Source organism: Rutidosis leptorrhynchoides, chromosome 4, assembly GCF_046630445.1.
Source record: "Rutidosis leptorrhynchoides isolate AG116_Rl617_1_P2 chromosome 4, CSIRO_AGI_Rlap_v1, whole genome shotgun sequence".
Taxonomy (NCBI): domain Eukaryota; kingdom Viridiplantae; phylum Streptophyta; class Magnoliopsida; order Asterales; family Asteraceae; genus Rutidosis; species Rutidosis leptorrhynchoides.
In genome coordinates, this window is record NC_092336.1 from 494,186,069 (window position 1) to 494,258,157 (window position 72,089).

Below are 72,089 nucleotides of genomic sequence, written 5' to 3' on the forward strand. Positions count from 1 at the left end.
CTAGTTGATTGTTGCCAGTTGATAGTTGCTAGTTATTAGTTGTCAGTTGCCTGTTATGGATTGTTGTAGTTGCTGTAGTTGTACAAGTTGATACTGTATGCTAGATCTGTTAGATGATTCCATTCACTTAGCCTCGTGCTAACCCCCCTCACCTCCTCCCTTGCAGGTTTTGGATATTAGTGCTGGTAGGGACGGGCGTCGGGTTGACGATATGTTTGACAAGACGAACTCTGATGTCTTAACTTTTATAAATATGTAACTAGTTGTTTAACGTAACACCGGTGGTTTGTAATAAGTAACTAGATAATGATTTGTGATAATCATGTTTGTAATTAACTAAGGGTATTTATGTGAATTAAGTCTTCCGCTGTGTTTTAAAAAAAAAATCAGGGTGTTACACATGTGAACGGGTTGATTTGAGATGGCGAAATTCATAAAATCATTAAAATCATCTTCATCATCAGTGATATCCAAGACACGGTTATCGACAACGTATTTCATAGATATAACTAAATCTTGTGAAACATCGATTTTTTTTAACACATATTTTAACAAAAGCGTACAATTTAAGGGTTAAGTTTCAAAGGTACTCTGGGACAATTAAGTGGCATATAAACTATATGATTATTGACATGTTCAAAATAACCTCCTGAACAAATATATATCTTTAACTTACTCATCACTATATATGTAAAGACATATAAAAGTAGGGATTACACACCAATAAGTGATGACCTCAAACTGCGCAAAGAGTTAACTTCAACTACTAAGTTGTTGTGAATATGAATCTGGTGTGTTTGAATATTGATCAAGAGTTGGAATTTATTAAATATGGGAATTACCTATTGGTCTATGATTACTTATAGAGTACAAATGGATAACAGGAATAAAAGGATCTACCGTTATCCAATTAAATTCATGAAAGGTAGATTTCCTATCCGTAGCTAATAAGGATAAGAAATGTTATCTAAATGTGGGACCTAGGTTGCCTTTTTAATCATGAAAGTCCACTGTGGTCGACTACTTCATAGATTGTGGTCGACTAAGTTATTTTTATTAAGTGGTCGACCCACATCAGGGTCGACCACAGTGTATTTAAGCAGTGGTCGACCACATTTTACACCAGTGGTCGACCAGGCATTTGGTGATTGTCAAAAGATTACAGTGGAGCATGTTCAACCTGCTGACCTAATATGCCAACACAAACATTAGAGCTACCTTTTACAGTGGAGCTTGTTCAAAATACAATACCAACGCAAACATTAGAGCTACCTTTTACGTACTTCGATTCGAGATCTAAAGAATGTCTTCCCCATCCTATGTCTGTATTCTAATGCAACCTTCGCAGTATCTTTCTCGAATGGGTAGGTTAGCTCACAAAATACACGCTCCATGTTTATGCAAACCCATACACCACAGTCACCGTAATATCCTGACTGTTGAGGTGAGTCGATATACGTAAATGTAGATGGCATCGAGACGTGTGGTGGAGGAGTGTAGTTAATTGCCCTCAAAAACTCTGGCAGACACTTACCCAACTCGGAAGCATAATAAGCGCGGTGGTCAATTGAGCTGTGCTTGACAAAACTATCGTAAATGACGACGGTGAAGTCCTTAAGATCAAGCATAATAAGCACCCAGTGATCCGCATCTTCCAAACATGTTGGGAATAGGACCTACAATTAACGTTAGAAAGTTATACATATAACTCTAATCTGAATGTATATGTCTATGTATATTTAAACTGTATATGTATATGTATTTGATATTGTAACCTTCTGACACTTCGACCAATGTGGAAAAGGGAGTCTCGATCCGTCTGCATAACAAGTAATATTGGGATTGGTGTAATTCGGGTCAAGTGTTACACCCGTTTTAAAAATCCCCATCCACTTAATCATGTCGACTGGCATGATCGTACATCTTTGGCGGTCCTTTAGTGGCTGAAAATCCATTTGATCTAAACGGTAGCTCCACCACAACAACATAGATCCCCAACCATTAATATTCTGAAATTAACAACCACTTAGTCAATCTCAAGTTAGCGAAGTAAAATGTCGACCACTTTAATAATAAGTTTATAAAACACTTACAAAGTTATCTAAGTAACCGCCTTCAAATTTGTTGTAGATCCGCTCCCAAAACTTGTCAGTGATGAATATAAATCCGTCGGATAGGCCCCGAACAAATACCGATAAGCACTCGTAATGTGGAGTCATCATCTCTTCCGGTGTCTTAGGGCCGTCCAGATTCCTTTCATCATCATATAATGTGGAAGGGCCGGGATAGATAAGTCCAGACTTATGAATCAAATCGTCAATGATTTCTAGAATAACATTATCAGGCACTACCGGAGCACTCAGTCTCCCCGTCTTCTGTTGTTTTATCGGGATTTCTTTCTCTGGCATGTCAGGCTTTCTTTTAGCACCCTTTTTGATCATTTGTGACGGTGTAAAGAAGGGTGACATCCTTGCCCATGCAACTCGACAGTCCCTTTTGCTTCTCCTCACATAAACCGGTGAAGCAACCTTCACATTATCAAACATATCTTTCTTGGTTGTCTGAACTTCAACATCTGACACATATCCACCAATGAAACTACCATCATCCTGTCACAGAAACACACAGCAGTAAGTCATCAGAAAGTAAAATATGTAGTCGACCTTGACAAGGGTTGACTATAGTATAAATTTAATATAGTCGACCTAGATAATGGTCGACTACAATGTAAACATGGTGATAGTCGATCAAATGAAGGGTCGACTACTCATCTGCATACTGGACAGTTTATATAACTTACCAACTTGCATAAATGAATTATATAATAAGAAATTACCTGCTCTTGTTGACGGATATGTTGTTGTAGGTTTTGTATCATAGAATGGAGTTTTAAAATCATTGTCTTGTGGTAGTCTCTAGAAACATATAAACTCTGCACTATCTTTAGTGTCTCACGTGTAACACGGATGCCAGCCTCAACCCGATCACTCATCTCCTTAATCTCCTTGGCGTGTTTGTTTTCCTAGTCATCTAATCTCTTTGTCAAATTCTTAATCATATCCGTCAACTCCTTCTTCGTCTCATCATCAAATTTCTTCGGATCATCAACTTTCTTCACCGGTACTTTAGCATCGGGGTCCTTGAAATAGTTTACACTAGCAACCCACCACTCACACTTAACCTCTGTCTTGGTGGGCCTCAAATGATTGAGAGGTCGTTCTTCGTCCGGGATATCATCCTGTCATACACATATACATATACATATACATATACATATACATATACATATACATATACATATACATATACATATACATATACATATACATATACATATACATATACATATACATATACATATACATATACAGTTACAGTTAAATATACATATACAGATACATATACAGTTACATATACAAATACATATACATATACATATACATATACAGTTACATATACACATACAAATACAGTTACATATACCTATAGATATACACATACATATAAACATAACACATACACAAATATTTTGGTATAATTATACTCACCGGGAGTTGCATCAACTCAACGTACTCATTTCAGCCCATGACTTTCTTCTTCCGTTTCCAGTGGATTCCACGAGGTATGCCTTCACTTTCCGGCTTGAAAGCATATGTTTCTATTCGGTGTTTGTATGCCTCCCATATCCACATCTACAAACAAAAACCAAATTTGGTTAAATATGAAACATGTTAATTGCTTAAAATTTATAAGTACGGATTACTACCTTAAACGCCCAAGTGAAGCCGCTCAAATGGTATGTCATTACCCCCTTCCGGGTTTTATCTGCTACCCTCTCTTTATAAGGTACTAACACGTGATGCAAACTATTGTAAAGTTTGGTCCATAAGAAAGAACCCCACGGATACTTGTTCATCAACTCAAAGTCCTCTAATAAAAGAAGCATGTCATCGTTTACGCTATCCCGCAACTGCTTCCCAAGGAAGCATAAGTTAATTATCAACGCAATGGCGACTATGACCTTATCCTTGTCAGTTCCTTTCAACTCATCTTTAAAAAAGGCGTCGTGAAACTCCGAAATATGACGTTGACCACTATGTCGTTTAATAAAAACACGAGATGAAACCGAGTGGTCAAAATCCGACCTCTCTTGACCTATCCAATCTATAAAAGATGTAACTGGACCAAACCGCATCCCAGTAACCAAGCAAAACTCACGTCTACCACACCTAATGACATGGTCTCGGGTAACTCGAAACCATAGCTCTTCTGGCTTCTCACATATTTCGCGTCCGTTGATTACAAACTTTTTCGGACGGTCAGTCTGATTCATTAATAAGCAATGTATGTATCCCGGATCATTGTCATCACACTTTATATCTAACCAATGACCGAAACACGTCTCTATGAAAATCTTTGTCTGAGCCGGAGTGAGTTTGTTCTTAATCTCCCTTATAAGAGACATCTTGCTTCGAATGGTGACCTTGGCCTCGAACCAAACCTGTAATCAGACAATGATAATGTCATTATACATAAATGTTAATATACATACACATACATACATGTACATACAATTGAAAAGCAAATACACTATAGTCGACCTTTTTTTTTTGTCGACTATAGTTTTATTCAACTATAGGTGACCCAAAATGGGGTCGACTATAGTGTATGTTTTTGGCAGTCGACCCTTTGAATGGTCGAGTATGCAAGTGATCTTCTGACCTAAGGCATCCCCATAACCATATACAGATATATACACTTTAGCAAAAACAATGGGAGAATTGTATATCTATAGTTACATATACATATACATATACATATACATATACATATACATATACATTTACATTTACATATACATATACAATTACATATACCTATCATATACTGACATGTACACACATACAAATACATCCATACACACATAGATATAAATACAGGGACCCATACATAGATATATATATATACACATATATACACATACGGATAAACTAACATATACATACAACAACGAAATAGGTTTTACCTCAATATCTGTCATCTTTGAAGGGAACTCTTGATTGAATCTAGGGACGAAATAGATACACTGACGATGGAATTAGGGTTTATCTACAAACTATTGAAGTGATCTCTTGATTGAATCTGCAATGAATGAGGGTTTATGAATCAGGGTTCGTAACTGGGGCTTGTGGAGCGAATTTTTGTTAGAGTTGAAATTTGAATTTTGTTATCCCAACTCGCTATTTCAGTGTCTTTTTGTATACTCGACCATCATTAAGGTCGCCCGTGTTTTTTGGGGTCGAATATAGTGGTCGACCGATAGCCAACAGAAATCGACCTTGCCAGTTATAAACGGTGGTCGACAACATTTAAATTTGGTGTGGTCGACCGGGTATATAGGTAGTCGACCCAACTGGTGGTCGACTTAATGGTGTAAATAGACAATTTTTTTTTTAAAAGTGTATTTTGGAATAAAACTTTTTAAAAAAAGTGTATTTTGGGGAATTTCCCCTTTAAAATTAGATTAGATTAAGGCCCTAAAAATCATGCCTAATTGGTCATCAAAGTAAGGCCCAATTCGATAAGCCCACCATAAAATGCATTTATTTGCCTGTATACGATGCTTTTGTCCCTTTACTTTTATTTCCCCCCTTTTGAATTTCGTGTTATTTCGGTCGCTGATTAGGGTTTGATCGCCAGACCATTTCATCGCTTATTTCACAAATCGCTTATAATCTTAAAGGAGGTAAGCTATAAGTGATTCCTTATCTGATGCTTGATCTGTGTTTTCTCAATTTTTTGCTTAATCGTAGTTGTTTTTTTTTTTTTTTTTTTTTTTTTTTTTTGTTGTTGATATTTTCATTTTAGGTATACAAGGACGCTAACAATGTCTCGTGTGTACGTTGGAAATTTGGATCCGAGAGTTTCTGAGCGCGAGCTTGAAGATGAATTTCGCGTTTATGGCGTTCTAAAAAAGTCGGTATTCTTCACTCCAATTTTGTTTTTAGGCGCTATGCCACTATTAGTTGTTAGACTGTTTGATTGAGTTATATGTATAAGAAGGTATTGAAGTTGTTGTCATATATTTTATGATAATGGCAGCTTTATTAGCTCGTTTCTGAGGTTCTTTTATTTATAAATAAGTTATTGTGACAACTAATTTACACGTGGTTTAAATTGTTTTTTTTTTACTTTAAAATGATGATGTTCATCTTCTATTTTGTTTGGAATTCGTACAGTGTTTGGGTTGCTAGGAGACCACCTGGTTATGCGTTTGTTGAGTTTGATGATCGCAGGGATGCTCTAGATGCTATTCGGGATCTGGACGGTATGTTGAAGCATAAATGCGTGCACTTGTTTTAGTATCATCATTGAAGCTGCTGGTCTTTGTTTTTGTAATAAGTTCATATGTATCTTTTAATTGTTTGATCTGTTTCCACCTTCGAATGGTTCTTTTATATAGATAGGTTGTAATGTTCATGTAAGGGATGGTATGTTTGGGTTTGTTATTAATGTTCTTTCCATTCATTGTTGCTAAATAAAATAATAACTTTGTAAGCTATCATCATATGTGTTTCTGTTATTTAATCCAACAGGGAAGAATGGTTGGCGTGTGGAGCTCTCCCACAACTCTAAAGAAGGAGGAGGTGGAGGTGGCCGTGGCGGCGGCCGCGGTGGTCGTGGCGGCGGCCGCGGTGGTCGTGGCGGCGGTGATAGTCTGAAGTGCTATGAATGTGGCGAGCCTGGTCACTTTGCGCGTGAATGTCGCTCGCGGGTTGGCCCTAGAGGTGGTGGGGGTGGACGTCGTCGAAGCCCCAGTCCTAGACGTCGTAGGAGCCCAAGTTACGGGAGAAGGTAAATCGAGTGTTTCTTTATACCCTGTTTTATTTACACATTGTAGTCAGAATATGTATTATGTATAGTAGATGTTTTGGTTGAATATCTGCTATTGATAGATTGACAATTTTACAGGAGTTACAGTCCACGCTACAGTCCACTTGGAAGAAGGTCGCCACCTAGGCGTAGCATATCACCCCGTCGTGGGCGCAGCTACAGCAGATCGCCTCCTCCATATCGCCGGGCACGGCGTGATTCACCATATGGAAACGGGTATGCATATATTTCTTTGTTTTGATATGTTGAGTATTACAACCACTTGTTACATGTTAGCATGTGATAGTCACAACTTATCTAATTCTAATGTTGCAATATTAAGTTGATATGATTATTGATTACAGGGTGTAAGCGGCTGGAGTAGGATAACATCCAAAAGTTCTGGAGCGATAATTGGCGAATGCACTTGTGATCAGATTTTGGAGTAGGTTTTATTTTAGTTGATGCTATCAATATGTTGACTGTTTACTGTGTTTGGACTTTGAAATGGATGTGGAGCATCTTTTGTGTCGGCTTGTTCTGTTCAACTCGCTGCAACTTAGAGGTCTCTTTTCGTACTTGAAATTATTATGTGATTGTTACTTGCATTTTCTGACATATGTGATATTTGGATTATTTGATTACTAAATGTTTGTTTTGTATTTTGGCTTGTGTTATGAGGTTTGATTTTCGACTGAGATTCGGTCTTCGCCCTCAACTTTCTGCTTCTTACACTCTACATGGTTTAGCATCAACTTTCTGCTTGTTACACTTCACATGGTTTAGCATCACATGTTTTCTGCACTGCATCATCGTCTATGTGGTTGCTTCACGTGGTTTTTAATGACAATGAACGTTTCTTCCAAACTGAACCTTAAATTGACACTACGTTCTTCTGCAAGAAAGCTTGCAAGGTTTCCCATACTTAAGTCCGCCCTTACGTGGTTGCTGAACTTGTTAGCCTCTTTTGTGTTTATCTGCTCTTCTGTATTTGCCCTTCAAAAAGGTAAGTGTTGTAGTGAAAAGCTAATGTTGACCACAAGTACACCCTAGTCAAATCTGCTATGACTACAAGTACCCTAGTCAAATCTGCTATGACTACAAGTATAGTCAGGATACACGTCAAGGATCAAATCATTATTTTTAGTTGGTGATTTACAACTCTTTTGACATTGTTTGCAACATTTTGTTGATCCGAATAGTACTTTGAAACGATGATCGTTTTGAATTCATTGTCTTGGTATATGGTGCCATATGAAATGATTGCAGTCATTTCTATGCTCCTTTAGGTATTTTAGTTTCGACTTGCAACTGAAATTCGTTCCAAAACACTAGTATCCTTTTTTATTTGTTTCTTTTGGATGTTAAGGGTAAATGGTTATATTATTAGTTTAATAGTAATATTAATAGTAACAGTAATAGTAATATTGTCCTTGCAATGGCAACATTATTATCATAATCAAGTTCATCTGTGCAGCTAAGCAATCCGACTATTATGCTTCATTGCTATCGTTGTTTCTTCCCCTTGTTCTTGTTTTTCATTAGTTTATTCAAGTATTGACACTCAAACATGTTATAGCTAAGATAAAGATATTTAATACGGGTGATTGATATTTGATAACACAAAGATGACAATTACGAACAATTGAATTCCATATTGCGGATAAAACTAACAAGTTCCTGTACTAGCGTATACTAAGTGCATACAAATTATGAAACAAATGACCGTGGGAATATAATCACGTGATGAATTATAGTTAATGCCAGTGGTCCTTCTATGATTAATCTCTCTGTCCTTGAGTATCGTGAGATACATTCTTTCTATTTGTGGGTGAAAGAAACGATTTCACTACTCATGGGTGGATAAACGACTACGTCTACTCTATGGTTATATGTTAAGGTGATGAATGACTCCCATACTTCTCGTTTGTTGTTGTTTTTGTTGATGAAATTTGAAGTTAAAATCTGGATATATGTTTGCAGAAGCAGGTAACTTTGATGAGACACTATTATGTATAAAAAATGTTGGTTCAATCAATTAAAGTGATTTCCAAAGTCGCCAGCGAATGGTCCTCGGTCCTGCTTATATAAGTAACTCATAATTTCTTACATCATTTTGAATAAACCATCCTAATTGGTCTGGTTATTAAGAAGTTCATCGAACTAGATCGTACTTGATGGTTAAAAATTGATACCTTTGTTTTCAATCTCTGTTTGTTTAAAGAGGTGATCCGGACTACTCACCACTCTCTTTTTTCTCACATGCACAAAATTCTTAGACCGTTTTATTCTGTAAAAACTATTATTATCAAGCTAACTACTTTTATGAAGAGTAAAATAGTTTTAATGATGTATTAGAAAAAAAATTGTGTAGCATCCCATATCCTTCTTACCGCAACCCTTTTGTGATCACTTTTAAATGCCATTTTCATATTACTCATTTCATTCAACACTAACCTATTCATGATTTGTCTTTTGAAAGGATAGCATCTCTCATCTAATTATTTGAATATATGTACGCAAAAAAACAGGAAACTTTAGTTTAGAATCCACGCCCATTATATAGTATATGCATAAAAGCATGATTTTTTAATAAGTTAAGTGGTAGTTAGCATCACTCATTCACTTCTTGTTCCTGCTAATAAAAATAGATTATTTGTATGGCACCAAACATCACGTGGAATAAAATGGAGTAGCACATTATAATAACATCCTAGTTGGTCTTGCTTTTTATAAAATTAATTAGATTGGATCTTAGTAGAATATCTTATTGGTTACAACTGAATATTATGGCCACTAATCATCATCAACTAAAATACAAACATTCTTTTATTCTTCTTTTAGTAATTTGGACCTGCAACTGCAAGCCAAAGCGAGTCTACTAGCAAGATGAAGGGTGCACTACCCTTTGTAGCGATGGTGGTCGTTCAGGTTACACAAGTGGGCTTAACGTTTGCCGGAAAGGCAGCCATAGCATCCGGGATGCAAACTTTTTCCTTCATATTCTACTCCAATGATATAACATCCTTTATTCTGATTCCTGCTGCTTTTCGCAATCATAAGTACGCCTTCTAGTGTACCATCGTTTGCTTTTCGCAGATCATGCAATCTCCCTGCACCCACACTGTCAATTGGTGGCAGTTTTCTAATATCTGTATACCTTATCGTATTTGTACTGGCTATCTTTATTATAAATGCTCTAAAGAATCTGATTAATTTGTCTTCAAATCAGCAATTTTACTGGTCAACTGAAGCCTTTCATGGATAACTAGGTCGCTAAGGCCTAACAGCAAGTAGCCAATTCGAAAAGTTTTCAGTATGCAGTGTGCAAACATACATTTGATTAGCAAAAAGAAATCCTTAAACACTCTACAACAGTTTATTATATTATGTGTATCACATAAATGTATTTATTTATATCGAGTATAAAAGGAGGATATTATCAGAGCAATCATGTTGGAGATATGGAGAACTTTAAACAATTAGAGGGGAGATTCCAGGAAACTCGCACGAAGCTTCCACGAAGTTGTTAGGAAACTCACATGTAGCTTCCACGAAGTTGTGAGGAAATTCACATGTAGCTTCCACGAAGCTGTCAGGAAACTCACATGTAGCTTCCATGAAGCTGTCAGGAAACTCACATGAAGCTTCAAAGAATTGTTTTTAGCTTACTCTTTAAATCATTCTATAAATAGACCATCTTGTAACTCATTGTAAACACACCACAAATATTCAGTAAATACATTCTCTAGTTGGTCCGTGGACTAAAGCAATCACAACGATTGCATATAACCACGTTATCTCTTGTGTCGATTTACATTTCTTGCATTTATAATCTTTCGTTCATTAAGTGGGTTAGTAATCTTGTAGAATTACTATCGGTGAGTGATCTTATTGAATCACTTGCGTTGTTTTGGGTCCTAATATCCTTACAACTGGTATCAGAGCACAAGGTTTTGTTAAGGGTACGATGGCGGAAGACGGAAAGTTTAGAATCGACCGATTCGATGGGAGAGACTTTGGCTTTTGGAAGATGCAAATTGAAGATTACTTGTATCAAAAGAAGCTACATCAACCTCTGTTAGAGACCAAGCCCGAAAGCATGAGCGATGCCGATTGGACGCTTTTGGATCGTCAAGCTTTGGGTGCGATTCGTCTTTCACTTGCTAAGAACGTTGCATACAACATTGTGAATGAGAAGACGACGTTTGCTTGCTTGAAAGCACTCTCTAACATGTATGAGAAACCTACCGCTTCTAATAAGGTTTTTCTCATGCGACAATTGTTCAATACGAAGATGAAGGAAGGTACGAGTGCAACGGATCATATCAACGAGTTCAACAACATCATATCGAGGTTAGCATCGGTATATATTGTGTTTGATGATGAGTTAAAGGCACTAATCTTGCTTTCATCATTACCGAAAAGTTGGTCGGGTACGGTTACCGCAGTTAGTAGCTCTACGGGAACTACTAAGCTAGCGTTTGAAGGAATAAGGGATTTGATTCTTGGTGAAGATACTCGTAGGAGAAACTCGGGGGAATCGACATCCGGTTCTTTGTTAAGTACCGACAACCGTGGTAGGAAATTTGATCGCGGTGAGAAGAAGGGTAGAAAGAAGTCTAAGAAGAGGTATCCATCGAAAGATAGAAGTGAAGCTGTTTGTTGGGGTTGCAATCAAAAAGGACACTTTCAAAGGAATTGTAAAAATGGTCCGGCGAAAGGTGTGAACTTGACCGAGGAAGAAAGTGATGATGCACTTTTATGTAGTGTTGAAAATTCTATGGAGTCTTGGATTTTGGATTCGGGAGCTTCGTTTCATGCTACTCATGTCAAAAGCATGATGAAGAATTTTCGTTCATATCAAGGCAAGGTGAGATTGGCGGACGACAAACAACTCAATATAGAGGGCATTGGAGATGTTGTATTGAAGACTACTCTTGGCTCTAATTGGACCTTGAAAAACGTAAGGTACATTCCTAAATTAAAAAGGAAACTTATTTCGGTTGGTCAATTAGATGATGAAGGTAACGCGGTTACTTTTGAAAACCGCCAATGGAAGGTGGTTAAGGGTAGTTGTGTCGTGGCTCGTGGACATAAAAGGGGAACTCTTTATATGGTTGAAGTGTTTGATGAAGACACGGTGGTTGCTACGGTTAATGTTGAGTCCGAATCAACTCTATAGCACCGAAGACTCGAGCATATGAGTGAGAAGGGTATGAAGATGCTTGTTTCGAGTGGGAGAATTCCAGATTTGAAAAAGGCAGAACTTGAATTTTGCGAACCATGTGTATATGAGAAGCAAAAGAAGGTGACTTTTGGGAAATCGGGAAATGCTCCTAAGTTGGAGAAATTGGAGCTTGTTCATACGGATGTGTTTGGTCCAACCAATGTAGAATCACATGGAGGTTCTCGCTATTATGTCACCTTCATTGACGACTCCACTCGAAAGGTTCTAGTGGGAGTACGGGTAACAATGAATTGCCAATTAACGGTGAGGCGTCAGAAAATGCTAATGATGGAAATGGTTCGGAAAGCGGTGATGATTTCGAACATAGTGCGAGTTCTAGTGATGAGGAGGATACAAATGAAACCAGTCCAACCAATTCGGTTACTCTTACACTAAGACGCTCGACTAGAGTGCCAAACCTAATCCTAGGTATTCTCCATCAGCAAACTACTTGCTCTATACCGAGAATGGTGAACCCGAAAGTTACTTTGAGGCAAGGAAGACAAAAGAATCCATACAATGGGAGCTTGCCATGAAAGAAGAGATGGGGTCACTTGAGAAGAATAAAACTTGGTCACTAGTGAAGTTACCTCATGATAAAAGGGCGTTGCAAAGTAAATGGGTGTATCGAATCAAGAATGAGTTGGATGGCAAGAAAAGGTACAAGGCTCGTTTGGTGGTTAAAGGCTTTCAACAAAAGAAAGGAGTTGACTACCAAGAGATATTTTCACCGGTGGTGAAGATGACTACTATTCGTTTGGTACTTTCTATGGTTGCATCTGAGGACTTACATCTAGAGCAACTAGATGTGAAGACCGCATTCTTACATGGTAACCTTGATGAAGAGATCTATATGAGGCAACCCGAGGGCTTTGAGGTAAAGGGTAAAGAGAAGTGGGTTTGTAAGCTAAAGAAAAGTTTGTATGGATTGAAGCAAGCACCTCGGCAATGGTACTTGAAGTTTGACGAGTTTATGAAGAAGATTGGTTTCTTAAGATGTGAAGCGGATCACTGTTGCTACTTGAAGAAATTTAAGTCTTCTTACATAATCTTATTGTTATATGTTGATGATATGTTACTTGCAGGTTCCAACATGTCCAAAATCAACAAGTTGAAAGGATTACTTTCCCATGAGTTCGAGATGAAAGATCTTGGTGGTGCTAGGCAAATACTTGGCATGAGTATTGTGCGTGATCGTGTGAAGGGTACTTTATACTTGTCTCAATCCAAATATATTGAGAAAGTTGTAGAGAGGTTTAACATGGAAAATTCAAAGGCTCGTTCTATGCCTTTGGGTAGCACGATAAAGCTATCGAAAAGTCAATCACCTAAAACGGAAGAAGACAAAATGGAGATGGAAAAGGTTCCATATGCATCGGCCGTGGGTAGTGTTATGTATGCCATGGTTTGTACAAGACCCGATATTGCTCACACAGTGGGAGTTGTAAGTCGTTATATGTCTAATCCGGGGAAAGAGCATTGAGAAGCGGTTAAATGGTTACTTCGTTATTTGAAAGGTACTTCTAATATGGGATTGTGCTTCTCTAAAAGCAATGTCATACTTAGAGGTTATGCGGATGCTAATTTGGGTGGATGTGACGATTCGGGGAAAAGCACTACGGGTTATGTTTTCACAATAGGGAAGACGGCGGTTAGTTGGATGTCTCGACTACAAAAGAGTGTTGCTTTATCAACCACCGAAGCCGAATATATGGTTATTGCAGAAGCTTCTAAAGAGCTTGTTTGGTTGAAGAACTTCTTAGGTGAGTTGGGTAAAAGACAAGACTATTGCGTCTTGTATTGTGATAATCAAAGTGCAATACATCTTGGGAAGAATCCGGTGTTTCATGGTCGTACGAAACACATCAAGATAAGGTATCATTTTATTCGACAACATATAAATGATGGTACTTTATTATTGGAGAAAATCCTTGGTACGAAGAATCCTGCTGATATGTTTACTAAGGTTGTTACGACAGAGAAATTGAGGTTTTGCATTACCTCAATTGGTCTTCTAATGAATTGATGAGAGAAGACCCCAACTAGAGAATTAGAGAGTTAATGTTTCAATTCTAACAAGTAGTGTTGAAGACCTTGTATCGAAAGTCTGCTCATCCGAAGTATGTGTTGAGTGTGCGTGTCCCAAATGGAGTTTGGCGGTATAATGGTGGTTTAACGTTCTTGGTTAGATCGTTGATATTTTGGGTTGACGAAGGTTGGGTTTGTTCAAAGTCTCCAAGTGGGAGATTGTTGGAGATATGGAGAACTTTAAACAATTAGAGGGAAGATTCCAGGAAACTCACACGAAGCTTCCACGAAGTTGTTAGGAAACTCACATGTAGCTTCCACGAAGTTGTGGAAATTCACATGTAGCTTCCACGAAGCTGTCAGGAAACTCACATGTAGCTTCCATGAAGCTGTCAGGAAACTCACATGAAGCTTCAAGGAATTGTTTTTAACTTACTCTTTAAATCATTCTATAAATAGACCCTCTTGTAACTCATTGTAAACACACCACAAATATTCAGTAAATACATTCTCTAGTTGGTCCGTGGACTAAAGCAATCACAACTATTGCATATAACCACGTTATCTCTTGTGTCGATTTACATTTCTTGCATTTATAATCTTTCGTTCATTAAGTGGGTTAGTAATCTTGTAGAATTACTATCGGTGAGTGATCTTGTTGAATCACTTGCGTTGTTTTGGGTCCTAATATCCTTACAAATCACTCCCTTAGTTAATTGACACCCAGTCTGGGTGGGGATAAGTATCTGCATTATCATAAAGTTATCCTATTTCTACATGGCATATGTCAAGCTAAATGCCACTATTCATACACATTTTTGTTTGTTATCTCACCTATTATAGAAGTGCTACAATCATTAGTTAGAGCAAAAACATTTACCCAGGAGAATAAGAAAAGTATATAAGGCAATAAAACACACATATATAACGTATGTCAACATCATTTTTCAGTAAAAGGCTTGGGCAATAACTTGCTAACACCATATTGCAGGTGCCTTTTGATGGGTCAGTTAGTTGCATTACACTAGTCAAGTACTGATGTTGGACAAAATTGTTAATTGGCGATGAGCTGGCTGTAGCTGGTAGGTGACTTGTGCAAGTTCTCATATCAATGAGGCAATAATGAGAATGACACATATGTGCATGCACACAAAGCGTCAACGAATCTGACTTTCAGCCTTTAAAAAAACATTCTTGACCTTTTTTTTTTTTTTTATGAGCAATGTCAAAAGACATTAGCATGTCAAAACGATAGATGATGTTTTGATGCCCCTAAGCAGGAAGGGTCAATTGCCTCTTACAATCCAGAAGTATAAAATTCCACTTAGTATTATGTCATTATATATCTTGACTTCACTACATCTGAACCAATATTTAATGTTCATAAATTCTGTCCTGAAGGGTTTTTTTTTCCCACAAACATAAGAGCAATTACGCTGTGCGCTGACTGATAGGTTTATTTACTGATGTTTTTCTTGGTATACACTCGTCTACACACATATGTGATTATAGATAAAATACATATGTACTAAACATGTATGCATATTTGTGATGCCTTATTGCCTTTGGTACCACATACACATATATAGGTCTGCATGTATACACCACAAATTTAACTGTCTGTGTGGTGCAACTATTCAAAACAATATGCAAAGATATCACTTTAGGACCCCTAGCGTGGAAGCGTATGGAGTAACAAATTACATAAACGTAAAACCAAATAGATTAATAGAAACATCCGATTATTCTCTTAAGACCCCTCTTCCCGTTATACCAGTTATTTGCATTGCATTAGCTGATTACCAATAGATAAGTTAGCCAGCCAGCAAGGAGCTAGCTGGAAGATGACTTGTTCAAGTTCTAACATCATTAGGGCGGGAGTAGACGAGATACAAGAGAGCATGCGCAAATGTAGTCAACTGTTCTGACTTTTGGAAAATACATATACATATATACATTGTAGGATTAATGTGCAAGGTACAACGTATAACTATATGGCTAAATTCATTTGAGCCTTTGGGGTCACACATATATACACCTAGACGTCAAATCAAATATATATATATATATATATATATATATATATATATATATATATATATATATATATGATGTATATATATTACTCAAGTAACAACACTAATTAATTAATTATTGATTAATTAATATAAGTTAATATAATATTAATAATTGTAATTTTGTTTGCGGGTTACGTCTTAACACATGTGGAAAGGATCTCACGAATAATATTATATGTGTTATTTCTTTTGTGAAATCTTGTGAAATAAGATAAACACTAGAAAGTCAAAACCTCAATTTTTGTTAACCGAATTGCTCTTGAGTCGGTGTGTATTTTACTAGGTATTATTTATATGGTCTCTTTGGCCATAAAAACTAGAGAGATGAAAAGCAAATTAAAAAATCCCAAACAAATATTGGTCATAGCTGCATACAAGGGTATCTAAAAGTTCTGACAAGTTGGTCACAAAGATAAAACTAAAAAATTGCTATTGACGTTTCTTTGTCGCATTCGATTCCCTTTTGAAACGTTTTCAAAACATTATAAGGAGTATTATTAGTTATTGTTTTATTAATATAATTTGATTATATTAATAAGTTACTTGGGTATGGACTAGCATCTATTGACGTTGTTTGAAAGTGTAGTGGACTATCCAAAGAGATGATCATACTTTTGGTCATAGGTTTCTCTCCAACAAGGTGTTCGTTTCAACCTTCTCGTGAACGTCAATTCAGAAAGGTATATCGTTATACTCACTTTGTGCTTTTATATTCATGACAATTATTAGTGGTGTAACTGGATCAATGGGACGGTTTAATCGTGTGAATGTTTGTTAAATATATGATTATTTAATTTTATGAATTTTATTTATAAAATAATAAAAGATTATTATTTTAATTATCCGTTGCATTAATCTGAACTGTTAAAAGTACACACGATTTTCCATCAGTGGTATCAGAGCCGCTTTTACACCGTCTTAATTGTCGCGTGATTTTCTTAGATCTAGCTTTGTGGTGAATTGGTAAAAGTCAAAACCTTTATGGTTTTGAAAGTTAACTTTGTTGATTACCTCATAACGCACAAATAAAATCTAAAGAAATTTACTATTTAAATTTTAAATTTAGAAAGTTATGGCTTGGGTAATTGTTGGTTATTTAATATTTATTTTGTTCCATGGTTATACACATGCATTGTAACCATGGACAAGTCATATATAGGTTTAATAATGTTGTTATTAAATTGTGATTGCATACATAGCCCATAATGCCCCGACCAATGTATGATTGTTGTGATTGTTGGTTACGGCAATTTTATGCCATGTTGTTTTTGGATTTAATTGGAGGCCATAGAAGCCAAAGTTGTATTTTATTTATTTTCATTTTCATAGTATTGTATTTAGGTTTATTTCAATTTGTAAATGTACTAGACTAGTTGTATTTTCAATTTTAAATAAATGTAATATGATGAAGATTGAAGATAAAGATGCAACGTGGAGTTTGACTCAGAAGATGGCGAACAGGTCAAGTTAACAACGATGACTTTTGACAAGTTTTTACTTGGTTCTTGAATCAAGTGGGAGCTATGAGATTGTCCTTAGTTTGACCTCTTGATCTCATGACGGCTCATGGGATCAAGCATAGGATTTTTGGGCTAGGCTATGTATATGTGTGATGCATGGTTGTGTTTTATTTTACCGCATTTATATTTAATTGCCGATTATAATATATGCTAAAATGTTTATGATGGAACATTAAATAAAACCGGTAACGAGTTTCAAATATTAAAATTGATGATTTTAGAAAGTTAAACTCTAACGAGTTTAAAGTTAAATAATATTGAGACTCAAATTATACATGTTTTGATGAAAACATTAAATAAAACTAGAGACGAGTTTCAAAGATTAAAATTGATGATTTTAAAAGGTTAAACTCTAACGAGTTTAAAGTTAAAAGATTTTGAAACTCAAATAATATATATGGGCGACATCTTTTAAAACTGTTTTAAAATGATACACGTTTGTGTATTTGTTATGTTTATACTTAAAAGTAGATAACAAACAACACGCATAAAACACGATCATATATAATTGTTAAAATGTTTTTTTTAACAAATGGTGTAACGAATCTTGTGTGCATGCATTATTCGTTAACACAAACGTTTTTCAAATACCCGTCAAATTTAAGTCATGCCATCCAATGAGCTTGCAAACACTCCTCGTTATTTTTCTGATCTAGTGAGACTAGGCTGAATTATAGCCACGAGGTGGATTTTTCGATCTAGTGAGACTAGCGTAAATTTCCACTGTTTCCAAATTGGACGACTTAATCGTATTCACGGTGAGACCTGAGTTCGAGGCAAGGATGGGACAAACATGTCGATAGATAATAGTGGTTTGTTGGACTACATATATCTCTAGGTCCCATAAAGATCTAAGAGTTTCACTTGTAATGCAATTGGTACCCGCTACCTACCAATAGACTCCATAACTGCTAGCTGATCAACAGATGTGGCTATGGAACCTCTATGTGGATCTTAGGCTTTTGTAAATTAATTGTTTTTAAAATGTATAAAAACTTGGGTAGTTAATTTATTAAAGCTCAATATCGAAAGTACTAAATTGAATCTTATATATGTTGTAGATGTCAAACAATCAAAACGTAAATCGAAACACACTTCCTTCTTTGTTGGAGAAGGATAAACTCAATTGTTTTAACTTCCTAGATTAGCACCGCAAATAGAGAATTGTTCTCAAATATGAAGGGAAGTTGAACAAAATTAAAGAAGCCTTACTCAATCCTCTTACTGAGAAAATTGTTGCTATTTAGCAAAGTGCTTATCGGATTTTGTTCGATGAGCAGAGGAAGAAGGGTGGTAGGGTGACAAAGAATAAGCCAAATACTTTGTGGAAGGAAAATGACAAATCATTTGCTAGGAAGAATATTCCACTTTTCAAGAAGGAAAACCCATCAAAAGACACCAAATGTTTCCATTGTGGAAAAGTTGGCCATTTGAGAAGGAATTATCCCATCTGCCAATCTAAGCTGAAAAATGGCGAAGTTGGTGAGACTAGCAATCAAGTATATTCATATACAGTTATATATTTTCTTCTAGTGATTCCTGGACCTTTGTTACCGGTTGTGGCCTTCACATCTGTAACAGTATAAAGGGAATGAGAAGAAGTATTAAACATAAAAAGACACACTGGATTTGTGAGTTGGCAATTGGGATTGAGCTTCTGCTGAAGATATTGATTCCTATAAGCTTACTCTTTCAAGTGACCTCATTGTTTTGTTGAAACAATGGCATTACGCTCATAATATTATGAGCTACATAATTTAAAAGATGTTGATTTTGAACATTCATTTACGCACTTTTGTGTTTCAATTTCTAAGGATAATATTTTTTATTTTAATACTATTCCACGTGATGGTATTTTTGAAATTGATATGGGTGGTGTAATTTCGAATGAGAGTTCTGTGTATACTTGTACCGCCAAACGATTCAAGCAATACTTGAATAAGACCTATCAATGACATTGTCGTCTTGGTCATATAAACAAACAACGCATTTCAAAACTCTAATCTGATGGACTTTTGGAATCAACTGGCTATGAGTCATTTGATGTATGTGAGTCATATTTATATGAACAGATGACAAAGGCTCATTTCTCTGATTTAGGTGAAAGAGGTAAAGATCTTTTAGGACTTATACATGCTGATGTATGTGGCCCTTTTAGAATAATGTCTAGAATAGTGAATCTTACTTCATTACATTAACTGATGGTTATAGAACATGTGGTTATGTTTACTTGCTGAAACATAAACATGAAGTTTTTGAAACGTTCAAAAGTCTTCCAAAATGAAGTAGATAATTAGCTTGGAAAGACCATTAAATCACTTCGCTCTGATGGAGGAAGTGAGTATATGAGTCAAGAGTTTTTGGACCATATGAATTGTGGGATTGTCTCACAATCTACTCCACCTTAAACACCACAACACAATAGTGTATGTGAGAGGAGGAATCGAACTTTACTTGATATGGTTCGATCTATGATGAGTCTGACTACTCTAACAATGTCTTTTTAGGGTTATGCATTAGAGTCTGCTGCAGGCATACTCAATATGGTTCTAACCAAAAAGGTAGAAAAGACACCATTTTAGCTATGGCATGGGAAGAATCCCAAGTTGTCTTACTTGAAAGTCTGGGGTTGTGAAGCGTATGTGAAACGTGGCACTTCAAACAAACAAGAACCTGGAAGTATCAAATGTCACTTTGTGGGATACCCAAAGGAAATAATGGGTTACTACTTATACTATCAAGAAGAAAACAAAGTGTTACTGCTCGATTTGCTGAATTCTTGGAAAGAGTTCTTCTCTTACAAGAAGTCAGTGGGAGTAAAGTAAACCTTGAAGAAATTCAAGAAACACAAAGTAACATACCTTCTAAAGGCACTAGCCAACCACACGTTGAAGTCGAGCACACTGTTGGTGAGCCAGAACGTGTTGCACTTGCAATTCGTAGATCTAGTAGAACTCATGATCGACCAGAGGGGCTTTATCTTCTGATTAATTCAGATGAGCCTCATCTAGGGGATTATGATGAACCCTCTAACTATCGTGAGGCAATATTAGATTCCGAGAATCTGCCAAATGACGAGATACTATGAATGCAGAGATGCAGTCCATGAAAGATAATCATGTATGTGACTTGATTGATCTTCCATCCCATTGTAAGACAGTGAGATGTAAATGGGTCTTCAAGAAGAAGGCTGACATGGACGGTAATGTAAACACTTTTAAGGCTCGGTTGGTGGCAAAAGGTTATACTCAAACTCAAGGAATTGATTATGAGAAAACTTTTTCACCATTCGCGAGCATTAAATCAATTAGGATACTTATTGCCATAGTCGCTTTTCATGATTATGAAATATGGCAAATGGATGTCAAATCCGCTTTCCTAAATGGCGACCTAAGCGAGGACGTATATATGGTTCAGCTGGAAGGGTTTGTGAATCCTAAGCATCCTAATAAAGTATGAAAGCTTCTAAAATCCATTTATGGATTGAAGCAAGCATCCAGGAGCTGGAATCTTAAGTTTTATAAGAAAATCAAAGAGGTTGGCTTTTCTCAAAATGGAGATGAGCCCTGTGTTTACATTAGAGCTAGTGGGAGCAAAGTAGTCTTCTTGATTTTGTATGTTGATGACATACTACTTATTGGAAATGACATTCTAACTTTGCAAGATGTCAAGTCTTGGCTTGGTAAATATTTTTCCATGAAGGATCTTAGAGAAGCTACTTATATTCTTGGAATCGGGATCTATAGAAATAGATCTAAAAGGCTTATTGGTTTGAGTCAAAATACATACATTGACAAAATCTTGCATAGATTTAGCATGCAAAACTCTAAGCGTGGAGCATTGCCCGTGCAAAAGGGTGTAATCTTGAGCAAGTCTCAAAGTCCTATCACACCTGATGAGATAAGACGAATGAAAGGTATCCCGTATGCTTCGGCTATAGGATCCATAATGTATGCCATGTTATGTACTAGACCTGATGTCTCGTTAGCTTTGAGTTTGACGAGTCGTTATCAACAGAATCCAGGTGAAGAGCACTGGATGCCTGTTAAGAACATTCTTAAGTATTTGCGGAGAACTAAAGATATGTTCTTGGTTTACGGTAGTTTTGAAAAAGAGTTGAGTATTAACTATTATACAAATGTAAGCTTTCAAACTAATCGAGATGATTCTCGATTCCAGTCGGGTTGTGTCTTTGTCATGATGGGCAAGACAGTTGATTGGAAGGGTTTAAAGCCGATCACGGTTTAACAATCTACAACAGAAGCAGAATACATTGCTGCCTGAGAAGCTGCTCGGGAAGCTATTCGGATTAGGAAGTTTTGTTGGTGAACTCGGAGTAGTATCCAACAATACATCTCCTGTAATAATGTACTATGCTAGTTCGAGTGTTATTATACAAGCGAAAGAATCACATTTACATAAAGGTATCCGACACATTCTTTGAAAGCTTGACTACATTCATTGAAGTCATTAGAGATGAATGATATTAGTATTCTTAAGGTTCATACAAATGATAATGTGGCTGACACGTTCACGAAGCCTTTAATGCACAACAAGCATGATGATCATGCTAATAATATTGGACTTCGTTATGCTACTGATCTTTTTCATTTGTAATTTGGTATTTGGATATTTTTGGAACATTAGGCAGTTTTATCTTAATGAATTGTTATACTGTTGGTATGATCATTTTCATTTATATCACTGTGTTCTATATTAGCATGTTTAATCCATGAATAATTGTTGATTATTCAAAATCTCCATAATCGGTCATGTTATGGGAATAACATGAATTAAAATTAATGTGAGGTTTTGGTTATATCCATTGATGATGAATAGTTAACTTGTTGAGACCAAAATTCATATGTATTCATTGATGATGAATATTGGAATGACCCAACCGATATATCACTACATGGATCGTTGTCAGTAGTGAATATTTTAGTGATTATGTCTTTATGTCCTTAGACTTGAGATGCACGCCGGTTTTGATGTGTGAAACATTGTACTTTGATATGGTTAAACGCTGTCCTGAATAAGGCTGTAATAAAGGCCATTATTGGGTACAATGTAAAGCTCGTGAGAGACACGTGTATGCAACATAGGATTTGTTCCTCCAAAATGTTTGGAGTTAGATACTTTTGAGCTCCTCGATGAATGAATAAGATATTTGTGTGGCCGCACCCAGATGTAATTAAGATGATACTGAATTAGTTTGGTGATCTAATTCAGTTCGAAGATCGAGAAATAAAATTGTTAAACAAATGAGAATGACTAACGATCCATATCTCAAGTTTAACTAAAGTATCTGAAACAAAGGGACGAATGACATTTAACATTTACTATAATCAGTTCTGAGGAACTACCCTCACGTGAATTTAGGGACAATGGCCTGTTGCTAGACGGTATCCATTGTTTGTATAGTTACTTGGTGTTGTTCCATGCACAAGTGGGAGTCTGTAGGATTAATGTGCAAGGTACAACGTATAACTATATGGCTAAATTCATTTGAGCCTTTAGGGTCACACATATATACACCTAGACGTCAAATCAAATATATATATATATATATATATATATATATATATATATATATATATATATATATATATATATATATATATATATATATATATATATATATATATCAAGTAACAACACTAATTAATTAATTATTGATTAATTAATATAAGTTAATATAATATTAATAATTGTAATTTTGTTTGCGGGTTACGTCTTAACACATATGGAAAGGATCTCACGAATAATATTATATGTGTTATTTCTTTTGTGAAATCTTGTGAAATAAGATAAACACTAGAAAGTCAAAACCTCAATTTTTGTTAACCGAATTGCTCTTGAGTCGGTGTGTATTTTACTAGGTATTATTTATATGGTCTCTTTGGCCATAAAAACTAGAGAGATGAAAAGCAAATTAAAAAATCCCAAACAAATATTGGTCATAGCAGCATACAAGGGTATCTAAAAGTTCTGACAAGTTGGTCACAAAGATAAAACTACAAAATTGCTATTGACGTTTCTTTGTCGCATTCGATTCCCTTTTGAAACGTTTTCAAAACATTATAAGGAGTATTATTAGTTATTGTTTTATTAATATAATTTGATTATATTAATAAGTTACTTGGGTATGGACTAGCATCTATTGACGTTGTTTGAAAGTGTAGTGGACTATCCAAAGAGATGATCATACTTTTGGTCATAGGTTTCTCTCCAACAAGGTGTTCGTTTCAACCTTCTCGTGAACGTCAATTCAGAAAGGTATATCGTTATACTCACTTTGTGCTTTTATATTCATGACAATTATTAGTGGTGTAACTGGATCAATGGGACGGTTTAATCGTGTGAATGTTTGTTAAATATATGATTATTTAATTTTATGAATTTTATTTATAAAATAATAAAAGATTATTATTTTAATTATCCGTTGCGTTAATCTGAACTGTTAAAAGTACACACGATTTTCCATCATACATATATTACTATTATTTGAATGTTTCATATCGAGGTATAATATTATGCATGCAGAAGCTAATTAGATGTTCAACGCTTCCAATTCAGGAAGAGTCATGTGTCCCATACCCTTTAGAGCTAAAGAAATTTTCTTGATTACATTATTGTATTCTCTATACTTCGCATCATCTTAACATAATTGTAAATAACTTTTGTTACATGGAGTCTCATATGTTTAACATATTGTTACCTAATTAATATATTTAGAGTTGTTAACACAGGATTTCATCCATTAATTATCCTCAGCGCTTATCAACATCACGTCATTGTTGTTTTTATTACTTCAGCTTAATGCTTGATAGTCACGTATCTGCATTCAAAAGACACGTAACTTTCTTTGTTTGAATGTATTCAACTAGATATTGCTTGTATTATAAGAAATACTACCCATTTGTCAGCATACATAGCTGAAAGCAGAAAGCAGTATGTTAATTGTTAGTTATTACAGTTACATAAACCATATTAATTCACTTAAAGGTGATTAAAAAAGAAACCTTGTCTACTTTTATCTATTTGTCACTAAAGAAGTACCTAGAAATAACATGATGACCACACATCATGTTAGCCTTTTTCTGCTAAGTTAGACTTAAAAAGAGGCATGGGAACCACGACCAAAGATATAGCAAGCAGTTTTTTAAAAAGTTTAATGGGCAATGTATGTTTGGGATTCAATTATTTAATCATTGTCAAATACTTGGAGTTTTGTATACTAACTAAGCCAGACATACACCTAAATACGAAGCAGAGACAAATAGTCAAACACCTGGTGTGCATATTATTTGTTTTATTATAATGTATATATCTAATATCTAATATCTAATATATCTATATCTATATCTATATCTATATCTGTATCTAATTGAGATACTCCAAATGAATAGTACTATTTGGACTATTTCAATTTCACACTAATGGACCCCAAACTTTATTCAACGTACGAATCGGCTCCCTCCCCAATTTTACTGAAAAACTCCACCCCCTCGAGAAAATATAAAACACCCCCCAACCCTACCCCCTTACCCCGACCTGACCCAACTCGTCTCCCCGTTATTGTAACTATAATAATATTATATAATATATTTCGTCCTTTCACATTTTTTTTTATTTTTTTTTTGTTTTCACATTCTTTTTCCTTTTCCAAAAAACCCCCAAACTTTGTTTAAAAATTAAAACCGGCCCCCCAAACAGGGGGGGTAAAGTGTCAAATAACCATTTTCATCAAAAATCTTAACTAAACTCCACCCAATTATTCAACGGGTCATATCTTCTCGCTCGCAACGAGTTAAATTTTTCCGACACCATCGTTAAACTCGAAATAATTTTAGGAACAGAATGTCACTAACTATACGCAAAATGGACTCTTTTTAAAAAACGCTAAATATTTGAGGTACTTTTCATACACGTTGATTTTGCGTTAAATTTTTAAAAGTCGACAATTCTATAGCGAAACGCGGAGATGCACATATATTGTTAATTTAAAATAACATTTAAACCTTTCACGGATTATACCTTTTAGTTCGACTCGAGTTACGCTTCAATGACATCATTGTTAGCCACGAAATAATTTACAAACTAAACGCACTAAAATACATTGAAAACCGAACCCCCGACGCGAAGCGAGGGTTCTTAAACTAGTTTTTTCTATCTCCCCACAAATGACTAGCACATTCCATACAAAACTATTACATTTAACAATCAACATATGGATAATTGGATAGTTATTAAAGCTAAGACAAGAATAAATATACCATTTGGCTTCATCAACTACATCTGCTTGCATTCGTTGTCCTCTAATGTCTAATCCGTTCCCTGAGAAAACACGTGTGTTCCGTTTTCAGTAAAACAACAGTTGAAGTAATAGATTCTTTTATTCTCGGATTGTCGATCTAAAAGGTTTTTAAAAAGAAAAATAAAATAAAATTAACGTTTATTTGATTTTGAATAAACTTTCAATAATCCAAGCTGTTGTTCCCTAATTCATGGATCGAACAATAGAGATTGAATTGACCAGCAAATTTGTATTGATGTAAAAATATGGTTACAAGATGAGGTTACAAAGTAGAGAGAATTTCCATATCTTGAACTCTATTTCTATTTATTTATTTATTTAATTGAAAAAAAAACTTTATAACATTAAAATGAATCCGAATATCAAACGATTACAAATAAATCTAAATCTAGCCGAAACAAATAGCAAAACTAAAGTGTCCGAAACAAACGCTCCACCAAGAGAAGAAATGTACGTTTCTAAGGAAACTAAAGCTAACATAGAATAACGGAATGTACTAAATGAAGATAAACAAAACTGTTGGAGCTATTCTGGTATTGGGATCGAAGTTTCTAGCGAATCGGTAACTTTCGGGTATAGATTAGTCGAACCGATCAACGAATGACGAATTAGATCGATGCCTAGAGTTGTTATTCGGTAGAGTTTTGGATCTAATCTTGATGGAGAAAGAACGACCCGGAGCTGTTTAGGGTTAATTAGAAGATTAGTCCCAAATAAATGAGCTGTTTAGGGTTAATTAGAAGATTAGTCCCAAATAAATACAAGGTATCCCTTATATAGTCATCAGGCCCTTCAGCCAGTCGACTAGCCCAACAGTCGGTTGATTGGCTCGACTGTTGGTCGACAGTCTCCTTTGATATTTAACTTGTATGGTTAACCATCGCAAGAATAATAATAAAACATAATTATGGAGACATACTAAATAACTGTTTTTAGTGAGTTCCAAGGGTTGCGGTTTGGTTTAAGTTGATAGCTCCAGGAACAAAGTGAAGAAGATCAAGAAAAATTAAATTTGACCAACTTTGATGGGTTTAAGACTTTAAGTTGAGCGGCCGGTCTATTATGGTTGTTCTTTTATTGTTGTTTTCTTCTAGTTGTGGCTTTGTTTAGATTGTTTGTTGGTTTCTGTTTTTGTGTTGTTAGGTCTTCTTTGTTGGCCGGCGAGACTCGATTTAGATGGCTTTTAGGGTGATTGTTTTAGTTTGTGTTTGTTTGCTTTGTTTTCTAGGTTTAAGATTTGCCGTGCTTTCCATTGTAGTGGTCTTGATTAGTTTTTCATTTTTGATGAAAGTTTTTTTATTTTTAAGTTTTTATAGTTTTGGGGGAAAAATTATTAATATAAAATAAGATAAATTGTTGATGACGTGCTACAGAAAATGTCATTTTCCTCAGGATTAAAAACAGGCATGTCATCATTTTGTCATATTTATAAACAGTCAACATGACTCAACAGGTTATTTGAAAATTGTTTAATTATCTTAGTTTGGATTAACAAAAAAATACTATACGAAAGAATGCATATTTAGTGTGGGTGTGTGGGGCTATGAGTAAAATTTTAAACTATTTATGAATAATACTCCGTAACGTGGTACAGTTTATTTATTATTATTGAATAATTTAAGAGACAAGAGGTAGATTTTGATCTTGGTGGGATCACTTTTAATAGGAGCCACCAACGTGATCTAACAAATAAAATTATATCATATATCTATACGACACCATTGCCTACTAGAAATATTTGACCTTATTTTGATTAATAAATAAAGCTTAATGGTTTTTAACATATGACATATATATGTTTAACTAATTAGTAAGTTAACCTTGATCCCTTAAATTACTGAATGCAAAGCTATACAAGATATGATGTGATTACCAATCTAATCTATATATCTCTCTATATCTATATATTTTTTTAATGTCTAGCAAAGAATGATGTCAAATTGCCAAATTAATTACGACTATTACTCTTTTGCTTTTAATTTCTCGTCGAAAATGACTAACCATTACTCGTATGCTTTTAATTTCTTTTGTCATTGATACGTCTTCTTTGTTAATTGAATGTTAAACGTACCATTTCAAATAACTTCATTTTTATTCGAGAAAAATTAGATCAAATTTATATGAAGCTCAATCATGTGAAAGTTCTATCTAGTTAAGTAAATTCCTTTTGTTACTTTAGTCATCATAAATAATATAATAATGTATATAATATAATTGTATATATATTGCATTTAATTTAATTGAATCATGGTGGGACCTTTATTAATAGTAAAATGAGAAAAACATATTGCCTTCCCTTAGCGTGATTGGGTCACTCGAGTTGCTACAAAACCCCTTGAGTAGCTTCACCATTCCTCAAGGGTTAATTACACTAGCTACTCCATTTTTCCCATTCACCAATTTAAATACCTTTCTCTGCAACAAAAACTTGACTATCTAGCTAGATAATAAAGATAGTTGATCATGGAGACTAAATATATGGTGTTAGCTGAAGTAGTGCCATGCATTCTAATGGTGTCAATGGAAGTTTGCACCATTGGGTTAACCATCTTGGCTAGCACCATTTTGTCCAAAGGGCTAAGTCCCTTTGTTTTTGTTGTCTACACCAACGCCCTCTCTTCCATCTTTCTTCTTCCTTACAACAAGTTTATCGTTCGCAGAAACACGTGTGCTTCTTTCCTTAATTTCTCATGTATTTAAAATTTTGAACAAAACTTCATTCGAACATATATAAATAATGTTCGATTACAACCATCCCAAGATAGTCTAGCGATTGGGTACATAATATTTACACGACAATTTTCAAGTTCAAACCTTACTAGTAATATATTTTGGTGTTACTATAAACACTTGTCTAAATTGGTCCCTGAATAATCAGGTTAGGCCGTGTATATTTAAGTAAAAAATACTCTAATTTAGCTGACCGAACGAAAATATTTACCCGTTTATACAATGTTGGATTGTGAGTTTAATTAGATGTATATATATATATATATACATATACCACGGTTGTAATGAAATAATGAATGCATGCATGAATAGCACGATTATTTTTCTGATAAAAAATGTTTGATAATTTTTATTTATTTTTTGTAGGAGTGACGAACTTATACCCCGGTTTCTTCTTCTTGGTTTCATAGGGTTTGTGTTTGTGTTCTTATATCCTAGAACTTAACTATTTCTCGAAATCTATAATAAAGCATAATTGTGTTGAATGTAGGGTAACAATGGCACAAAATCTAGCATTTGTTGGATTAAGTTATAGTTCTCCGATCGTCGCTATTGGAATGGGCTGTTTAATCCCTTCCATTTCATTCATTCTTGCTGTTATTTGCAGGTTCGCTTCATTTCTTCCATCGTTTACGTAATGAAACATGTAGATCGATATAATTAAATCTTTATAAAATTATAAAAAATAATAATAGACAAATGGTCATGTTTTGGAAATTAATAAACCTACATGTTGTATAAATGTTTCCATCATATAAAATACATGGTTGTACCTTAACGATTGTAAGTGTTCACCTTAACGATTGTTTTTTTTTTTTTTTTTAAAAGGCAAATTCACAACACTCATTAACACGAATATTTACAATCACGTATATGTCCCAGGTGGGACTTGAACCCTCAACCGCTTGGTTAGAGGGCAACCACGATAACACTTGACCAAAGATACGATATTCTATTGGTTTAGAGTAAGTTTAGTGTAAGAAATCATATGATATTCTATTGATTGAGAGCAAGTTTAGTGAATTTCCTAAAATTTGTGCAGTTTTAACTTTTAAGGTAAAGGTTATAAACACTTATAATGACACTGATGGACTATAAAATACGCCGTAAATTAAGTTTGATCCATAATCACTTCATCGTCTTTTTTAACTCGGAGTTTGGATAGGGTATTGTTAACTTATTGCATACTATGATTCTAGGATTGTGAAAACTATGATTTGTTAGCAATAATATAATACGGAGTCTTAATTATAATTATAGTTATCATAACTAGTGAAATGACCCGTGAAATCACGAGTTTATTTAAACGAAACAGTTTAATGATGTATTTTAGGTATTAAATGAATTTAAACGCTAAAGTCATTTAGTTTAATGACCCGGCGGATTTCGACTAAGAAACTTCTCGTTGCTTTTACAGACACATTGATGTTCTTAACTTGGTCGGAATAAATGAACTACATATATTCTCTCACCACCATCTTTCAATTTTCATCACAATTACTATTTTACTTGTCATAAAAGCCTACATAGAATATTTTATTGAGACATTATTCCGCATACATATATAAAGTAATTAATCTCGAAGAGAACTCATATTTGAATTTGAATAATAATATAATAATAATAATTAATAATTAATGAGAGTGAATTTTTTTTTCTAAAAAAACATGAAATAAATAAATAAGTAGATTTAATTTAATTAGTCATTAATTAGATTAATAACATTACTTTAAGGGCTTAGATTTTTTTTCTTTTTCTTTTTGATTTTTTCTTAACAAAGGAATTAGTCTAATAATGAAATCATTATTATAGGATTTTAATAGAAACTATAGATATAGATTATGTTGTATTATACGGAGTAATTATAACTACTATACTATGGGAATCTCTTTTCATACATAGAGTAAAGTAATAAAATTATAAATAATTATATATTTAAAAATAGTTATATTTATAATATTGGTTAAAAAGAATACCACGACACTAGATTCACAACCGGTGGCTCCTAAAGCACTCTTTATACACGACTGACGTCAATTTTGTCTGACCTCCCTTGTGGTTGTAAATCAAGTAACACAAGAAAACAGTTTGATAAAATTAAATTGAAAATTGACCTTTTGAGTAGGTTTAACTGTTATTAAAATAGAAGTAGTTTTTTTCTGCTTGGATATAATGGTGTCATTCCGTAATTATTTTTAATCTTTTTATAATCAGATAATACAACAAAAAGAGAAATCAAAATAAGCCTATTGAGTAATTGAACGTATTGACTTGTACTTGATCAACTTTTATCTGTAAAAGTATAATTTTGGTTTTTTGAATTTATTTTTTAAAGTATCATAGAATGATTAATCATTCCTCGTGATTTGTAGAAGGACAGACTTCGATTTGAGTAGTCCAAGTATTCGAGCCAAATCGATTGGTACATTGATATCGGTCATTGGAGCCATGCTGCTCATATTCTACAGGGGTCCCGTTGTCAAGGACCCTTCGACTCATCTATTATCATCGGCTCCTCGACTCTTTATTTTCTTATCGACAAATGAACATTGGGTTCTTGGTTGTGTTCTTTTCGCCGCAGCATCCTTGGCTTACTCCATTTGGAACATCATTCAGGTTCGGCTACCTCCAATTGTATGAAGTATTTTAATATTATAAAAATGTTTCATTTTATTTGATGTATGTACTTTGTCTTTATTCATTCTAGTAACATGTACATACACAATTCTTTGAAATATAGCCACATATAATTTTTTTTTTTATTTATATTTATTATTGGGCAGGTTGAGACAGTTGAAAAATGTCCCGATGTGATGACAGTGGCGTCTAGTTATAGCTTATTTGGTACTTTTCAATCAGCTTTGCTTGCTGTTTTCATAGAAAGAGACCCTAATGTTTGGAGGTTGCAATTTGATATGGGGCTTCTTATAATTGTCTCAACAGTAAGCCATCTTATGATAGTATCATCTTAGGGTTAAAATCAGTTGTAAAAAACGGCTGAGACGGCCGTGGTAACGGACGTTACAACGGATTTACTTGTGTACCGTCGCAACTTACCTAAAAACTGGTAAAAACGGCCAATGATTGAAAAACGGCCAACAACGGTAAAAAAGGGGGTCAAAACATTAAAAAAACGGTCGAGACGGGGTCAAGACGGATCGAGAAGGATTTTGATCAAAGGGGGTCGAGACGGATCGAGACGGCCGTGGTAACGGACGTTACAACGGATTTACTTGTGTACCGTCGCAACTTACCTAAAAGCTGGTAAAAACGGCCAATGATTGAAAAACGGCCAACAACGGTAAAAAAGGGGGTCAAAACGTTAAAAAAACAGTTGAGACGGAGTCGAGACGGATCGAGAAGGATTTTGATCAAAGTTGACTTTTAATATATATTTTAAACATAAACATTATTTCAAATTAAAGGCAAATATTTTAAATTAAACATAGATATTTGCCTTTAATTTTACATATTTTTGTTTGAAATGTTTATGTTTGTAAATATATATAAAAAGTCGTTGGTCAACATTCGTCTCGACCCCGTTTTAACCGTTGTTGCGACGTTTTAAGGTCCCGACCATCTCGACCCCGTCTCGCGTCTTTTACATCCTTGGTTAAAATGGTCAATTCAAGCTAATAGTACCACTTACTTACTTATTAACAAATGACTCACAAGTTGTTACAATGTGTACAAGAAGAACCTTTTGTTGTAGGTCTAATTGTGCATTTTATAATATAGGCAATATTTGGAAGTCTAATAAAAAGCCATGTACATATGTGGTGCATACAAAGAAAAAGTCAGTTTTATGTGACTATGTTCAAGCCTCTAGGGGTTCCGATTGCCGGCATATTTGGTTCTGTTTTCTTTGCTGAAACTTTTCATTACGGAAGGTAATCTTATACGTTACATTATCTTAAATCCTTTAATCTAACTTTTTTAGCATATACTTATTTTCGAGATGTGAATGTAGCTTGATGGCCGCAGCGGTGACTGCAATTGGATATTACACGATGATGTGGGGTCAAATTACAGAGAATGAAAGTAGGAGGGGTAAAGTTGATTTATCAGAAGAAAGAGCCCCTCTTTTGCAAGAAGTTTAATATAGAGGAATTGTCACATAAATAATATATTAGTGAGGGTGTGTTTTAAAGGCCCAAAGAAAAAGGGGGATGATTCTCACACACATTTTTTTGATCCTCACACACCAATTGAGTATTATTAGAAGAGTAAAAGGTTAAAATAGGTGTGTGAGGATCAAAAAAGTGTGTGTGAGAATCATCCCCCAAAGAAAAAGCTTGTGCATAGTAAATATATTATATGTATATGTACATTATACTATATTTCCTTTACAAAATTCAAATTTATATCCTAGTTTATAAATTAGCTTTCATGTACAATAATAGATGCAATGAGTAGTTGATTACATGTTGAATGGACCAACTTAAGCATCAAAATAAATTGGTCATTTAATTAATTATTTTATTTGAAAAAAATTATTCAAAGACCCCCATTTCCACCATCAAATTTTGTAAACAATGTCATGATTTCAAACTTTAAAATCAAAAGGTTTGATTAGTACGCAACGATTTATTGATTAAGTACAAATCGTATTCTACGATTTTGTTGGTGTAATAGTGACTGAATGTCAATTGGTCCTGGTTCGTCAATTGCTGCCTTGCTGGTCAAGTACAATGCATGATTGGCTGATTGTGGTATGTTATGAAATTGAAGCCTTAGATCGTACTACGGACAGGGCCTTAGATCATTTTTTGGAACGTCAATTACCATTCTTATGTTTTCAATTAGTTGATATAGTTTTTCTTTGGACATTACAAGTATTGTTGAAGCTAAGTGGCTTAGACCATTTTCAATGGTGATGGACAAATTATGCGTGTTGGGGGTGGATGGAGTGTTCGGCGCTGACGTGACTGACATATTGGTAAACTGAAAAATATTGAGTTGGTGTGTTTAGTGACGTGTTGAGTGATGTGTTAAAATATGATTGGAAGTTGGCCGAAATAGTGAATGGAATTTTAAAAAAGAAAAAAAAAATTGGACCAATCATATTTTTTGAGTGACATTTTCTTCCCTGTGCTCCAACCACACACGCCATGGTTGAAGTCTTTCAAAACGCCGCGTTAGAGGACTAGAGGAGGCATGCTGGTGGCACGCAAGGGGGGTAACAGGCCCGTTAAATAAGGTCTTAAAAGTTTTGTAACTTAATTGATCACATTGTTAAATCATGGTGCATATTTGGTCAGGCACAAATAAGTACTTGGTGAATGGTGAGATGTCCATCTAAAATCTTATTTAGATTCTAAACATAATCTTAACCTAGTCATATATTTTTCGTTAAAGATAGAAGTTTTGAAGTTTAGGGAATATAATGGTGATCATGCATATTTCAACCGTGGGGTTTAATATGCCTGCTCAATACGTAAAGAGGGGTTTAAGGATCTTAGAACGTGGCTCTCCGGTCCGGCTACCGTGAATAACCCTGGCCGACATGATGATGTCGGCGGGGTGGCCAAGTGATTAAGTCCACCTCCGATAACGGTCGTCGATCAAGAGGCCCCAAATAAGGTCGTAGGTACTAGCTTACAAAAGACTAACCTGTTCACCTTGAAAAGATGCTGAATGATGCTGTTTTACGTAATGTGTATCGTATGCGATGGTTATGTAACGTGCTGTGTGTGGTAAACGATGATTAGGGTTTGTATTTATAGGCAAACCCTAATTCTAGAACCGTCCCAGATCATGATAATCTCATCCATAACTGACTCCCCCGAATCACGGATGTAATTATGGAAAAGATATTTACTTGACAGCTAAGCAACCGCCGTACCGGGAACAAAAGGCATTCGCACGCCGCATACCGCACACAAGAACACGCATACGCACAATAGTGATTGTCCGCATGCATTTGAGGTGCGCCTGCGGGTTGCGGTATCATTATGTCCCCCCAGTTTGATGTTATATGGCGCGAGGCGTATGATATCAAACTATTAAGCGAAAGAAAAAACAAGAAAACGGCTAGCATTTAATATTCCGTGTGCGCCTCGATACCATTAAATGCCTGTCACAATCGCAGAAGCCCATTCGGCGGACATGACATAAAGTGGCAGTGTGTCAGGCGCGTGCCAACCACGCGCGTACATGTAATCATACCCAACTGGCATCCACGCGCTTAAATAAAGTGCTGACCGTCGATTGCGTAACACGTGTACAGCCACGATCACACCACTCCATCCAATCTGCCCTATAAATACCCCATTTTGCAGCTCATTTCCACTTTCCTGCTTCAAGCTTCCTCGTTACGCTGCCAATTTGAATTCCGATCAAAAATCGAACATTCCGGCTACCGTTTAAAGGTTAGTATTCATCCGATTACTCCTAGAAAATGACTAAAGCTAACGAGACGTATGTAGATAGCGTAGAGTCTGTTATAGAGCAGAAGCACATAGATTACTTAGTGAAACAGTATCCTTCCTTAGCCAAGTACAATTCGGTGCCACCCCTACCCCATCAGCGTGCTCACGAGCCCCCGGAGAAGAAAATGGCCATCTATGAACATGCGTTCAAGCATGGTAACTTTAGGGTTCCCCCATCTGACTTCTTCTTAGGCGTATTAGATCACTTCAGAGTGGGATTAGGGCAACTACACCCGTACGCCATAGGCAAAATAGTTCTGTTTGAAATGTGGTGCGCCGCAATTGACAGGGTACCGTTGGTTAAAGTTTTCTGTCATCTATACCGCCTAGCCAATAACCACAAATCCTGGTTCACCTTCTTCGCCCGACAAAATTTCACCAAAACCCCAAAGTCGAATGCGGGTAACTGGAAAGAAACTTTCTTTTTCGTTGACCAAACTGTAGTTGGTACCGCTTTTCCGCAAACGCTTATATGGTGCGAGAAGGTGGAAAAGGATGTGAACAAAACCCCGGTCCTTGATGACGAGGAAACAAAGCTGTTAGCGGAGTGCGCTAACGCACAGCTGGTGCACCGGTCATACGGGAACGTGATGTTGCGGCTAGGGAAGATATCTGCACACTGGCCATGGGAGGATGTGCGTTCAGCCATAGTCGGACCGGATGGAAAGGGTAGGAATAGTATAATCACGTACTAACAGTTTGCTATTTATGTGTTCTAACGCATGCGTGCATGTTTGCAGAGATGAAGATGAAGAGAGTACTAACTGCGGAGGAGATTGCGGGCATCGCCTTCCGCAAACAGAATGTGAACCAACCGTTAGAGCAGGAGAAGACTGGCGAGAATGCACCTGCCACCTCCGGCAATAAGCGCAAGGCCGCCGAAGCCTCCCAATCCCAACAGAAGAAGAAGAAACTCACTCCCAAACAGAGGGAGGACAAGCGGAACGATAACTTCGTTCCCATCGAACCCCGTTCTGCGGATCTACCTCCCCCATCATCTGGTAAGAGTTCTGCTTGCGCGCATACCGCACATTTAAGTTTGCACTTATTTAACCACTTATTAATATGCAGGGCATGCGGAAGAAACTCATCACACCCCACCGCGGGTCAATCCGGACCTCGAAGCTACTGCCGAGTCAAAGGATAAGACGATACACCTGGACTCCGAGTCCACACCAACCCCGCCACACGGTAACTTTCGATTGGCAAACCTGGCGCAGCTCACCCAGTTATCGGCGGAAAACGCCGCAGAGCAATCTGCCTGCCTCCAACAAATCTTCCCGGCTGAGTTCCGCAACCAACTAGCCGCACTGCCTTTTAATCAGGCGCTCAACGCCTTCGTCCAAAACGGCCTTGTCTTTTTTGGCATGGTTGCAGATCAAGCCCGCCGTTCGACTAACTTGTATCAAGTGGCCTTGCGGAAAGAAACAGAGCTAGGGCTGCTGTAAGCGGGGGTTGATCAGGTGAAGAAAGACAGGGACGCCACAGAGGAAGCGCGCAAGGCGGTGGAGTTAACCGCGGCGGAAACCAAAACTGCCCTGACTAAAGAGAGAAAGAAAAACCGCGAGCTGGTTGGTGCGGTTGACCAGTCCAAAGGGGAGGCAGAGCGTATGCGGGTGGAGCTGGAAAGGGTGACGAGGGAAAGGGATGACGCGGTAACCAACCGCGAGCTAGCAGAGGTGGATCTGGCGAAGCTGCGCACTGCACTCCCCACCATTGCGCAAAAGGTGATGGACTCAGAGCCTGTGTCTGACAAGTTCAATGCCTACGTTGATGCGGTCAGGGACCATGAAATCAACAAGGCTGTGCAGGAGGTAATCCAAGCTTGCGGTCTAACACCGCCGTTCCCCGACATCGTTCAAAAGAAGCTAAAAGAGGGAACGGCTACAGCGTTAATGGAGGCGGAAGAAGCCATCAAGTCCATCCCTATCCCCCTAATCAACGCATTCGCTGCGGACCCGAACATGTCGATCGATGGGTTTTTAAAGGAGGATTATTAGTTTGTGTTTGTGATGGTTTGCGCCGTAAGTCCTATGCTTAGGCAGGCAAGTGTAAATGTATTTTTGAGCCCCAAGTCCCGTGTCGGGTGTAGTGACCCGAACTTTTCCATGTTTATATGTAACATCCCGCCTTTTTCCGTTAAATTTATTTTTAACACCGTCTTTTTTCTTTTAAATAATACCTTTCGTTATTTAAATTCGTAGTTTCCGTTGACTAACGTTCATAATAATTCCGTCATTTAATTATAACATCTCTCGTTAACTTGCGTTTTAAAAATATTCGATCGGTTAAATCCCGCACCCGCTTTGAAACTCGAGGGACCGGAGTTGCCAAATGGGCAAACTAGTTGACTAGGTCAACTAGTCAATCCATTTCATCCATTCCATCATCTCCCTCATCCCTTTTCTCTCCATCTCAAGAACACACACACAAACCCATTCCATTCATTCATCATCTAAATTCAATCTTGGAAGCTCACAACAAATCCGACTACATATTCTTGATCCTCTCATCATCCTCTACGATTTGATACTAACTTCATTGATTTTGGGTAACATTTCTAAAACTCTAGAATTCTCTAAATTCGTGTTTTTGACTTGAAATGGTGTTAGTTAGTGTCTATGGCTCGTGTATAACATGAATATATGTTTTGTTTGCTCGATTCGTTGTTTTGAGTAACTAGTTTGAACATTTGAAATGGGTGTGCTTAATCCTTGATTTTGGATGAGTTAATGTTGTTAGATTGTTAAAGTGCATGTTTTAATTGTGTTACTAGTATCACTAGCTTCGTTTTGATGCGTAGGTTGATTAAGAAAACTTCAAAAACATGAATATTGATTTTGTGATGTTTGACTAGGGTTTGATAGTTCTTGACATGAACTTTGGATGCTTGAATGCCATGGGATGTTAATTGTTAGTGTTTAGTTGTAATGTATGCGTTATTACCTTCAAAACGGCATGTCGTATGTGTAAATTGGATTCCCGAATCATAAAATACGTTTTACGAACTTGAAACTTTGAAAATAAACCTTTCTTGATCAATTGACGAGTTTTCGGTTATTGTAAATGATGTTTTTGATTGATGATATATGGTTAGTTGTATTCCTCGTCAAAATACCTTTTCGACGATATATGATAGGCATTATAAGTGTTTGCGGGTCAAGAATTGGGTTGGAAAAGGTTTTGGTTCGTGCACACTTGGAAAAACTGACCAGAATTCTCTGGCCAGGTAGTGGCGCGGCGCGCCACATCCCCGCGCGGCGCGCAGAATCGCCTGGCCAAATTCTGCTCACTTTGTCACATTTCACGCGAAATGTTTGACTAGCTACCGACCTCCGATTCACATGAAACTTGTTCTAATATGCTTATATATGAATAAAAACCTCAGAAAAATAGTTCGGGACCGAACCCGAACGCGTTGACTTTTTCGTTGACTTTGACCAAGTTTGACTTTTAGTCAAACTTAACCAAACTTTTATACAATCGTTCTAACATGCTTTTATACTTGATTCTTGCATGAAACTTGACAACGTGATTCACATGCTATACTATTCGAGTCGTAACGAGCCATAGGACTAATTGAACACATTTCACCCGACCTTGTGTCGTAACCGGTTAATTGATATAACTTACTTGTTTAGGTCAAGGCTAAGCAACTTTCATGCACACATTTACTTGTTGAAGTACTTTTATACTCGTGCACTCGAGGTGAGATTATAGTCCCACCTTTTCAACAACTTTTTATACTTTTAAATTGTGGGCTGAGAAACATATACTTTGTTACATTTTGTACTACTTGCTTTTATACTTTGAACACAAGTACAAGGAAAACAAACATTCCACAGCGAGTTAGAACAAAAATCCTCAATTCGATTATCATTAGTTACACTTGCAGGGTGTAAGCGAGAACTTATATTGTGTGGCCATACGGGTTTGACAAACCCTCATTACGGACGGTTCGCTACCGTCTACGGATGAAATATATTTTCGAGAAACAGTGTATGTTCTAACACTATTGTGATGGGGTTCTATGGAAGGAAACGTTAAGTCTTGATAATTGGGTGCTCGCGAACAATACTTTTGGAATGCAAACGATTTAGATAATCAACGTTATGGAAATACAAAATCTTGTGGTTCAAAAACAACGTTTACTAATACACCTATGATTTCACCAACGTTTTTCGTTGACAGTTTTCTATATGTTTCTCAGGTTCATACATGGCTATTTGATACATGCTTCCGCGTACATTCATACTTGCTTGGGGTCAAGCATACATGCATACACTCTGATTTCTTGCTTGGAGTCAAGCATACATACATGCATACGCTAGTGATAGCATCTTTGGACTCAAACATATTGTTTACATACTTACGCTATTTATAGCAACTGTGATTTTAAACTAATTATGTCGCAAGATATTTCATTTGTACTTTACTACTTTTGTAAACTTAAACTTGTTGTCGATCCGTTTGGTGAACTAAACTTTGCAAGTCATGCACGTTTCAAATGAATGCGACATAATTTTGGTCAAACGCGTCTCATATAGAGACTATGACCACGCAACGGGACCTAAGTAGCGGCGCCGTCAATGACGATTTGGTCGGGTCGCTACAGATGGTATCAGAGCGTTGGTTGTAGAGAACTAGGATGCATTAGTGTGTCTAACAGAGTCGTTAGGACGCATTAGTGAGTCTAGACTACAACCGGATAGTTAGCATTTGCATTCTGACATACATTTGCTATAGATAGCACTTACTTGACTACTTGTGCATTATACTTGAATCATTCTTAGGCAAACTTTTTAATGGTACCCAACCTTCATCATACGAACTCGTATTCCGCCACTTTTTGGTAACACACGTAAATTCATGATTCATGCACGTATGGATGACGACGACTTCATTAGTCACACTTGTTCGAGAACTCTGTCTCCCGGATTGTTATTTGCCACCGTTTCAACTTACTATCGGTTTCCCACTGGTGTTTCTTACTATCTACTTTTTGGTGTTACTACCATCACTACTCTAGTTGAGTATCGTCATCAACATTTATCACTACGGTTGCGTGCTACTCGTTATCATGACTCGTTACTCTTTTCATACCTAAATACATTATTGTTTGAATCGAACCGATTTGACGTTAACAATCATTTATACACTTCCCGCGGGGAAACGCTTCTTTAGAGTTGTAGAAACTATTTCGATTTAATACGAGTCACGTTTGAGACGTCGTTACATTTTGTTCATTTTAGATTTTCGCGATGACACGAACTTGAATCTATAGAGTGATGTGGGAATGGAGGTATGAGTTAGCGTAATATAACGACACTCGATCAACGTGGTTATATTACGGTAAGACATACCAAAGTTCTAGTGACACGTGATGGTGGTTAGACTCGATCAACCTAAACACCACCATGTGCCATGTACATGACTTCATCTTTTCAGGTTTGGACATCCGAAAACTCCGAGGATATTTATAACAACCATACCGGGGACACACCTTCAATTATTGTCAAATTATATTTATGCTTCCGAATGAATTGCCGATTCCATTCGATTTCAACCGTATGTCACACGGGTATACTAGCTCGTCCTCGCACAGTCTTATTGACTAACTACAACTTACTCGTTATGCTCACATCGGGGCGGAAACTTCTTTTGCATCACCCTCGTACTTCCGGTTCAGGAGGTCCTTATTCTAAATTCCCAATGGAGAGAGACTCTCCACGTTATACTAGTATTCACCTCGAGGGTGAATAGTCCCGACGAACGTTTTTCTTTCAGAAACCGAGGAGAACTTGCCCCGACGAACGTTTTTGGAAACCGATAAATCTTCCGCGACGCGAATTTTCTTGAGAAACTTGTCCTAGCTAACGTTTTCAATTCCTAGCAAACTTGTTCAATATGCCTTAGGGAAATATACCCCGTTTCGGATCGAGATCCTCGTTTCACTTCTAGATTTTGGAGTGCCTTACAAAAAGCCTCGGGACCACGTTTAGACATGAGTACCGCGTACCATCCAAAACCCGACGGACCGAGCAAACATATGATTCAAACTTTGGAAACCATAACACGAGTTCGTGTTATCGACTTCAAATTTACTTGAGAAAAGTACTTGCCTTTAGTCAAATTCTCTTACTACCATAAAATTTCATTCGAGTATTAACGTCACACTTTTCGAGGACCCGTATAGCCGTGAATGTCATTTTCTTAAATTGTTGAACCGAAGTAGATGATAATCAAACCACCGAACCCGAGCTAATTCATGGAACAACCAAGAAACTTCTTTAACCTCAGAAAGGCTCGAGACGACCGTAGTCGCCAAAGGAGCTATGCCACTGTTAGACGTAAACTTTTTAAATTCCATGTGGAAAATCACGTAACGTTAAAAGTCGCACCTTGAAAAGGTGTAGTCCGTTTCGGAAACGTAGAAAGCTAAATCCGAGATATTTTTAGTCCTTTTGAAATTTTGGGGTGTGTTGTGCCCGTTGCTTACTGCTTCGAACTTCCGACTCAAACAAATTCCGTTCATCCTACATTCTATGTATCAACTTAAAGACGTGTTTTACGAAACAAGAACTTGTTATTCCTTTTCAATGAGCTTACTAACGACGATAAACCTCACTTCCAAGGAGGACCGGTTGAAACTATAAATCGTGGAACCAAACTTTAAACCAACGTAAAATCGCGACTGTCGAAGTTCGTTGAAATACCCGAAGGAGTACCTTCACTTATTCGTAGAACCGACAACGCAAGATCTCGAGGAAGAAACAACGACTACTACTTCCAACTAAATTTCGGGAAGAAATTTCTTTTGAGTTGTGGATAATGTAACATCCCGCCTTTTTCCGTTAAATTTATTTTTAACACCGTCTTTTTTCTTTTAAATAATACCTTTCGTTATTTAAATTCGTAGTTTCCGTTGACTAACGTTCATAATAATTCCGTCATTTAATTATAACATCTCTCGTTAACTTGCGTTTTAAAAATATTCGATCGGTTAAATCCCGCACCCGCTTTGAAACTCGAGGGACCGGAGTTGCCAAATGGGCAAACTAGTTGACTAGGTCAACTAGTCAACCCATTTCATCCATTCCATCATCTCCCTCATCCCTTTTCTCTCCATCTCAAGAACACACACACAAACCCATTCCATTCATTCATCATCTAAATTCAATCTTGGAAGCTCACAACAAATCCGACTACATATTCTTGATCCTCTCATCATCCTCTACGATTTGATACTAACTTCATTGATTTTGGGTAACATTTCTAAAACTCTAGAATTCTCTAAATTCGTGTTTTTGACTTGAAATGGTGTTAGTTAGTGTCTATGGCTCGTGTATAACATGAATATATGTTTTGTTTGCTCGATTCGTTGTTTTGAGTAACTAGTTTGAACATTTGAAATGGGTGTGCTTAATCCTTGATTTTGGATGAGTTAATGTTGTTAGATTGTTAAAGTGCATGTTTTAATTGTGTTACTAGTATCACTAGCTTCGTTTTGATGCGTAGGTTGATTAAGAAAACTTCAAAAACATGAATATTGATTTTGTGATGTTTGACTAGGGTTTGATAGTTCTTGACATGAACTTTGGATGCTTGAATGCCATGGGATGTTAATTGTTAGTGTTTAGTTGTAATGTATGCGTTATTACCTTCAAAACGGCATGTCGTATGTGTAAATTGGATTCCCGAATCATAAAATACGTTTTACGAACTTGAAACTTTGAAAATAAACCTTTCTTGATCAATTGACGAGTTTTCGGTTATTGTAAATGATGTTTTTGATTGATGATATATGGTTAGTTGTATTCCTCGTCAAAATACCTTTTCGACGATATATGATAGGCATTATAAGTGTTTGCGGGTCAAGAATTGGGTTGGAAAAGGTTTTGGTTCGTGCACACTTGGAAAAACTGACCAGAATTCTCTGGCCAGGTAGTGGCGCGGCGCGCCACATCCCCGCGCGGCGCGCAGAATCGCCTGGCCAGATTCTGCTCACTTTGTCACATTTCACGCGAAATGTTTGACTAGCTACCGACCTCCGATTCACATGAAACTTGTTCTAATATGCTTATATATGAATAAAAACCTCAGAAAAATAGTTCGGGACCGAACCCGAACGCGTTGACTTTTTCGTTGACTTTGACCAAGTTTGAATTTTAGTCAAACTTAACCAAACTTTTATACAATCGTTCTAACATGCTTTTATACTTGATTCTTGCATGAAACTTGACAACGTGATTCACATGCTATACTATTCGAGTCGTAACGAGCCATAGGACTAATTGAACACATTTCACCCGACCTTGTGTCGTAACCGGTTAATTGATATAACTTACTTGTTTAGGTCAAGGCTAAGCAACTTTCATGCACACATTTACTTGTTGAAGTACTTTTATACTCGTGCACTCGAGGTGAGATCATAGTCCCACCTTTTCAACAACTTTTTATACTTTTAAATTGTGGGCTGAGAAACATATACTTTGTTACATTTTGTACTACTTGCTTTTATACTTTGAACACAAGTACAAGGAAAACAAACATTCCACAGCGAGTTAGAACAAAAATCCTCAATTCGATTATCATTAGTTACACTTGCAGGGTGTAAGCGAGAACTTATATTGTGTGGCCATACGGGTTTGACAAATTACGGACGGTTCGCTACCATCTACGGATGAAATATATTTTCGAGAAACAGTGTATGTTCTAACACTATTGTGATGGGGTTCTATGGAAGGAAACGTTAAGTCTTGATAATTGGGTGCTCGCGAACAATACTTTTGGAATGCAAACGATTTAGATAATCAACGTTATGGAAATACAAAATCTTGTGGTTCAAAAACAACGTTTACTAATACACCTATGATTTCACCAACGTTTTTCGTTGACAGTTTTCTATATGTTTCTCAGGTTCATACATGGCTATTTGATACATGCTTCCGCGTACATTCATACTTGCTTGGGGTCAAGCATACATGCATACACTCTGATTTCTTGCTTGGAGTCAAGCATACATACATGCATACGCTAGTGATAGCATCTTTGGACTCAAACATATTGTTTACATACTTACGCTATTTATAGCAACTGTGATTTTAAACTAATTATGTCGCAAGATATTTCATTTGTACTTTACTACTTTTGTAAACTTAAACTTGTTGTCGATCCGTTTGGTGAACTAAACTTTGCAAGTCATGCACGTTTCAAATGAATGCGACATAATTTTGGTCAAACGCGTCTCATATAGAGACTATGACCACGCAACGGGACCTAAGTAGCGGCGCCGTCAATGACGATTTGGTCGGGTCGCTACATTATATATATTAATTGAGATTGGTATTTACATGATTAAATGTTTCCAACATGTTAAGCAATCAAACTTGTTAAGACTTGATTAATTGAAATATGTTTCATATAGACAATTGACCACCCAAGTTGACCGGTGATTCACGAACGTTAAAACTTGTAAAAACTATATGATGACATATATATGGATATATATATAGTTAACATGATACTATGATAAGTAAACATATCATTAAGTATATTAACAATGAACTACATATGTAAAAACAAGACTACTAACTTAATGATTTTTAAACGAGACATATATGTAACGATTATCGTTGTAAAGACATTTAATGTATATATATCATATTAAGAGATATTTGGTGATGTGCGAGGTGGTGTACGAAATACTATATATTTTACTACGAAATACGTTACAAATTACACAAGTTTTAATTATTTATTTACAAATGGGATATACCTAAACCTTGCTACAACACTATAGGCAGTGTACCTAATCGTAGAGTAGTATAGTTTTTAGTAAGTCCGGTTCGTTCCACAGGGAGCGGGCTTATTGCACACTATATTTTTAAACAACTATATTTGTACAAAATATATATAATTATATATAATAATATATAAAAGGGGGTTTACCGTTTAATGACCGGTTTGTCGATTTATATTTTAAACGAAGCGTATAGTAAATGACGATATTTAAATAACAATATAAAATAAATAACAATAATTAAAATGACAATAAATAAAAGTACGAGGAAAAATGAAATAAAATATATTATGCTTATTTAAACTTCCGTAATCATGATGTTTGACGTGTTGATTTTTAGTTTATTCCCATGGGTTAATTGTTCTTTGTCCTGGATTATTTAATATGCCCGTCTGGTTTTTGTCCATAACAGTCCATCAGTCATAAATATAAAGTGCGAGTGTCCTTGTCAAATTATCCTTATATCCGAAGTCAAATATTCCAACTAATTGGGGACTTAAACTGTAACAAGGTTTTAATACTTTGTTTAATAATTACACCAGGTTATCGACTGCGTGTAACCCAAGGTTTTAATACTTTGTTATCAATTATGCCAAGTGTCCTTGTACATAATTTCACCCCTGTTTTAATAATTCTAGTGACTATTAATCCATTCCCGTGTCCGGTTAAATGAACTATTATTCATACATATAAATACCCCGTCCATCGTGTCCGATCGAGTGTATATGATTATTTATAGGGACGTCCAATTGTAAATCTTTATATTAAAATTAACAAACTATCATTTAGTTAAACAAATATAAAGCCCATTAATAGCCCATAGTCTAATTTCCATAAGTGTCGTTCTTTTGTCCAAACCCCAATTATGGTACAAAGCCCAATTACCCAGTCTTTAATATTTAGTCCAACATCATGATTACTTTGGCTCAAATAAGCATAATAATAACTTAAGTACGAGACATTAATTTAAAAAGGAGAACAAAACTTACATTGAGTATTTATCGCGTAGTGTTACACGGACAGAATTTCGACTTCAAAAACCCGTAAAATAACCTTTACATAACCCGAACTAATCTAATATAAAACTACCCTATACTATATATATTATATATATATATATATATATTTATTTATTTATTACAGAGTTTTATTATTATTATTTATTATTTTTATCGAACGAATGCATGGCCTTTTATAGGCGTTTTGATTTCTGACAGCTCCGCGAGTCGTGGAGTTTTTGGCCTTCAAACTCCGCGAGTCGTGGAGTTTGAAAATCCAGCTCAGGATCCTTTGTCTCATAGCTTGTCGACATGATTATATATATTTATAATATATAAATAATTTATATAATTATTTATATATTATATTTTATTCTTGTGCATAGTTGACTCATAATTTTTGGTCCATTGCGTCGGGCGTTGATAGTTGACTCATGTCCCGGTTCCGGATTTTCGAACGTCCTTGTGTACAATTTAATATCTTGTACTTTGTGTTTTGTAACTTGTACTCTTGTCATTTTGAGACGTTTCTCATCAATAAATTGAACCTTTTGAATTGTATTTTGTACATTTGAGCTTTTTGGACGTTTGTGTCTTCAAATCTTCGTTTTCGCCTTTTGTCTTCGCACTTATTTATTTAAACAATTACAATGAAAATATAATACAATTACATATGAAAACCTATTATTTAGGAAGGATATTGCTATGAAATATATGTTCCTTTTTAGCCTTATCAAACATCCCCACACTTGAGCGTTGCTTGTCCTCAAGCAATACAAAACTTGAAATAAAAACATACATCACACGAATCACTTCTTTATTCTTCACACTTTATACATTAGTGATTTTGAGATGGCGGTATGAACAATGGTAGTAACGATGTGGTTTACAGTCCCACATGACTATAAAAATTTAGATCCTTTAGGAAATTGGATCTTTATGAAAACATTTGATCTTTTAAAAATTCATTCTAGCTTTTATCCTAGATAAGTTTTCCGGAATAACCCTTCACCGGTGTTTGCAAAATGTTTTTGTGGGTTTTGTGGGTTTCAGATTTGAAAATTTTAGCTCAAAAATTATGGTTTTGTGTCACCCACTTGTTAACCTTGTATTAGGAAAGCAACACGTCCAGTATACTTGCTCCGTATATTACCTTTCGGTAAACTACCGTCCGGTTGTAAAGGAAAGCGTTGAACAAGCAACTGTTAAGGCAATGTCCCCTGACATGCTTTTAATTATGGTCTATAATGTGTCGGACGCAATTACTATCCTTTGTAGGAGCAATAGTAAAGCTCACCCTTATAATTTTTCGGTCTGGCACAAGGTCCTGTCTTTGACCATGCTATGCAACCACCGTTCTTACGGTTGACACCCGATTTGGTTCAGGTGACCTAATGAATTTCAGGTGAATTCCTAGGATTTTACGTTCAATGGTAATGAACGCATTGAAAATAGGTTTTCAGAAAACAAATCGGTTTTAATTTTGATCAAAATATTTTCTCGTTCAAGCTCGAGTTTAGATATCATTGAATTCCATGAGTTTGTAATTCTCAATCTTTAAGGTCAATCTCAAGGATTGAGTAATATCAGTCTTAAAAGCTGATTTTTAATCTTTAAGGAGATTATCCTTTCTGGGGGTCTGATTCATTAGTCTTATCAAGCTAATTTGCACGGTGCCCCCCCCCCATTGTACGAGATAAATCCTTCTCATGGTTAGGATAAATCTGACCACTTGGCGACCCTATTTGATGCTGAGGTCCGTGGATTTCCTGCTGATTTTAGAGATGACTTTTCTAGATTTTTCGTCAACCTACAGCTGGTCTGGACGACAACTTCTTGACCTAAATCAAGAAGCGCGTGTCTTTTTCGGAAGACTTTACTTCCTTTTAATGATGGAATTGATTCATCGTGTAGATCCATCTTTCATTACAGTAAATCGGGTAAAACAGTTAATTTAGTCCAAAACAAAAGCACATGCAATAACTTTACGGAAACATGTGATAGATAATTTTTTTATTGAATAACTTGGTATATTCTCCCCACACTTGGCTTCTATTTATTATGTTCTTTGCCTTTTTATTCTCTTATATTCCATTTTAAATGAATTCAAGTGTTTTGAGTTGTTTCTCAATTTATGTCCTTTCCGAGGTAACGATAATTTCGGTATTAACACCTAATTTTTATCGTTCATAAATATGTATAAACATGATTTTGAATTCATTTAGTTTAAAATTTTTCAAATTTTCACAAAATTTGGCAAATAAAACCAAGTGTAAACCCGAGAGAATTTATAATCCTTCCCCACACTTAAGATCATGCAATGCCCTCATTTGCATGAAATCAGACTCTAATTATAAATTCATGAGGGTGATTAGTGTAGAAAAGTGATTGAAAATACCTAGTTTGTAATTACAAAGCTCGTCGAATGATAGATGGTTCGCCTCATCGTTCATTCCTTCTTGTTTTATCACACATGTTTTTCTTCAAAAACGGTTACTTTTCTGAACTGTTATCTAAGTTTTGAAAATACGTCTTTTACCCTAACTCATCATGCATTTTTATTAACGAGTTATGCACTAACCCGAACCCCTAATTTAACGTTAAGTGGGGTTAGACTTCCCCACACTTAGCTGACGACATGTGAAGTCGGTAGAATAAGTTCCACGAATTAGAATAGTGAGCCAGTTATTTACATCTCGGGTGGTATAAATTATATAAATGGGTTTAAAGTTTAGACTCACCCGATCGTCACTACTTAATTCTTTTTTTAAGTGTAGCTTTTAGTAAATGGATATGTCTCTTTTCTGGTTCTTGGTCAAATGGATCGATATACACCGACATACATATTTCTATAGGGTGGACAATTCCTAACATTTCCTTTCTTTTATTCTCAGGATCAAAGTTTTCACCTCTATTACCCAATTGGGTGAAATTCAAGGTGTCAATATCTATTACAGCTCGTAGTTCATTTCCGGTGGATGACTCGTCTATTGAGAATATTGGGTTGGAAGGTTGTGGAATGGTGAAGTTCGGTTTGGCCTCGGGGGTAAAATTTTCAACATTATCGTATTCCCAAGAATACCAATTTGTCACCCTTACTTCTTCTTTATCCATTGATGGATCGATGATTTCGTAGGTAGAGGCTAATGTGTCGATATGTTGTGAAATTGGTAAGACTGAATAAAAAGTATCATCGGGATAATTGGTGATTTCGGAGCTCTCGAATTCATCAAAATTCGATGATATGAGATTTTCTTGCACAATACTCCTCAGATCAACAGGTGTGTAGTCTGATAGAGTTTCAGCTTGCCGGTTTACAAACTCTCTCATTTGTTCATTTTGAGCATTGAGTTCTTCGAGTTTGATTTTCATATTATCTAAAGAATTTTCAGGCACATAATTTTCCTCGTTTTCTGGTTGTTGAGTTTGGATATATTCTTGGGAATAATCCCAATTAGAATTGTATTCTTCATAATCATTCCATTCAGGTTCTATGGGTGCATAATTTTCCATAGGAACGTAATAATAACATTCCCATGTTGAGTGATAATCTTCACATATTTCACAACCAGTTATTGTTTCGTCGTTCGTGATCCAAGATTGACTGATCGAATTATCATCAACACTCGGTTGAGAGTATTGACTTCGTATTTCGTAAAGAGTTTCCAAAATATCTTCGAGACTTTTCATAATGCGCTTATTACCAAATTTTAGCTACAATGTGGTGCATTCACTAATTATCCTATTAGTTATAAAATAAAAAATTATATAAGTTATCAAATTAATTGACTTTTCTGCTTTTTCCCACGTTTCGAATAGCCAATAGATGCAGCAGGGAGCCAGAACCCTTTAAATCGGAAGCTCACAACTCAGCCACTAACAAATCCAACTATTACTACGAAGCAGAAAATTGTCAACGTCCATTAATTTAACCACTTAAATAATTTTTCTTTCCGTTTGAGATATTAGATAAGAAATAGAGAAAATTTCTAAGTCCTAAAAACTAAAGCGTCGAGAAATAAGAATGAAAAAGAATGCGCGTCGAAAAACGTCGAAAAATAAAAATAAGAAAGTAGCGAGTCGTGACTTAAAAGGCACTAAAATTTTAAAATCGTCGTAAAATTCTAAAACACCTAAATCTTAGTCTAAAGAAATAGCTCTTAAGGGATTTAACGGCAAAGCCTAAAAATCTAAAAATAAAAATAAGCTACGGCAAAAACTATGTCTTAAAACTAAATACGAGCGAAAAATACAAATATTATGCTAAAAACAAATAAAAATAAAAAATAAAAATGAACTTAAAGTTGTAAAAAGTACAATTTTTATAAAAATATTATTTTTATATTATTTATTTTATAAAACTATTAATTTTACAATTTAAATAAAACTAATTAAAATTAATTATTACAAATTAATTAAAACTTAAACTAAATAATAAATTAATTAACCCTAAATACTAAATATGTAATAATAATTATTAAAACTCCGTAATAAATGCAAATTTAGGGTTTCTGCAGGCGCGTCAGGGTGGCTCCGCGAGTCGTGGAGTTTTAAGCCTGCAAACTCCGCGAGTCATGGAGTTTGAAAAACGTGTTTTTTTTTTAAATTTTATATTGTTTTTCTAAAAATATATATAAATATATTTATACAAAAATAAATTAAAAATATAGCGTTTCGTCGAGTCCCCGGCAGCGGCGCCAAAAACTTGATATCGTAGCGTGGGGGTATATGAAATAGTACTATATATTTTACTACGAAATACGTTACAAATTACACAAGTTTTAATTATTTATTTACAAATGGGATATACCTAAACCTTGCTACAACACTATAGGCAGTGTACCTAATCGTAGAGTAGTATAGTTTTTAGTAAGTCCGGTTCGTTCCACAGGGAGCGGGCTTATTGCACACTATATTTTTAAACAACTATATTTGTACAAAATATATATAATTATATATAATAATATATAAAAGGGGGTTTACCGTTTAATGACCGGTTTGTCGATTTATATTTTAAACGAAGCGTATAGTAAATGACGATATTTAAATAACAATATAAAATAAATAACAATAATTAAAATGACAATAAATAAAAGTACGAGGAAAAATGAAATAAAATATATTATGCTTATTTAAACTTCCGTAATCATGATGTTTGACGTGTTGATTTTTAGTTTATTCCCATGGGTTAATTGTTCTTTGTCCTGGATTATTTAATATGCCCGTCTGGTTTTTGTCCATAACAGTCCATCAGTCATAAATATAAAGTGCGAGTGTCCTTGTCAAATTATCCTTATATCCGAAGTCAAATATTCCAACTAATTGGGGACTTAAACTGTAACAAGGTTTTAATACTTTGTTTAATAATTACACCAGGTTATCGACTGCGTGTAACTCAAGGTTTTAATACTTTGTTATCAATTATGCCAAGTGTCCTTGTACAAAATTTCACCCCTGTTTTAATAATTCTAGTGACTATTAATCCATTCCCGTGTCCGGTTAAATGAACTATTATTCATACATATAAATACCCCGTCCATCGTGTCCGATCGAGTGTATATGATTATTTATAGGGACGTCCAATTGTAAATCTTTATATTAAAATTAACAAACTATCATTTAGTTAAACAAATATAAAGCCCATTAATAGCCCATAGTCTAATTTCCATAAGTGTCGTTCTTTTGTCCAAACCCCAATTATGGTACAAAGCCCAATTACCCAGTCTTTAATATTTAGTCCAACATCATGATTACTTTATCTCAAATAAGCATAATAATAACTTAAGTACGAGACATTAATTTAAAAAGGAGAACAAAACTTACATTGAGTATTTATCGCGTAGTGTTACACGGACAGAATTTCGACTTCAAAAACCCGTAAAATAACCTTTACATAACCCGAACTAATCTAATATAAAACTACCCTATACTATATATATTATATATATATATATATTTATTTATTTATTACAGAGTTTTATTATTATTATTTATTATTTTTATCGAACGAATGCATGGCCTTTTATAGGCGTTTTGATTTTTGACAGCTCCGCGAGTCGTGGAGTTTTTGGCCTTCAAACTCCGCGAGTCGTGGAGTTTGAAAATCCAGCTCAGGATCCTTTGTCTCATAGCTTGTCGACATGATTATATATATTTATAATATATAAATAATTTATATAATTATTTATATATTATATTTTATTCTTGTGCATAGTTGACTCATAATTTTTGGTCCATTGCGTCGGGCGTTGATAGTTGACTCATGTCCCGGTTCCGGATTTTCGAACGTCCTTGTGTACAATTTAATATCTTGTACTTTGTGTTTTGTAACTTGTACTCTTGTCATTTTGAGACGTTTCTCATCAATAAATTGAACCTTTTGAATTGTATTTTGTACATTTGAGCTTTTTGGACGTTTGTGTCTTCAAATCTTCGTTTTCGCCTTTTGTCTTCGCACTTATTTATTTAAACAATTACAATGAAAATATAATACAATTACATATGAAAACCTATTATTTAGGAAGGATATTGCTATGAAATATATGTTCCTTTTTAGCCTTATCAATATTCATACATGATAATATCATGATAATATAATAATTTAAAATCTCATTTGATATTATAAACATTGGGTTAACAACATTTAACAAGATCGTTAACCTAAAGGTTTCAAAACAACACTTACATGTAACGACTAACGATGACTTAACGACTCAGTTAAAATGTATATACATGTAGTGTTTTAATATGTATTTATACACTTTTGAAAGACTTCAATACACTTATCAAAATACTTCTACTTAACAAAAATGCTTACAATTACATCCTCGTTCAGTTTCATCAACAATTCTACTCGTATGCACCCGTATTCGTACTCGTACAATACACAGCTTTTAGATGTGTGTACTATTGGTATATATACTCCAATGATCAGCTCTTAGCAGCCCATGTGACTCACCTAACACATGTGGGAACCATCATTTGGCAACTAGCATGAAATATCTCATAAAATTACAAAAATATGAGTAATCATTCATGACTTATTTACATGAAAACAAAATTACATATCCTTTATATCTAATCCATACACCAACGACCAAAAACACCTACAAACACTTTCATTCTTCAATTTTCTTCATCTAATTGATCTCTCTCAAGTTTTATCTTCAAGTTCTAAGTGTTCTTCATAAATTCCAAAAGTTCTAGTTTCATAAAATCAAGAATACTTTCAAGTTTGCTAGCTCACTTCCAATCTTGTAAGGTGATCATCCAACCTCAAGAAATCTTTGTTTCTTACAGTAGGTTATCATTCTAATACAAGGTAATAATCATATTCAAACTTTGGTTCAATTTCTATAACTATAACAATCTTATTTCAAGTGATGATCTTACTTGAACTTGTTTTCGTGTCATGATTCTGCTTCAAGAACTTCGAGCCATCCAAGGATCCATTGAAGCTAGATCCATTTTTCTCTTTTCCAGTAGGTTTATCCAAGGAACTTAAGGTAGTAATGATGTTCATAACATCATTCGATTCATACATATAAAGCTATCTTATTCGAAGGTTTAAACTTGTAATCACTAGAACATAGTTTAGTTAATTCTAAACTTGTTCGCAAACAAAAGTTAATCCTTCTAACTTGACTTTTAAAATCAACTAAACACATGTTCTATATCTATATTATATGCTAACTTAATGATTTAAAACCTGAAAACACGAAAAACACCGTAAAACCGGATTTACGCCGTCGTAGTAACACCGCGGGCTGTTTTGGGTTAGTTAATTAAAAACTATGATAAACTTTGATTTAAAAGTTGTTATTCTGAGAAAATGATTTTTATTATGAACATGAAACTATATCCAAAAATTATGGTTAAACTCAAAGTGGAAGTATGTTTTCTAAAATGGTCATCTAGACGTCGTTCTTTCGACTGAAATGACTACCTTTACAAAAATGACTTGTAACTTATTTTTCCGACTATAAACCTATACTTTTTCTGTTTAGATTCATAAAATAGAGTTCAATATGAAACCATAGCAATTTGATTCACTCAAAACGGATTTAAAATGAAGAAGTTATGGGTAAAACAAGATTGGATAATTTTTCTCATTTTAGCTACGTGAAAATTGGTAACAAATCTATTTCAACCATAACTTAATCAACTTGTATTGTATATTATGTAATCTTGAGATACCATAGACACGTATACAATGTTTCGACCTATCATGTCGACACATCTATATATATTTCGGAACAACCATAGACACTCTATATGTGAATGTTGGAGTTAGCTATACAGAGTTGAGGTTGATTCCAAAATATATATAGTTTGAGTTGTGATCAATACTGAGATACGTATACACTGGGTCGTGGATTGATTAAAGATAACATTTATCGATTTATTTCTGTACATCTAACTGTGGACAACTAGTTGTAGGTTACTAACGAGGACAGCTGACTTAATAAACTTAAAACATCAAAATATATTAAAAGTGTTGTAAATATATTTTGAACATACTTTGATATATATGTATATATTGTTATAGGTTCGTGAATCAACCAGTGGCCAAGTCTTACTTCCCGACGAAGTAAAAATCTGTGAAAGTGAGTTATAGTCCCACTTTTAAAATCTAATATTTTTGGGATGAGAATACATGCAGGTTTTATAAATGATTTACAAAATAGACACAAGTACGTGAAACTACATTCTATGGTTGAATTATCGAAATCGAATATGCCCCTTTTTATTAAGTCTGGTAATCTAAGAATTAGGGAACAGACACCCTAATTGACGCGAATCCTAAAGATAGATCTATTGGGCCCAATAAGCCCCATCCAAAGTACCGGATGCTTTAGTACTTCGAAATTTATATCATATCCGAAGGGTGTCCCAGAATGATGGGGATATTCTTATATATGCATCTTGTTAATGTCGGTTACCAGGTGTTCACCATATGAATGATTTTTATCTCTATGTATGGGATGTGTATTGAAATATGAAATCTTGTGGTCTATTGTTAAGATTTGATATATATAGGTTAAACCTATAACTCACCAACATTTTTGTTGACGTTTAAAGCATGTTTATTCTCAGGTGAATATTAAGAGCTTCCGCTGTTGCATACTAAAATAAGGACAAGATTTGGAGTCCATGTTTGTATGATATTGTGTAAAAACTGCATTCAAGAAACTGATTTCGATGTAACATATTTGTATTGTAAACCATTATGTAATGGTCGTGTGTAAACAGGATATTTTAGATTATCATTATTTGATAATCTACGTAAAGCTTTTTAAACCTTTATTTATGAAATAAAGGTTATGGTTTGTTTTAAAAATGAATGCAGTCTTTGAAAAACGTCTCATATAGAGGTCAAAACCTCGCAACGAAATCAATTAATATGGAACGTTTTTAATCAATAAGAACGGGACATTTCAGTTGGTATCTGAGCGTTGGTCTTAGAGAACCAGAATTTTGCATTAGTGTGTCTTATCGAGTTGGTTAGGATGCATTAGTGAGTCTGGACTTCGACCATGTTTACTTGAAAAATGATTGCTTAACAAATTTTGTTGGAAACTATATATTTTTAACATGTGAATATTATGTGATATATTAATCTCTTAACGCGTTTGATATTATGTGATAGATGTCTACATCTAGAACAAGTCCCATTGACTCACCTAATAATAATGAAGAGTCAAATGTAAATTGAAATGATTCGTGGACTGATTCACAAGTTCCCGAAGAGGAACCGGAAGAAGAGTCGGAACCGGAAGAAGAATCGGAACCGGAAGAAGAATCGGAACCGGAAGAAGAAATAGAACCGGTGGGGGAAATAATAAAACGGTTAAGTAAAAGAGAATCCTCAACCAACCAACCAAGGTTAATTATGGTCAATGGTGTTTCCTCCAAGGAAGCAAAATATTGGGAGGATTACCAATTCTCCGATGAATCAGATTCCGACGAGAATTCCGATGATGTTATAGAAATTACCCCAACTGAATTTAAAAAGGCAAAAGAAAATAATAAGGGAAAGGGCATAAAAATAGAGAAATCTAATTCCAACCCCGATGAACTTTATATGTATCGTCGACCCCCGAAGTCCTTAAGTTGTAACAATGACCCGGGAACCTCTAAACCACCAGGTTTTTCTAAACCAATGTGGACAACGACGGCTCGTATTAGGGGAACATCATATATCCCTAGAAACTTGGCAAAACGAACCAAAACCGAAGAAGAAGAAATGAGCGAGTCGGAATAAGATAGTTGTATTCGTGTGGTGTAATATATGTAATATAGTGTGCTTATGCTTTATGATATATGTAAAAATTGCTTGTATTAATAAGTATTTTTTTATGAATCTAACTCTTGTCTATTTTACAGTTTAACGGGTAGGTACTACCCGAATTTAAACTTATAAAACGCTAATATGAAGAAAAAGCTTTTATAAATGAGTTCATATTATGCTACGAAATACTATTAACTACTCTTAATATTCTGTATGATTAACTTGTTCCATTTAACTATTTTGAAGGAAATGACACCGACTACTCGACACACTGTGAATATGAATGAAGAGGAATTCCGTACTTTTCTAGCTTCAAACATAGCCGCAGTACAGGCTGCGCTACATACCAACAATAACCTTGGATCTAGCAGTACAGGAAATCGTGTAGGATGCACCAACAAAGAATTCACTGCCTGCAAACCTTTGGAATTTGATGGAACCGAAGGACCGATCGGATTGAAACGGTGGACCGAGAAGGTCGAATCGGTGTTTGCCATAAGTAAGTGTACTGAAGAGGACAAAGTGAAGTATGCTACGCATACCTTCACAGGTTCTGCGTTAACATGGTGGAATACCTATCTAGAGCAAGTGGGACAAGACGATGCGTACGCACTACCGTGGTCAGCATTCAAGCACTTGATGAACGAGAAGTACCGTCCCAGAACCGAGGTCAATAAGCTCAAGACAGAACTTAGAGGGTTACGAACCCAAGGATTTGATATTACCACGTACGAAAGACGATTCACAGAATTGTGCCTATTGTGTCCGGGAGCGTTCGAAGATGAGGAAGAGAAGATCGACGCGTTTGTGAAAGGATTACCGGAAAGAATCCAAGAAGATATAAGTTCACACGAGCCCGCCTCCATACAACAGGCATGTAGAATGGCTCACAAACTAGTGAACCAGATTGAAGAAAGAATTAAAGAACAGACTGCTGAAGAGGCCAATGTGAAGCAAGTCAAAAGAAAGTGGGAGGAAAACGGTGATAAGAATCACCAATACAACAACAACAGCAATTACAACAATAATCGCAACAATTATCCCAACAATCGCAACATCAATCGCAACTACAACAAACGGCCCAACAACAACAAAAACAACAACAACAACAACAACAACAACAACAACAACAACAACAACAGCAACAGCAACTACAACAATCATACCAACAACAATAATAACCGCAACAGCAACAACAATCAGAAGCAGCTATGCCAAAGGTGTGAAAAGTATCACTCGGGGTTCTGCACCAAATTTTGCAATAAGTGTAAAAGAAATGGTCATAGCGCGGCGAAGTGTGAGGTCTACGGACCAGGGGTTAATAGAACGAAAGGAACAAATGGTGTCGGAACGAGTAATGGCGGAGCAAGTAGTGTCGGAGCAAGTTATGCCAATGTAGTTTGTTATAAATATGGAAAACCGGGCCACATTATTAGAAATTGCCCGAACCAGGAGAACACGAATGGACAAGGCCGCGGAAGAGTTTTCAATATTAATGCGGCAGAGGCACAGGAAGACCCGGAGCTTGTTACGGGTACGTTTCTTATTGACAATAAATCTGCTTACGTTTTATTTGATTCGGGTGCGGATAGAAGCTATATGAGTAGAGATTTTTGTGCTAAATTAAGTTGTCCATTGACACCTTTGGATAGTAAATTTTTACTAGAATTAGCAAATGGTAAATTAATTTCAGCAGATAATATATGTCGGAATCGAGAAATTAAACTGGTTAGCTAAACATTTAAGATTGATTTGATACCAGTAGAGTTAGGGAGTTTTGATGTGATAATCGGTATGGACTGGTTGAAAGAAGTGAAAGCAGAGATCGTTTGTTACAAAAATGCAATTCGCATTATACGAGAAAAAGGAAAACCCTTAATGGTGTACGGAGAAAAGGGCAACACGAAGCTACATCTTATTAGTAATTTGAAGGCACAAAAACTAATAAGAAAAGGTTGCTATGCTGTTCTAGCACACGTCAAGAAAGTACAAACTGAAGAAAAGAGCATCAATGATGTTCCCATTGCAAAAGAATTTCCCGATGTATTTCCGAAAGAATTACCGGGATTACCCCCACATCGATCCGTTGAATTTCAAATAGATCTTGTACCAGGAGCTGCACCAATAGCTCGTGCTCCTTACAGACTCGCACCCAGCGAGATGAAAGAACTGCAAAGCCAATTACAAGAACTTTTAGAGCGTGGTTTCATTCGACCAAGCACATCACCGTGGGGAGCTCCTGTTTTGTTTGTCAAGAAGAAAGATGGTACATTCAGGTTGTGTATCGACTACCGAGAGTTGAACAAGCTTACCATCAAGAACCGCTACCCACTACCGAGAATCGACGACTTATTTGATCAACTACAAGGCTCGTCTGTTTATTCAAAGATTGACTTACGTTCCGGGTATCATCAAATGTGGGTGAAAGAAGATGATATTCCAAAGACTGCTTTCAGAACACGTTACGGTCATTACGAGTTTATGGTCATGCCGTTTGGTTTAACTAATGCACCAGCTGTGTTCATGGACCTTATGAACCGAGTGTGTGGACCATACCTTGACAAGTTTTTCATTGTTTTCATTGATGACATACTTATTTACTCAAAGAATGACCAAGAACACGGTGAACATTTGAGAAAGGTGTTAGAAGTATTGAGGAAGGAAGAATTGTACGCTAAGTTTTCAAAGTGTGCATTTTGGTTGGAAGAAGTTCAATTCCTCGGTCACGTAGTGAACAAAGAAGGTATTAAGGTGGATCCGGCAAAGATAGAAACTGTTGAAAAGTGGGAAACCCCGAAAACTCCGAAACACATACGCCAGTTTTTAGGACTAGCGGGTTACTACAGAAGGTTCATCCAAGACTTTTCCAGAATAGCAAAACCCTTGACTGCATTAACGCATAAAGGGAAGGAATTTGAATGGAATGATGAACAAGAGAAAGCGTTTCAGTTATTGAAGAAAAAGCTAACTACGGCACCTATATTGTCATTGCCTGAAGGGAATGATGATTTTGTGATTTATTGTGATGCATCAAAGCAAGGTCTCGGTTGTGTATTAATGCAACGAACGAAGGTGATTGCTTATGCGTCTAGACAATTGAAGATTCACGAACAAAATTATACGACGCATGATTTGGAATTAGGCGCGGTTGTTTTTGCATTAAAGACTTGGAGGCACTACTTATATGGGGTCAAAAGTATTATATATACCGACCACAAAAGTCTTCAACACATATTTAATCAGAAACAACTGAATATGAGGTAGCGTAGGTGGATTGAATTATTGAATGATTACGACTTTGAGATTCGTTACCACCCGGGGAAGGCAAATGTGGTAGCCGATGCTTTGAGCAGGAAGGACAGAGAACCCATTCGAGTAAAATCTATGAATATAATGATTCATAATAACATTACTACTCAAATAAAGGAGGCGCAACAAGGAGTTTTAAAAGAGGGAAATTTAAAGGATGAAATACCCAAAGGATCGGAGAAGCATCTTAATATTCGGGAAGACGGAACCCGGTATAGGACTGAAAGGATTTGGGTACCAAAATTTGGAGATATGAGAGAAATGGTACTTAGAGAAGCTCATAAAACCAGATACTCAATACATCCTGGAACGGGGAAGATGTACAAGGATCTCAAGAAAAATTTTTGGTGGCCGGGTATGAAAGCCGATGTTGCTAAATACGTAGGAGAATGTTTGACGTGTTCTAAGGTCAAAGCTGAGCATCAGAAACCATCAGGTCTACTTCAACAACCCGAAATCCCGGAATGGAAATGGGAAAACATTACCATGGATTTCATCACTAAATTGCCAAGGACTGCAAGTGGTTTTGATACTATTTGGGTAATAGTTGATCGTCTCACCAAATCAGCACACTTCCTGCCAATAAGAGAAGATGACAAGATGGAGAAGTTAGCACGACTGTATTTGAAGGAAGTCGTCTCCATAAATGGAATACCAATCTCTATTATCTCTGATAGGGATGGCAGATTTATTTCAAGATTCTGGCAGACATTACAGCAAGCATTAGGAACTCGTCTAGACATGAGTACTGCCTATCATCCACAAACTGATGGGCAGAGCGAAAGGACGATACAAACGCTTGAAGACATGCTACGAGCATGTGTTATTGATTTCGGAAACAGTTGGGATCGACATCTACCGTTAGCAGAATTTTCCTACAACAACAGCTACCATTCAAGCATTGAGATGGCGCCGTTTGAAGCACTTTATGGTAGAAAGTGCAGGTCTCCGATTTGTTGGAGTGAAGTGGGGGATAGACAGATTACGGGTCCGGAGATTATACAAGAAACTACCGAGAAGATCATCCAAATTCAACAACGGTTGAAAACCGCCCAAAGTCGACAAAAGAGCTACGCTGACATTAAAAGAAAAGATATAGAATTTGAAATTGGAGAGATGGTCATGCTTAAAGTTGCACCTTGGAAAGGCGTTGTTCGATTTGGTAAACGAGGGAAATTAAATCCAAGGTATATTGGACCATTCAAGATTATTGATCGTGTCGGACCAGTAGCTTACCGACTAGAGTTACCTCAACAACTCGTGGCTGTACATAACACTTTCCACGTCTCGAATTTGAAGAAATGTTTTGCTAAAGAAGATCTCACTATTCCGTTAGATGAAATCCAAATCAACGAAAAACTTCAATTCATCGAAGAACCCGTCGAAATAATGGATCGTGAGGTTAAAAGACTTAAGCAAAACAAGATACCAATTGTTAAGGTTCGATGGAATGCTCGTAGAGGACCCGAGTTCACCTGGGAGCGTGAAGATCAGATGAAGAAGAAATACCCGCATCTATTTCCAGAAGATTCGTCAACACCTTCAACAGCTTAAAATTTCGGGACGAAATTTATTTAACGGGTAGGTACTGTAGTGACCCAAACTTTTCCATGTTTATATATATTAATTGAGATTGATATTTACATGATTAAATGTTTCCAACATGTTAAGCAATCAAACTTGTTAAGACTTGATTAATTGAAATATGTTTCATATAGACAATTGACCACCCAAGTTGACCGGTGATTCACGAACGTTAAAACTTGTAAAAACTATATGATGACATATATATGGATATATATATAGTTAACATGATACTATGATAAGTAAACATATCATTAAGTATATTAACAATGAACTACATATGTAAAAACAAGACTACTAACTTAATGATTTTTAAACGAGACATATATGTAACGATTATCGTTGTAAAGACATTTAATGTATATATATCATATTAAGAGATATTCATACATGATAATATCATGATAATATAATAATTTAAAATCTCATTTGATATTATAAACATTGGGTTAACAACATTTAACAAGATCGTTAACCTAAAGGTTTCAAAACAACACTTACATGTAACGACTAACGATGACTTAACGACTCAGTTAAAATGTATATACATGTAGTGTTTTAATATGTATTTATACACTTTTGAAAGACTTCAATACACTTATCAAAATACTTCTACTTAACAAAAATGCTTACAATTACATCCTCGTTCAGTTTCATCAACAATTCTACTCGTATGCACCCGTATTCGTACTCGTACAATACACAGCTTTTAGATGTATGTACTATTGGTATATACACTCCAATGATCAGCTCTTAGCAGCCCATGTGAGTCACCTAACACATGTGGGAACCATCATTTGGCAACTAGCATGAAATATCTCATAAAATTACAAAAATATGAGTAATCATTCATGACTTATTTACATGAAAACAAAATTACATATCCTTTATATCTAATCCATACACCAACGACCAAAAACACCTACAAACACTTTCATTCTTCAATTTTCTTCATCTAATTGATCTCTCTCAAGTTCTATCTTCAAGTTCTAAGTGTTCTTCATAAATTCCAAAAGTTCTAGTTTCATAAAATCAAGAATACTTTCAAGTTTGCTAGCTCACTTCCAATCTTGTAAGGTGATCATCCAACCTCAAGAAATCTTTGTTTCTTACAGTAGGTTATCATTCTAATACAAGGTAATAATCATATTCAAACTTTGGTTCAATTTCTATAACTATAACAATCTTATTTCAAGTGATGATCTTACTTGAACTTGTTTTCGTGTCATGATTCTGCTTCAAGAACTTCGAGCCATCCAAGGATCCATTGAAGCTAGATCCATTTTTCTCTTTTCCAGTAGGTTTATCCAAGGAACTTAAGGTAGTAATGATGTTCATAACATCATTCGATTCATACATATAAAGCTATCTTATTCGAAGGTTTAAACTTGTAATCACTAGAACATAGTTTAGTTAATTCTAAACTTGTTCGCAAACAAAAGTTAATCCTTCTAACTTGACTTTTAAAATCAACTAAACACATGTTCTATATCTATATGATATGTTAACTTAATGATTTAAAACCTGGAAACACGAAAAACACCGTAAAACCGGATTTACGCCGTCGTAGTAACACCGCGGGCTGTTTTGGGTTAGTTAATTAAAAACTATGATAAACTTTGATTTAAAAGTTGTTATTCTGAGAAAATGATTTTTATTATGAACATGAAACTATATCCAAAAATTATGGTTAAACTCAAAGTGGAAATATGTTTTCTAAAATGGTCATCTAGACGTCGTTCTTTCGACTGAAATGACTACCTTTACAAAAATGACTTGTAACTTATTTTTCCGACTATAAACCTATACTTTTTATGTTTAGATTCATAAAATAGAGTTCAATATGAAACCATAGCAATTTGATTCACTCAAAACGGATTTAAAATGAAGAAGTTATGGGTAAAACAAGATTGGATAATTTTTCTCATTTTAGCTACGTGAAAATTGGTAACAAATCTATTCCAACCATAACTTAATCAACTTGTATTGTATATTATGTAATCTTGAGATACCATAGACACGTATACAATGTTTCGACCTATCATGTCGACACATCTATATATATTTCGGAACAACCATAGACACTCTATATGTGAATGTTGGAGTTAGCTATACAGGGTTGAGGTTGATTCCAAAATATATATAGTTTGAGTTGTGATCAATACTGAGATACGTATACACTGGGTCGTGGATTGATTCAAGATAATATTTATCGATTTATTTCTGTACATCTAACTGTGGACAACTAGTTGTAGGTTACTAACGAGGACAGCTGACTTAATAAACTTAAAACATCAAAATATATTAAAAGTGTTGTAAATATATTTTGAACATACTTTGATATATATGTATATATTGTTATAGGTTCGTGAATCAACCAGTGGCCAAGTCTTACTTCCCGACGAAGTAAAAATCTGTGAAAGTGAGTTATAGTCCCACTTTTAAAATCTAATATTTTTGGGATGAGAATACATGCAGGTTTTATAAATGATTTACAAAATAGACACAAGTACGTGAAACTACATTCTATGGTTGAATTATCGAAATCGAATATGCCCCTTTTTATTAAGTCTGGCAATCTAAGAATTAGGGAACAGACACCCTAATTGACGCGAATCCTAAAGATAGATCTATTGGGCCCAACAAGCCCCATCCAAAGTACCGGATGCTTTAGTACTTCGAAATTTATATCATATCCGAAGGGTGTCCCAGAATGATGGGGATATTCTTATATATGCATCTTGTTAATGTCGGTTACCAGGTGTTCACCATATGAATGATTTTTATCTCTATGTATGGGATGTGTATTGAAATATGAAATCTTGTGGTCTATTGTTACGATTTGATATATATAGGTTAAACCTATAACTCACCAACATTTTTGTTGACGTTTAAAGCATGTTTATTCTCAGGTGAATATTAAGAGCTTCCGCTGTTGCATACTAAAATAAGGACAAGATTTGGAGTCCATGTTTGTATGATATTGTGTAAAAACTGCATTCAAGAAACTGATTTCGATGTAACATATTTGTATTGTAAACCATTATGTAATGGTCGTGTGTAAACAGGATATTTTAGATTATCATTATTTGATAATCTACGTAAAGCTTTTTAAACCTTTATTTATGAAATAAAGGTTATGGTTTGTTTTAAAAATGAATGCAGTCTTTGAAAAACGTCTCATATAGAGGTCAAAACCTCGCAACGAAATCAATTAATATGGAACGTTTTTAATCAATAAGAACGGGACATTTCATCGGGCAGGCATTTGAAACAATTACCACTTATGTAATAACTTAATTCAATGTATATGCATGCGTAGTTTGTTTGTTTATATATCGCGAATCAAAACAAAAGGTGAACCGCATGCCCATGCGCATAGTTAACCAAAACTCATGCGTATGCGGGTATTACTGCGTAAAATAAACCAATACTTTAACAATTACCCTTTAATAATTTAGACTCGAAAGCTACTGCGTTATCGCTTTGTCATGTACTAGAGGTGCACTATAGCTGTATGGTAAGCAACGCAACTAAAAACAAGCCAATTTTTTTATGCTTTGAGTTCCTCAAGCAAACCAATGCGAGAGCAATTACGCACAAGCAAACCAATGCTTGTAATTTTTTAAGTCGACTTTGCAGCCATCTAGTCTGCGTGGCGCCTGGCTAGGGGAAAACCAATTCCCTTTGCCTGCCGTTAGCGTCTAGCCTTGTAACCAAACAGGCTTCTGCCGCACGGGGGCTAGTGGACACCCCTTAAGTAGGCAGGAACCGCATACAAAAAAGATTTAAACAACAAAAGTATGCGAGAGTAAATATTTAATTGGCATGAATCACAATTACAACCGCGACACATCCAAACGGACGGAAAATACATAGAAAAAATAATGTGCTACAATAAACTGGAGTGATCAGGTCCACCTAGCTACATATAACATTTTTTCAATAACGTCGCATGCCAAGTGCGTTTCACAGGTTTTCCATCTAATGTCTCGAGATGGTACGCCCCGGTATTGTTTGCCTTCGCTACCCTGTATGGACCTTCCCAACGGGGGCCCAGTTTCCCAGTATCCTCCGCATGACTTGCGTCGTTCTGACGCCAAACCAAGTCACCGCACTTGTAAGAGCGCGAACGCACACGCTGATTATAGTACTTTGCAATTTTTTGCTTGTTATTTGCTTCGTTGATAGCCGCAGAGAGTCTGCGCTCTTCCAGCAAATTAAGATTTTCCCGCAAAGCTTCAGAGTTATTTTGCTCATCAAAATTTTGTATGCGGAACGTTGGTACCCCAATTTCTGCGGGTACAACAGCTTCTGATCCATAGACCAAACTGAATGGGGTCTCACCAGTGCTTGCTTTGGGTGTTGTTCTATGCGCCCATAAAACCTTCGGTAGTTCATCCACCCAACCAATGCGACCATGACCCAACCTAGCTTTGATTCCAGCTACTATATCCCGGTTGGTGACTTCGCACTGGCCATTCGCCTGCGGATGCGCAACAGATGTAAAAGTTTGCTTAATATTAAGCTCCGCGCACCAGCTGCGAAAAGGGTCACCCGCGAACTGCGTACCGTTATCGCTAACGATTTCGTTTGGTATACCAAATCGACAGACGATGTCTTCCCATACAAAATTTCGCACCCTTTTTCCTGAGATTGCTGCCAGCGGTCTCGCTTCGACCCACTTTGTGAAATAGTCGATTGCAACAATCAAAAATTTGATGTTTCCTGCGTGTGCAGAATGTGCGTAAGGTACTGATGTGAGTAACATGTTTAGAAAATAAATGATAAAATTACCTCGGCCTTTTGGGAATGGTCCGACTATGTCGATTGCCCATTTGCAGAATGGCCATGGTGAGGAGACTGGTATCATTGGATGCGCAGGTGCTCTGCTAATAGGTGCATGTATTTGGCATGATTCACATTGCTTAACTATGCGCGCAGTATCCGCGTACATGGTGGGCCAATAATATCCTAGCCGCATTATTTTTGACACAATGGACCTGTGCCCGAATGGAGTGCGCATGCACCTTCATGCACCTCGCGTACAACTTCCTCTGCCTCTTTCGGGCCAATGCACCTTAAGTGTGGTCCCAAATAATTTTTTCGATATAGGACGTCACCCTCAAGGGCATACAGCGGTGCCTTAATGCGGACTTTCTTTGCATCAGCGGAATCCGCAGGAGATGTGCCATCCCGCAGAAAAGCCACAATGGGCGTCATCCATGTTGAGCTTGATTCCTCAACTGGTGCCACTAAAGGCATCATAACAATGGATTTCGCATTGAGTTCTTCTATTAGAACTTTCTTTCCCATATGATCAAAAGCCAAGGCAGCCAGTTTGCTTAGCGCATCCGCCTTCTTATTTTGCCCACGCATTATGTGGGAGATTTGAAAAGCTTCAAACTGGTCAGCGAGGTTGTGAACAAGCGATAGATATTGCTGCATGGCTATGTCATGCGCTTCGAAATCTCCGCTGACTTGACTGCATACTAGCTTTGAATCCACATAAGCGTGCAAAATTTTAACATTTAACTTATGCGCAATGCGCATACCTGCTAACAGAGCCTCATACTCTGCTTCGTTGTTTGTAACAGCAAAATTAAACCGCAGTGCGTATGTATGCTCTTCGCCATCCGGGCCTGTTAAAATTACACCCGCACCTGCACTAGATGCGATGCACGCTCCATCGGTGTACGATTCCCATGGTGCCAAAGTTGGTGCAGGTGGATCCCGATGTTCTGCTGATGCCTCGACATCCGCAGGTAATTCTGCTAGGTAATCAGCAAGTATTTGACCCTTAACCGCACTGCGCGAAGAAAAATTTATTTCATGTTCACCTAATTCAACTGCCCACTTAGCCATTCGGCCAGAAATTTCAGGCTTGTATAACACCTGAAAGAAAAATGATTGCGTTAGTCAATGCGGTAACCCCGGTCATTGCCGCAAAGTAGGCGTTTACCAACCTGTTTGATTGGTTGATCAGTTAGGACCACGATTGGATGTGCTTGAAAATATCAGCGCAAACGCCGCGCCGTATGGACCAGCGCATATACAAGCTTTTCTATCGGTGAGTAGTTTACTTCGCTTGATGTCAGCGTCTTGCTTACGAAGTAGACCGGCATTTGCGTCTGAGAAAAACCTCAGTCGTTAAGTTTCTGCGATATAAATAAAGCATGTAAATTAATGTATTACCTTTCCGCGATCCGCGATGAGGACTGAGCTGACAGCTTCCTTCGATGTCGCGAGGTACAGCGTTAGCGTTTCTCCTGATACCGGCACAGTAAGTGTTGGTAATTCTGCAAGCACCTTTTTCATCTCCTGAAAGGCTGATTCTGCTTCCTGAGTCCATACGAAGTCTTTTTTCTTCAAACAATTTTTCAAAGTATTGAAGAATGGTAACTGTCGTTCTGCGGCTTTTGACAGAAACCGTGTGATAGCCGCAAGCTTCTCTGTTAGACTCTGCACATCTTTCTTTGTCTTTGGAGATGGAAAATTATCAATGGCTTCAATCTTTTTGGGATTGGCCTTGATACCCCGCGCTGTCACCACATGACCTAAAAACTTGCCTTCCTCTTCCCCAAAACTACATTTAAGCGGGTTAAGCTTCATGTTGATCCTGCGCAGAGATGCAAACATTTCCAGGATGTCCGTGAGCATGTCTTCTTCGGTGTTACTTTTAATTACCAAGTCGTCGACGTACGCTTCAAGATTTCTACCGATTTGGTGCTTGAATGCTGCGTCAATTACACGCTGATAGGTCGCGCCAGCATTCTTTAAACCGAAAGGAATCTTCGTGTAACAATAAATACCCTGCGGCGTATGAAAAGCAGTCTTGTCCTCATCTTCCGCAGCCATTAAGATTTGGTGATAACCCTTGTATGCGTCCAGAAAACACTTGTACCTAAATCCCGACAGTGATTCCACCTTCCAGTCTATCTCCGGGAGAGGGTAGTTGTCCTTAGGACATGCCTTATTAATGTCTTTGAAATCAACGCACATTCGCCAGTTACCGTCAGCCTTTTTTACCAACACAGGATTTGCAACCCATGTCTGATAACGCACTTCCCGCAGAATGTTTGCTTTGACAAGGTTGTCCACCTCTGCGCACAACCAATCACTGCGGTCTAGGGCCATATGCCGCTTCTTTTGCCTAACGGGTGTCAATGATGGATTAACGTTTAACTTATGTTCCGCAATATCCCGCGGAACCCCTGTCATGTCTGACTCGCCCCATGCGAAAATATCTGCGTTAGCTGACAGTATTCCATGCAACTTGCCCTTCGTTTCGGCTGACAAGCCTGCGCCGATTTTAATTCGCTTATCCGGATGCAAGCGGTTTGCTATTACTGCACAGTTTGCAAGTTGCTCTCCTACGCTAGGAGCGCTTACAGACGCAACAGAGCCACACAGCTCGGTTGCTTGATGTGACGCAACTGTGGCAACGCCTCCTAGTGTGGGAAACTTAATCAAACCATGCACTACCGATGGGATAATGTTAAAACGCCGTATGAAGTTTCTCCCTAGCAGTGCGTTATATCGTGAAGTTGAACGAACCACATAAAAATCGACCAATTCACGCCTGATCATCTACGGGTTCCTGTCATCCGCAAGCTCTATCATTAACTCTATTCGGCCTAGCGGCCACGAGTTTTCTCCAGAAAACCCTGATAGCGTAATATCAGGCTGGCGTAACTGCGCTTTGACTTCTGCCGGAAGGAAACGATAACAATGCTCGTACATAATATCGACACCGCTGCCAGTGTCAACATGCATGCGCTTAACCTGGATTCCGCAATCGGGGATGCGACACTTGATGATAATGGGCTCATTAACAGAATCAATTGACATTACAGGAGGGAAAGTGATCGGGAGAAGCTCCCAATCCTGGTGATCGTTGTACTTTCTCCGCTGGCTGATTTTCTCTGCGTCAACCATGTTAATGGTTAAGTCGGCATTTTTCGCTTTGTCAACTTTCTGCCACGCGAAAGTCTTAGACTTCGAAGCCTCTTCTGCGGCCTTTCCCTTGTCCTTTTTTGGTGGTTTTAGATGATCCAATTTGCCCGCGCGAAGCGCTTCTAGAACCCGCTCCATCAAGTTTTTACACCGATTGGTGTCGTGACCATAATCGTCATGAAATTCACAATACTTTGTTTTGTCCCGCTTGCAAAATTCTGTAAGCAGAGTTGGAACCGCGAAGGTCGCGCATACTGGCTCCGTTGCCAAAATTTCCTTGGGCGTTTTGGACAAACTTTTGAGTAGCGCATAGTTCTGATTATTGATGCCGCGTTGATTATTGTTTCGATAATTGCCACTTGATTTCCCTTTATCATTCCTGATAGGACCACCGCTAGGATACCTCCCGCGAGATTTGTTACCACGATTTTGATCTCGCGAACGATCATCATCGTCCTTCCTCTCGTTGCGTGAGCTAGCTGTTGGGATGTCATTATCTTCGCCACTCCGCATATAGTCGTGGCATTCATTAAGCGCCTCAGCATAAGTTGTTGGGACTGTATGGCGCAGACGCCTTACCAGTGTTGGATGACGTTCTGAGTTTATACCATGTATGAGTCCGGAAATCTGTTGCTCTGGTTTGAGATCTGGTATACGCAGGCACTCATTAGTATACCTTGTGAGAAATTCGCCCAAAGATTCCTTGGACTTCTGCACGATGTCATGGCATTCAATGTGAGTGCGCTTGCGTGGTCTCTGATTCTGATATTGCAGCAAAAACTTTGTCCGCAGATCCATAAACCCGGCAATACTACCCGTCGGCAACTTATTAAACCACTCACGAGCTATACCCTGTAGTGTCATAGGAAATATCTGACACGCAACCGGATCCACCCAGCCTTGAGTGCGCATTGCGCCTTCGAAGCGCTGTAAAAAATCATCTGGATCGGTCAGGCCATTGTAAGTACCCAACGTGCTAGGTATCTTTGGTGCTGATGGAAACGGGTATGCGGATATATGCGGAGGAAACTTGTCAAAGGTAGTCGGTAACTCGAAGGGTGGTTTAACAGGATCCCCTTTCAAGTTTGCAAAGAAACGCTTCATCATGTCCTGAACAAAGTCAGGTTGTGAAAATAAGTGAACCATATCAGGAGGTGCGGCATGCATGAATTGACTTGCAAGATTTGCCTGCCCTTGAACATTTTGCCAAGGTTGACCCTGCGTCTGCGGATATACCCAAGGCTGCTGCGTGGGAAAAGAGGGATAACTTGAAGACGCAGAGTACACAGGTGGCTGTAAAGGAAGCGCAACCTGTGGCGCAGATATCTGCGAAACTTGAGGATACACACTTAAAAGCCCAACTGTATGCGCTGTGCTTTGCTGCTGCGCTGTTACCGGGGCCCAATGAGAGTTTGCATCTGGGATGACACCAAATCCCCAACTATTAAGTAACGCCTGCGCATCCGCAGGAGTTAAAAATTGTGAAACTGGGCGCGGTGGTTGCCAAGGTTGCAACGGTGTAAATGACGAATTCTGCTGAATGCTCTGCGTATGCAGAGGTATTGAAACAGTGGTACTGTAAATAGGTACCTGGCCGCAGCAAACCACATGCGGCCCCGTTGTTCCACCGCTAGTGCCTGCAAAGATGACCCTTGGATCCACTGATGAAAAGTCCAGCCGCGTGGTTGTGACTGGTGAGTTTGCTCTTGGCGGTGTAACCCCGTCTGAATATATCGGCTTGTACCTCTGAAAGGGTTCGCCGGATATAGGTGGAGGGTACATCGTGTACCCCGCCTGAATAGCCGCCTCCGTAGTCATAACCGGTGTCTGTTGACTACCACACGGTGCGTTTTGAATATCTGTTTGGGTATGTTCCAATGATTCCTCGGAAGTCATGATACTGTTAAAGAAAAAATTCAAAAATTTTGTAAATAACGAGTCATACAATTCAAAACCTAAAAAGAAAAAGCAATTAAACATTCTTGAATTAATTCGACTCTCAATGAAAGCACCACTTGATCATGCATATTTCAACCGTGGGGTTTAATATGCCTGATCAATACGTAAAGAGGGGTTTAAGGATCTTAGAACGTGGCTCTCCGGTCCGGCTACCGTGAATAACCCTGGCCGACATGATGATGTCGGCGTGGTGGCCAAGTGATTAAGTCCACCTCCGATAACGGTCGTCGATCAAGAGGCCCCAAATAAGGTCGTAGGTACTAGCTTACAAAAGACTAACCTGTTCACCTTGAAAAGATGCTGAATGATGCTGTTTTACGTAATGTGTATCGTATGCGATGGTTACGTAACGTGCTGTGTGTGGTAAACGATGATTAGGGTTTGTATTTATAGGCAAACCCTAATTCTAGAACCGTCCCAGATCATGATAATCTCATCCATAACTGACTCCCCCGAATCACGGATATAATTATGGAAAAGATATTTACTTGACAGCTAAGCAACCGCCGTACCGGGAACAAAAGGCATTCGCACGCCGCATACCGCACACAAGAACACGCATACGCACAATAGTGATTGTCCGCATGCATTTGAGGTGCGTCTGCGAGTTGCGGTATCATTAAATGGTTACATTTTGTTATGATGCTATGACATAATCTTAAATCATTGAAACTTGCAAATGAATACTTCGTATTTTATTTATGACACGTTATAACTTATAAGAATTGCAATTTGTTCTTTAACAAAGAAGGAAAATGATAAAGGAAAGTCGATAAGAAAGGATTGCATTTTATTTATAACTTAGGGCTACGTTTAAGTATGCCAATATAATTTAATTTCATATTTATAAGTCAACTGTGTTATGAATAATATTAATATCAAAATTATATAAGGAAAGTCGATACTAAAAAAAATATTTATACTTTGTAATTAATTCAGCAAGTTTATAAGCCTAAATATGATATGCCAGGGGCGGATCC

The 72,089-nt window shown here is 36.5% G+C and overlaps 3 protein-coding genes across 4 annotated transcripts; 2 read left to right on the forward strand and 1 right to left on the reverse strand.

Moving 5' to 3' along the window:
- Positions 1-3,022: 3,022 nt before the first annotated feature.
- Positions 3,023-5,143, reverse strand: LOC139842390 (uncharacterized). Its single transcript, XM_071832534.1, has 4 exons — positions 5,027-5,143; positions 3,767-4,501; positions 3,591-3,692; positions 3,023-3,238 (listed from the first exon to the last, which is right to left on the reverse strand). The coding sequence occupies exons 1-4, from the start codon at positions 5,039-5,041 to the stop codon at positions 3,023-3,025; spliced, it is 1,068 nt and encodes a 355-aa protein (XP_071688635.1). The 5' UTR covers positions 5,042-5,143.
- A 495-nt stretch (positions 5,144-5,638) lies between these two features.
- On the forward strand, positions 5,639-9,834 carry LOC139844687 (serine/arginine-rich splicing factor RSZ21-like). Of its 2 annotated transcripts, XR_011758064.1 has the most exons (7): positions 5,639-5,746; positions 5,869-5,976; positions 6,240-6,328; positions 6,597-6,855; positions 6,973-7,110; positions 7,239-7,438; positions 9,718-9,834. XR_011758064.1 is itself a non-coding variant. In XM_071834909.1 (6 exons), exons 2-6 carry the CDS (start codon positions 5,888-5,890, stop codon positions 7,243-7,245), a joined length of 582 nt encoding a protein of 193 aa, XP_071691010.1. In that variant the 5' UTR covers positions 5,639-5,746; positions 5,869-5,887; the 3' UTR covers positions 7,246-8,246. The 2 variants fall into 2 exon arrangements, 1 of the variants encoding a protein (XP_071691010.1); XM_071834909.1 differs by lacking the exon at positions 9,718-9,834 and having other exon boundaries at positions 7,239-8,246.
- Positions 9,835-28,512: 18,678 nt separating this feature from the next.
- On the forward strand, positions 28,513-32,879 carry LOC139842391 (WAT1-related protein At1g70260-like). The gene is made up of 7 exons (XM_071832535.1): positions 28,513-28,715; positions 29,146-29,190; positions 29,270-29,386; positions 31,152-31,395; positions 31,563-31,721; positions 32,518-32,669; positions 32,750-32,879. Exons 1-7 carry the CDS (start codon positions 28,513-28,515, stop codon positions 32,877-32,879), a joined length of 1,050 nt encoding a protein of 349 aa, XP_071688636.1.
- Positions 32,880-72,089: the final 39,210 nt, after the last annotated feature.

Bases quoted from the DNA above. Each gene is read 5' to 3' on its own strand.
- LOC139842390 (XM_071832534.1), bottom strand. The intron at 3,693-3,766 runs GTAGTAATCCGT...TTTTGTTTGTAG, and splicing joins GCTTCACTTGGGCGTTTAAG to ATGTGGATATGGGAGGCATA. The intron at 3,239-3,590 runs GTCATGGGCTGA...TGTGTATGACAG, and splicing joins ACTGGAAACGGAAGAAGAAA to GATGATATCCCGGACGAAGA.
- LOC139844687 (XM_071834909.1), top strand. From the start codon at position 5,888: ATGTCTCGTGTGTACGTTGGAAATTTGGATCCGAGAGTTTCTGAGCGC. The intron at 5,977-6,239 runs GTCGGTATTCTT...GAATTCGTACAG, and splicing joins GTTTATGGCGTTCTAAAAAA to TGTTTGGGTTGCTAGGAGAC. The intron at 6,329-6,596 runs GTATGTTGAAGC...TTAATCCAACAG, and splicing joins TGCTATTCGGGATCTGGACG to GGAAGAATGGTTGGCGTGTG.
- LOC139842391 (XM_071832535.1), top strand. From the start codon at position 28,513: ATGGAGACTAAATATATGGTGTTAGCTGAAGTAGTGCCATGCATTCTA. The intron at 29,191-29,269 runs GTTTGTGTTTGT...TGTTGAATGTAG, and splicing joins CTTCTTCTTGGTTTCATAGG to GGTAACAATGGCACAAAATC. The intron at 31,722-32,517 runs GTAAGCCATCTT...TTTATAATATAG, and splicing joins TTCTTATAATTGTCTCAACA to GCAATATTTGGAAGTCTAAT.